This window comes from Barbatula barbatula (genome assembly GCF_947034865.1).
Source record: "Barbatula barbatula genome assembly, chromosome: 9".
Taxonomy (NCBI): domain Eukaryota; kingdom Metazoa; phylum Chordata; class Actinopteri; order Cypriniformes; family Nemacheilidae; genus Barbatula; species Barbatula barbatula.
In genome coordinates, this window is record NC_136772.1 from 7,662,955 (window position 1) to 7,722,795 (window position 59,841).

The following is a 59,841-nucleotide window of genomic DNA, read 5'->3' on the forward strand; positions in this document are numbered from 1 at the left end:
TCACATGCATCAATGACAATCTTTTATCACTGTATAAATAAAGAGTTAAGGATCAATTATATGGCTTCTGGTTAACACCTTTCCACATTATTAAGCTGTATGAAACATATAGATCATAAAAATGTTATTGCAAATGTTAGTTTTACATTTTTAAACTTCCATGTTATAAAGCGGAAAGAGTAAAATAGAAATACTCAATAACAAATATTAAATAACACTAAATATTTGAGTGATGCACACTTAAACTAAAAAGTAACTACTAAAATACACAGTTCTTTAAGTTATGGTTAGAACAAATATGCTTATGAAAAACTCAAATTTTATCTTTGTTATCTTTAAACAACCGTGTTATTTACACTTCATGAAGATTAAAGTATAAAAGCAGGACTTCTCCGATAGCTTTAAACATCTTCAATTCTGACAGCAACAGTCGTAAAAACGGTAAGTTTGATTTTAACGCTCAACTACTGAACTTTTGTCTTTAACTACTAACCAACAGAGTGCATGTAAGTACAGTATCACTTGTCCTGAATATTCTTTTTCAGATTTATCATGGCAGTGATAAGGGGTCTTGTGCTTCTTTTCTTGGTCTTTTCTTTGGAGTATGCAGCAGGTAAACAGGACATATAACATTGCAAAAACTCTGACAGACTGTTCTGTTGCTGGGTAGAACAACAATTTTTCTATCCATAGACATAACGCTTTTGAATATAAATTGACCAAGTGTGGTTTGCGAAAAATGACAAATTATAACTTCCCACATTCCCCAAATATGTAAGAGTTGAGGTGTGTTTAAGTTAAATCTGTCAGTCATAACAAACTGACAAGAGAGAGACTAATGAGACCCAGTACTTATTTTCATGTATTAATATATGGAAACGACAATATACAAAAACAATTGTTACATGTTTATCTAATCCACATATGTTTCTGTGATGTTTTGCATATGTATCTATGGTTCATTTTTTATTATATATAATTTGCACTTTATTATATAAATAAAAGACATGGTATTGTTTTATAGACATTTTCAAAGTCTAAAAACACTAAATTAAGACCTAGATAGATAATGTGTATTTCTAATCAATTACATTTCTTTTAATTGCTTGCTTTTCTTTTTATAACAAACTTTTTAAAAAAAGTGATATTCAACAAATATAATATTAAAAAGAATAACTACGGATTCAAACAAAGATGTATTCATCTTCTGGGCTTCTAATATTCAGCTGGGCTTCTAAGCGTTGTGGTATACTGATGGTCTGCAGTATCCAAGGTGGCTGTTATTTATTTTATAACTTGTGGTGTCCTTGAACTAACTCAACCCAACCACTAGCCTTTCTTGTGCTTGACCGAAAGTAAACTCAACCATGGACTTGACAAGTTCATCCTTCAACAGCACATGCGCATACAACCGACCTGTTTCACTCCTCCTTCCACGGTTAGCCACACCCATACATGAATAATAATTACTGTGCATCTTACTCAATGCTGTAATATACCAAATACACCAATACAAAGGACACAGCAACAATGAAAAGCTAATAAAAATCTTTCATGATGTGAGCATTACAAGATCTCTAATATTTTTCTTGTGTAGCTGAAAAATGCACAGTTGGATGGACACGTTTTAGAGCACATTGCTTCAGGTTCTTCCCTCAGACAGTTAACTGGGCCACAGCAGAGGTACTGTTACTTAAACATTATACAAGAATACTAAGCTACAATTCCTCGAACTATTGAAGCTAAAAGATTTTGTGAAATGATATTAAAAGCATGTGTCTTTTATTAGAAACTCTGTCAACTCTTTGGTGGGAATCTCGCATCGGTGCGCACTAAAGTGCGAAATGACTTTCTTCTGAATCTGGTGCCTCGTAACACACGTGCTTGGATTGGCGGTCATGATGGTGAAGTGGTAAATAATTTCCATAACATGTTCATAAAAGCTGTAATGTTGCGGAGTGATGGCAGACTAATTTGTCAGTTTTTATTATAATGTTTGCTTTTAGTAAACAAATATTCTATCGATACAATAATTTCTTATGTTAAGTTTGAATGATTACATCATCAATGCAATCTGAATACAGCAGTGCTCTCTCTATTGACTCTTCTCACTCTTTAGGATGGACAGTGGCTGTGGAGTAATGGAGCTAGATTTGACTACAGCAACTGGTGCAGAGGAGAACCAAACAATCATCGCCGTCCAGAGAATTGCCTGGAGATCAACTTTTCTGGTAAGAATTCCTTTTTTGTTTTTTGAATCAAGTCAATCCAGACAATTTACAATCCTATATAATTTCGTAGAGTAATATAAAATTATGATATTTAAATGATCAAAACCTATTTATACACATGATTTAATGTTCATTTCCTTTTCATCTTGACTTACAGGAAACCGTTGCTGGAATGATGAGTCTTGTTCAGTTGGAATGGGTTATGTTTGTGCTCAAAAACCCAGATAAGAAGATACTCTTCATTAAAACTGTACTTTGATTGTAAAACATGTACCTTTGTAATTTTCTTTTACTTTTACTATCTTTTTCCTGAACTTCAATTTTCTTTTCCGAATTTATCTGAAATACTTCTAAAATAAATAAAAGCATTTCAAAAGAATATCATGTTTTTTGGAGGCAAGGTACTTACATTGATGCATTTGACAGACACTTTTATCCGAAGCGACTTACATTGCATTATACTATACATTTGTTTCTGAGTATGTGCAATCCCTGGGCTCGAACCCATGACCTTGGGATTGCTATCAAAATGCTCTAACCACTAAGATGATAACATTAACTTTGAGACCTTTAAAGGTAAGGAGCAAGGCACCTTACCCCTGATTGCTCTGCAGTAATGTGCCACTGTAAAAAACAACTTGTAAGTCGCATTGGATAAAAGCATTTGCTGAATGAATAAATGTAAATGTAAATACATTCACATTAAAACAACATCAAACATATAAAAAATGCAAATGAGCTGCTTTTTATATAGTATGCCTGTGTACAGTATATTGACACAACTAACACAAATACCTGTCTGTCTGACATCACGGCTGTGTTCAAAGATTAAATTGTTTGATGCTGTCAATGTGAGATATTGCACATGCTGGCTTGCAAGTATTAAGAATGATTCAAGTAACAAAGACCCTGAGAAAAACAACCAGATGATCCGGTGAAATTTACCAGTTCAAAAACTTGTAGCACTAGACTCAAGGAAGTTCATGTGAGATTCATAGGCTGTACATATTATAATCTTTTTGCTAAGATTATTACATGATTATTCTTAAATAATTTTTAACAGTGCCTTCTGTTCCTAAAGGTGTCCAAGACTGCCAGACTTGGCTATGCAGTATATTAAACATTAAGCATTACATTTAGTAAACAGAAAAATAGGTCTCCAAACTATCTACGGTATAAAGGGCTTTTTATACTGAATACGATGCAATGCGAATTGCCAACGAACTTTGCTTTTACATCAAGGGACAGCAATTAAACTCCTGTAAGGTAGGTGGCGCTGATGGGCAATGAGCTCACTGTTGTTCCAGTAAAAGAAGATTGTGATGTGCAGAACAAACCATGTTACCGGGACGGATCGGGTAGCTACAGCATCAAAGCTTTAGAAGCCAAGCCTGCAACCTTTAGCCAAAAAAGCGTAATGGCTAATCCTAACACAGAGGCTTCAGAGGAACGCAGGAACGGAGACCAGTGGCTCATTTAATAGATGTCAATGGGTTTTGTTAGTGTCTCCAATAAGAAATATTACATAATCTTTCATCTCCCTTTAATAAAATTATCTCTTTTGGGGCTCGGGAGAGAAACCAGAGATACTGGCTGAATCCGAAATCGCATACTCATTTTCAATGAGTAGGCACTTATTTTCAGTAAGTACGTACTTAACAGGGCTAAATGGGTACGTAGGCCCTGTCCCAAATGGCCCACTACTGTCTTGTGGACCTCCTCTGAGACAAGACTTGGTGACGTCAGGAAGTGGAGGCCTATAGGGCACTAGGCACGAGTCCACAAAGGTATGTGGGAGTGTATTTTGGGACAGACTTGAGGTCATCATGCCGGAAAGAGCAAGCAGTGCTTTCTAATCACTCTCGTGGTACTTTGTTGTCCTTCGCTGATCAGTCTGCGCTGCGTGAAGTTGAACACACTTGTCCCATTGTTGTTATTTGGTAGAATTGGGACAGGAGCTGCCTGTTTTTATAGTTCTGTATTTCATATGTTGATATGCTACCCGAGCATTATGCAATAGAAAGTTAGGTTTGGAATTCATTTGTTTGGCAATGACGTAAATGCACCTGCTTATGTATATTTATTTATTTGTATAAACTATACTATAAGAATGTGTTCTTAATATGCCCATGCTTTACCATCTATCCCAACAAGGAGCTGTTTATCGGTGAGGGCGAACTCGTGAAAAGTCAAATGTACATATAAGGAACAGCTGGAGGACCAATTTGCAACTTATTAGGTCAATTGGCAACATAATTGGGTATAAAAAGAGCCTCTCAGTGGCAGTGTATCTTAGAAGTCAAAATGGGCAGAGGGTCACCAATTCCCCCAATGCTGTGGCGAAAAATGGTGGAGCAATATCAGAAAGGAGTTCCTCAGAAAAAAATTGCAAAGAGTTAGAAGTTATCATCATCTACAGTACATAATATCATCCAAAAATTCAGAGAATCTGGAACAATCGCTGTGCGTAAGGGTCAAGGCCGGAAAACCATACTGGATGCCCGTGATCTTCGGGCCCTTAGACAGAAAACATTATCGGTGAATACAATCCACTGTGCCATTCGCCTTTGCCGTCTGAAAACGAAATAGGTCAAAAAAGAAGCCATATCTAAACATGATCCAGAAGCGCAGGAGTTATCTCTGGGCAAAGGCTCATTTATAATGGACTGTGGCAAAGTGGAAAACTGTTCTGTTCCAAATTTTAAGTTCTTTTTTGAAAACTAGGATGCCATGTCATCCGGACTAAAGAGTACAAGGACAACCCAAGTTGTTATCAGTGCTCAGTTCAGAAGCATGCATCTCTGATGGTATGGGGTTACATGAGTGCGTGTGGCATGGGCAGCTTACACATCTGGAAAGGCACCATCAATGCTGAAAGGTTTATCCAAGTTCTAGAACAACATATGCTCCCATCCAGATGTCGTCTCTTTCAGGGAAGACCTTGCATTTTCCAACATGACAATGCCAGACCACATACTGCATCAGTTACAACATCATGGCTGCGTAGAAGAAGGATCCGGGTACTGAAATGGCCAGCCTGCAGTCCAGATCTTTCACCCATAGAAAACATTTGGCCCATTATAAAGAGGAAGATGCGACAAAGAAGACCTAAGAAAGTTGAGCAACTAGTATTAGACAAGAATGGGACAACATTCCTATTCCTAAACTTGAGCAACTTGTCTCCTCAGTCCCCAGACGTTTGCAGACTGTTATAAAAAGAAGAGGGGATGCCACACAGTTGTAAACATGGCCTTGTCCCAACTTTTTTGAGATGTTAATGCAATGAAATTTAAAATCAACTGAAATATGTCATCTATGTTGTATTCTGAATAAAATATGGAAATTTTAAACTTCCACATCATTGCATTCTGTTTTTATTCACAATTTGTACAGTGTCCCAACTTTTTTGGAATCGGGTTTGTAAATCTACAACAAAACGTGAAATTACCTTAAGTAAGACAATGCACTGCATTAAACGTTTTTATTCTTGAATAGCAGGCTTAATAGAAACTAAATAAGAAATAATGTAAATAAGAAATTTATTTTGAATTTTATCAAAACATACTTTAAAAAATGAATCTGACATGTTTATACATATATGTCTGACATGGACGACACTCCTCCCATCCATTCTGTGATTGGGCGGTGTCAAGGACTTCTGGGTGGTAAGTTGTGTGGAGCCTGCGTGAAATCATAAAGTGAAATCATTTTTAATGGTCCAACAGAAACATTTTTATGTGCATTTAAACAAAAATAGGCATGTGCATACACTTGGACACCCCAAAGAAATAATTACATTAATATTTAGTAGAGCCTCTTTTTGCTGCAATAACAGCCTATAGATGCCTCCTATAGCCACAGACAAGTCCCTGAAGTCTGGCAGGTGGTATTTTGGCCCATTCAGTCAGGTTTCTCGGCTTCCGTGCGTAGACAGCCTGCTTCCGAAAAATCCAACCCTATGCTTCTGGCTTGTCCAGATGTGCTTTTGCATACCTCATACGACTCTTCTTGTGGACGACTTAAAGGTTAAAAGGTTGCCCAAACTTTTCCACATCCCATTGTTTACATTTTATTTTATTATAATAAAGCTACTCTAAGAATTTCGGTCTGGAAAACACTTAAATGTCTACATCTCTGTAGGAAAACAAATCTTGTTGCTGTGTTCTTCTCTTATAAAGGTAGAGCAAATTATCATGAATTCTCAGTGGCCAAACTTTTGCATACCACTGTATTAGGCTACAAGTTTTGATTACATATGAAAAGCTGGTTTGAAGCCCCTTCCATGACAAAGTTTTTACAGCATGAACATGAATAACCATGCAACCATACAATATGATTGATTAATAAATTAAGTATATCATCAATCATAAATGAAAGGTCTAAAAAGCAAAACATTTTTGATTTATTTTACCAAAGTGACGACAGGATCACTTGGTGGCTTTGTGTCAAACTCAAATGCAGAATTTTGACCAGCGAATGTGCAAATGTGCTTTTTGTCCATCATCATCAAATGCCTACACCTATGTCTTAATTGACAGGTTACAACGTTGTTGTAGTTATATGGGAGCTGTTTTTCTGTTGTAAAATACATTTGAACAAGATTGTGTGCACTGTGTGCACCCTATTGCAGGCAAATGCTAACGTATGCTAACTGTATTGTTGAAATTGTTGGATTGAGAGATTTTATTAGTATCAGCATTTGCATGAAAAGGTCACACCAAGGCGTAGTTGGTCACACATTATAACATGATACAAATTCTGTGCACGTGCCTGGTAAAATGACTGTATTTGGTCGAGATACAACTATTTAAAACTCTGAAATCGGAGGGTGCAAAAATATATGTATATATTGAAAATTGTCCAAATTAAGCCCTTATCATAGCATATTTTTGACAAAAAAAACTTTTTACATATTTACGGTAAGAGATTACTAAATATCTAATGACTTTTGCCATATAAGATTTGTTTTTATTTTGACGCTTAAAATGTGACCTTTACTAAAATTGTCCACATGCTACTTAAAGGAACAATTTGGGTTTTTTAAGAGGAGCTATTGAAAGAAACGCAATATTATATCCAAAACTATTTCTTCGGAGAGGTATAAAGACCTAATGTGATGAACCGTTATGTTTGTAATACCTTAGAATAAGCTATTTACTGTATATCTACAGATCGGGCCTACATACATTGAATTTGCGGCCATGTTTTGTACAGCAGCTCTAAGCGGACAAACAACTCTACAACACGCGTTTCCTCTTCCTCTGCATGCAATTACATTTTTTTATTACTCCACAGTAACCATCTCCCCATTCCCAACCACTGAAGGCAAGTGCACACTGAGACTGCCAAACTTTGGCCAAAATTGCACAGACAAATTTTGAAAAACCTTTAAAATTTCCTGAAATCCTTCAGGGCAAAAATCTGTAGTCTTTGATCGATTGATAACTAATGTTTATACAATGTTTCCCACAACTTTACCGTGACAGGGAAAAAAGTAAGCAGCCTGGAGAGAGATAGAGCTGGGAACACATATGCCTGGTAAACAGCTACTTCGTAAACACGACAGTGTAGTAATGGTTTAGCAACAATACTTTAAGGACTTTAAAAAACGTTTTTGACGACAGAAAACTTCGGACAAATCTTCCTGTGTATGTCTGTTTTGTCTGGTAGTCTGGGTTTTAAGATAACTTAGATTGTGACATGGCTTAACATCTGGGATCATCTTCATATAGTGACATACAACAATCATTACGGATTCTTGGAAATCACACAGTGAGTGCACCCACCTTACGGTTTTTGCTGTGGGGAGGAAATAAGGAATTGCGGAAAACATTGTGTGGCTGTATTTGCAAGTAAAATTATCGTGTATTTAACTAAGATACATTTGTTTTAACAGGTTAATATTTGGATATCCTGTATACTCCTTATGCAAGCTGTATGTTGATGCACTTGAAGTTATGGAGATAATACTCTTTGCACTTGCACACACTTTAAACTCCATCTACTTCTAATGTACTTATTAAATTATTTCCGATTGCGTAATTAAAAATATGTGAAATCATCTTGTCCTCATACAGGGAGACTGGAGCCTGACACCTTGAATACACACTGGACAAATGGCCAGATTTTCACAGGGCACTCGCACAATGCAGTCTTTGGATTGAAGAGAGCCGAACCAGGAACCTTCTTGCTGTGAAGCAACAGTGCTTCCCAAAATTATGATCATATTCATCGTTCACACAATGAGCCACATCTTTCAAGATTCATGGGCTGTTTTGTCATTCATAATCCATCCGTTACAAATATATAAGCAAATTTATCAATTCTTTCAAAAAAATCTTACAAACATTTAAAGTAGAATAATTATACATTTCAGACATTTATTTCAGATAATAATTTTAAAATACAAAAACTCTTTAAAGAAATATAATAATTCCAAACACCATATGAAATCATACCCATTTTCACATATTCTTCCAAAATCCTCATAAAAAGGCCGTAACTGCAGAAAAGATGGTGCATTGGGGCTTCAGGGCTGTCTTACAACAAACAAACAGCTTTCCTGTAGCTCGGTGGTAAGAGCATTGCGTTAACAATGCAAGGTTGTGGGTTCGATCGGAGAGGATTGCAGAGACCTATGTTAAAATGTATAGGATAATGCAATGTAAGTTGCTTTGGATAAAAGTGTCTGCCAAATGCAAACAGGCATAATATAACAATTGAAATGTTCCAATTGACAAAAAAAATTAAAGCACCAAATATGTCAGCACAACAACCAAAATGTGATTTGTTTGTTACGTTAAATCAATAAATTAGAATTAAGCTTACAGCAATGCAAAAAAAGTATTGGTCAAAACATCTCTCGAACAAATCCTTTAACAAATATGACATATAAGTACTTGATTTTTTAATCAGCTATGACTGGCGTGCTTTAAGGATTCTTCCAAATTAACATATCACATGCATCAATGATTATATTTGATCACTGTATAAATAAAAAGTGTTAAGGATCAGTTATTTGTCTTCTGGTTGGCACATTTCCTGCAGTATTAAAATCTCCATCTAGAAACTGTACACGGATCCTCACATATTTGCCAATGTTATCATTTTTGTAAATTTTGAAGTTTTAGTGTCTACAATAAAGCAGGCAGACTAAACAGAAAAGTCAAATATAACACTAAATACATTTATGTGTTGCACAAATATGCTTATGAAAAACCTAAATTTTATCAAGTCATTAACTTTGTTATCTTCAAACAACCGTATTATTTATTCCTCATGAAGAATAAGGTATAAAAGCCGGACTCCTCATTCAACTTCACACAGTCTTCATAAAGATTTTTGCTCAACATTCAGAACAGCAGTGAGTTTTCTTTTCATTACCTTATTGAACTTTTCAATTTAACAGTGTATGTGAGTAAGGGATCACTTGTCATGCTAATCTACTTTCAGGTTTATTATGGCAGTGATGAGAGGTCTTGCACTTTTTTTCTTGGTCTTGTTTGTGGAGAATGTAGCAGGTAAGCAACAGCTTGCAATAACAACATCATTCCACAAAACTCTTGACTTTTTAGCTACTGTACTAACCGGGGGTAGAAAATATTTTTTTATGACATGACGGTTTTCAATATAAATTAAGCTATGCAGACCTAGTGTGCTGAGATATGACTCCTGGCAAACTATAACCATCTCTTTTCCCCACTATGGTTAGATTGTGGTGATCATGCAGGTACAGTAATAACAAACTGACAGAAAAGAGAGTAAAGAGACCCTTGGCATTTATTTATATAATAAAGTGCAAATGACAAACATAACATTTTTTGTTTCACATTTCCTTAATCCACATATGTTTCTGTGAGTTATTATGCATATGTACTATATGTTATATGTATGTGTTTCAATTTGTTTTAAGTGCTGATGGTATGCAAGTGTTCAGGTGTTGTTTCTGTTGTATAGATTATTTTTTTTCTCTGTTTGATGGAAAATTACTGTTTCGGCTGTGTTCTTTGTGTTTTTTGCAATTTAAATAACGGCTGGTATATTGGTAATACTGTTATTATGGGTTTTCATAAATGACAGCATTAATATTTACTTCATATAATCTGCGTTTGTTTGTGTGACAGCCAGGGATAATCCATGTTTCATACCTCCAAAACCTCCCACCAGAAGAATGTATACCACACCACAGACAACATCAATGAAGCCTGTACCTCGAGGTAGGTGCTTTTGTAATGAAAGAAGCCTGACACACTTTGAGAAGTTTGGACTGATTGTTTTTTTTTTCCTGTTTCTATATAATCTGTTACATTTCTATGTTTTGTATGGGTGTTATGTGTACTTTATTATATAAATGAATGACTCTTTATACCTGCTTGAATCATGTTGCTGGCACTTACAGGGCCACAGTTAAACACTTTCAAAACTTTCAGCTTTTCAATTTAGAACAACAAAGGGTTTATGTTTTTGACAACACATAGAACATTGTTCAGGGTTCACTGTAAAATGACACATTAATACTTTCATTACTTATGTGCATATGAGGTGCTATTAAAATTGGACGTTTTGGCAACATTTTTGGAAGAAATCTTAAAAAAAATTGTGTAAGTGGGACAGCAAGAAATGTGAACAAATATTATTAAATAACATAATTAATAATATTTGTATTGTGTCTAAAGCACAAATACACCAAATCAAAGTACATGACTACAATAAATAATAACAATATTTCTTGATGCGAGCGTTGCAAGATCTCTAATGTTAAATCTCCTGTGTAAAGCATGCCCATTGGGATGGATACCCTTTGAAACACAATGCTACAGGTTCTTCCCTCAGACAGTGAACTGGGCCACAGCAGAGGTTCTGTTATTTAAAAATTACTAAACTACATTTCCTTCAATTATTGAAGCTAAAAGAATTTGTAATGACAATTAAATGTTTCTTATTAGAAATTCTGTCAAGCCAATGGTGCAAATCTCGCATCTGTGCACACTAAAGCCCGAAATGACTTTCTCCTGAGACTGGTACCTTTCAACTCTCTTGCTTGGATTGGTGGTCATGATGGTGAAGTGGTAAATAATTCTGCCTTAAAACATTTATATAAAAGCAGTAATGTTGTGTAGATAACAGACTCATTCGTCAGTTTTAAAAGCAATGTTTCCTTTTAGTATGTTAAGTCCTAACAACCTTTATCGACTCATTCATAAGGAAAGAGAGTGGCTGTGGAGTGATGGATCTCGATTTACCTACACCAACTGGTGCGTCACGGAACCTAACAATCTTGGTGTAGAGAACTGCATGGAGATAAACTGGACCGGTAAGAATTTCATTTTTAGTCAATCCTGAGAATTTACAGTGCTATAATATATCCTTGTGACATAACATGGCTATTTGGATGCCACACAATTTTGAACATTATATACCATTTGGTTGATTTCATTGTTATTCAGACAATGATAACGATCCTAACGTATTTACACATATTGAATATAAATGTAAATTTTCTTTTCATCTCATGATACAGGAAGTCGTTGCTGGAATGATGCACCTTGTTATGCAGGAAAAGGCTTCATTTGTGCTCAAAAACTCTAATGAGAAGTCATTTTACTATACAAGTACTTTGACTGTACAACATATAGCTTTATAATAGCTTTATTATTTTCTGACCTTTCAGTGAACTTTCTTATTGTTCCGAACTTATCTGAAATCTATACTTCTAAAATAAATAAAAGCATTTCAAAAGCATATTGTGTGAATTATGGAGCCAAATTATTTTTCATGTAATATTGTGTGGCAAACAGTGGTTTAAAACAGGGCTAGAATGACAAAGGGAGTTATATTTGTAAACACTTTTACTCTCCAGCTAAAGGGCTCATCCCTATGCCCTTAGCCCTTCGAAGGGTTTACACTCCGAAGTGAGAGGTTCAAAGGGTTGAAGGTTGTAGGGGACCAAACAACAGTTTCTGAAAGTGCCCTTCTTTGTCATTATCCCATGACCATAAGGAAACTCTGTCGCCACACAAAGAATCTTCGCAGAGAATCATGGGGCCACAAAATGTTTGAAAGTCTTCATTCCAAAGAGCCCTTTGAAGTGGCCAGTTATGAGCACTTCGTTTTGGGGAATGCACTGCAAGTCCCTTCTGCATACTACATATTTCCTGAAACAACAGCGACATCTCTTGTTAAAACCAAACATTGCAATATTATTTTAAACCACACATAATATATTAAATATTAATATAATTTCAATTGAAATAATTAAACCACACAGGAGTAGATGAATGACAAATTACAGTTTATTAATCACAAATGAAAAGTTTAACTGTTTTCATTTAAAAGACATTGTTCTCAATGGTTGGATTCAAACAATTCAGCGGGCTTAAAGTGATCATGTATGTGTAGCAAAGCACAACAAGATAACTGATAATTCTTTCACCTACCCATTGCAAGAAGACGTTTATACCAAGATTCAATTCAAGTTCAGAAATCCGTAAGTGCTCATCTTTAGTAGTGGTCAATGTATAAAAACATTCAAGCCAAACGCACACGCACACACACAGACACAGATATGAAAAACAAAACTCTACCTATAAAGTGTGATGCTTAGCATTTACTCTATGCAGAATGTAACACATTAACAGCACAAATGCATAATCAAACCAGCCGGCACCATTCAATACATACAGGTATTTTTTTCTTTTTTCCTGACGATAACAAATATTGTATCAAAATACATACAGTATGTAAAATGTCCTTTTTAAACTGTGAAAAAAGTGAATAAGAATTTAAAATAAAATAGAAGTCCAAAATTTACAAGTGTAAAAGATTAAATGGACAAAAACAAAAATCAATCCATCAGACAGAGGTCTCGGACTGCAGTTGCAGTACAAACTTGTGAGACTTGGGGTGGACGTACTCTTCACTGAGTTTAAGATGAGGGATAGATTTACTGGTGACCACCAAGCAGAAGTCCGAAGATTTGAGCTGGAACTCAGTCCCATGACGGAGAGGACTGGTGACAGATGCTTCGCTGACCAACGTCCACTGCCTAGCCTGCCAGCCCTCTCTGCCATACTGCAGTGTGGGCCCAGCATTCAGATAACTCTCCAGAAATGCCTAGAAAAACAACACCTAGATTTGATCACCAATATATGTACGTGTGTAGAAGTGTAAATTTTGGTAGCAAGAATGGTGTTGTTAAAAGGATATTTCACCCAAAAAATTAAATTCTATCGTCATTTACTCACCTTTGAGTTGTTCCGAATCTGTATACATTTCTTATTGATACAGATTTGGAACAACTCGAAGGTGAGTAAATGATGACAGAATTTTTATTTTGGGGGGAACTACCCCTTTAAAATTAAGGTATAGTAAGTGATGTGAAAAAACATGTCGACCTCAATTCTGTATGTAGAACAACTAAATTTGTATGAATGTGAGAGTGTCTGACCCACCTTAGGGGTCATGTTGTTTGTAATGCAGAACGCAAGGTGGGCCTGAATGCTGTCCATGCTGTGGCAGTGTTGTTGCCGCGTGGTCCTCAAGTATTTCTGCAACGCTCGTGCCATTGACGGAAAGATGGCTTGTGCTGCCTCACGTGGATCCATCTCGTCTCCGGGAGGTTTCTTTTTCTCTTCCTCTTTCAACCGTCTAACATGCGTAAACGCCTCTTCTACAGCCACCACCAGCCTAAAAACAAACACATTTTTTTTTGTATATTGTTAGGTTGCTGTAATTGAGAAAAAACTTTTCAGCACTAACATACAGTACATGGTTTCCCACAAACTCTCGCTCTCCTACCGTGCCCTGCGCTTGCGGACCCGTCTGTCATGCTCGGCTTCTTCATAGTACAACTCATTGTGGCTGGTATCTCTTTGTCGGGCGGCAGCTGCTATTTTAGCTCGAGACTGAGCGGTTGCCGCGTCGCTACCAGCATCTGAAAAAAATACATTATGGAACAGTTGCACACGAGTACTTTTAAGTTAATATACAGTTGTTATCCTGCAAATATTGACGAGTTTGAGATTGTTTAATATAGAAACTAATCATGCACTTATTGACACTTTGCTTAGTCCTGCTAGTTACCAATTTCCTCAATATCCCTTTACCTAAAAAATCCCTCATTAGTAATTCCAATTAAATTAAATGATTTTGGCTGTATTTCTTGCTCATCCTAAAATATTCCACCCTTTTTGATAAAATCATAAAAAGCTGAATAAGAAAATACAAATCTTTTAACAGATGGGGCCAAACTGCACAAAGCCTTTTGGCAGCTACACTGTAATGTGAAATCAGGTTATGATGATTATACCTAATGCAAATGAGCCCTGTCTGTGTGCATGGTAATATGGTGAACCGAATCATTTATGCATATTTATCCATATTCAGGTCACAGATATGATTAATAATGCATGACTAGGGCAGTACCGCTCTCCTCGGTAGAAAGGCAGGTCGATATCCCAAACTGTATTCAACCCTAATAAGAGCTATGCTATGAAAAATCACCAACACTGAAAATTGGATGGATCAACAATATCAGACCACTCCATTCTCAATTGGTAGCTATAGAATAATGTGGCAACCGAACAAAACACATACTGTATTGCCAGTATTACAGTATATACATCAAAGACCAGCAGGTAAAACAAACATAAGGTCTTTAAGTGGAGAAAAAGACCTATTCTTTCTTCCCAGTGATGCATTATTAATTATGTAAATCAATATAACATACAAGATGCACATAAAAGAATGACACACTTCCGATTTCATTTTAAACCACACACTCATTTCTATTCTGGTTCCATAGCCACAGCAAGAAAGCAGGGCTACAGTGCTTAAAGCAATAGTTCACTTATAAAATGAAACATTTTTAAAAACACAAAAGATATTTTTAAATTTTGGTAACGAAAAACCATTGGTCCCTATTGACTTCTAATTTATGGACATAAAACCAATGCAAGTCGAAGGGGACCATTAGTTTCTGTTAGCAACATTTTTCAAAATATCTTATTTTGTGTTCTGCAAAAGAAATAAAGTCGTACAGGTTTTAAATGACAAGCCGACGTGTAAATAATGACAGTTTTTCATTTTGATGATGAACAATTTCTTTAAGGGGCCATCTTGGTACCACACTCATGTATGTGATAATGGTGTGTGTATGATTCCCTGTGTCATCAGCACATCATTAATCAAACAGAAGAAAAAATTTGACATTTTATATGTAACATGGTAAGTGTGGTGATGGGTGTATTCTCTGTGGCAATCATATTATGTAGACACACATCTTGTTTAAAATCCTTTTAAAATCTGTGATCTTGTGCACAGTGTAAATCATGCATAAGCAAATAATCAAGACACTTAGAAAACGTTCCAGTGGATTGGTGAAAGGAGTTCTGAATGCACTCCGCAATATCAACTTACAGTCGAAAAGATAGCGTTTCAGTTTAGCTTTAAACTCTGGAGAAAGAAGCACACAAAAGATATTTACCGAATATCACGCTACATTGAAGTATGTTTTTGTTCAACCAAAATTTTTTTTTGTCTTCATTTACTTACCCTCAAGTTGTTCCAAATCTGTATAAATGTCTTAGTTCTGATGAAGACAGAGAAAGACATTTGGAAGAATGCTTGTCACCGAACAGTTCTTGGCCACCATTGACTACCATAGTAGGAAAAATTATGATTATGAAGAATGTAGGACAGCAAACAGTTCTCGGGCACTTTTGACTACCATTGTAATCTTTCCTTTTATGATAGTCAATGGGGTCCAAGAACTGTTTGGATAGAAATATCTTTCTCTGTGTTCAACCAAACAAATACATTTATACAGATTTAAAACAACTAGGGAGTGAGTAAGTCATGACAGAATTTTTTGGGTGAACCATCTTTACGTTTTATAGACATAGATTAAACAAACAATGCATTTATGCAGAAAGGCCAGCGTCTAATGTCTATTTTTAACAAATTGCTAATGGCAATATAATTTTTTCTATACGAATCTAGTCAGGCAACGGATTCAAACTTACCATCCACATTATAGACCTTCAGACCAGCCAGATGTTTAGCTGCCCTGGTCTTAGCAGCTGTCAGCAGGGCAGGGTTGTGAACTGTGAAATCCTTGTAATAGTGTTCCAGAATTACTAGAGCTGCCCGTTGAATGCTATAGAGAGAGAAAATAATCAAGCCAGAGATCAATTTGTGCATGTGAAATATACCCGCCTTACTGCCAAAACCCTGCAGATGTCACTACAGTCTCTGCGGATGTTACTGAATTCTGAGGTAAATTGTTTAATTTGCAAGCTGTTTGTTTGAGCAGCCAGCAAACTGGGGAAAAACATAACATTGGCTCAACTAAGAGTAAGAGCCCAGAGCAAGACCAAGTGTTTTTTAAACATTTGAAACAATAGAAGATGGGGGGAGCATCTAAAACAGATTTTATTTTCTAAGGTGTCACAAAAATTACCTTAAAATAAAATTAAAAGATTGTCTGTTCCCAATCATGTCATGTTGTTTGACTCTGAAGACTGAAGGCTGAATTAAAAATGAGCAGCCAATGAAACAATGAGAGCGAGAACAAAGGAAAACGCTGGGCAGGAGAGAGGAAGGGAGACGGGAAGCCACAGAGGGCAAAGTTGGGAGTATCTGTAATGGAGTGATTGATGGGCTTTTTTCCCTTGGTCTAACCTCAGCTCATTATTAATGCATTTACAAGTACAGTTTATGTATGTACAGCAACACATACTGTACAATGTCTCGGCAAGGAGCATGTTATGGAATACATGGTATAGCCTAAAGGGGTGGTGCAACAGTGTTTCATGCATTCTGACTTCTTTACAATGTTAAACGTGCTGGCTTCTCAAGTTTAACTTGGTCAATTTGTCAAAAAACAAGTGATGTAGTATTTCTGTGCTCGATACAGCGAGCGTTCGTAAAGGTTTCGAAAAGTATTTTTCATACATGAAATTCTGTTAGGTAACAATTTTTTCGTAGTCCCTTGTTAGATAATTCTCCCGAAAAAGCACGCCAATGTGTCAACCAGCGAGGGCAAGATGAAAGATCCCGGGTCAACCAGGGAGAGCGGAGAAGGAACATGCAGACATGTGAACCAGCTGGAGCAAGAGAGAGAGAGAGAGAGAGAGAGTGAGAGAGAGAGAGAGAGAGAGAGAGAGAGAGAGAGAGAGAGCACTGCGTTCAGCTGTGTTTCTTTGTTCACTAGAATGTTATATAAACGGTGGATTTAACGCTCTGTTTGCAGATTGTTGGAAACTGATAGATGGAGCGGTCCCAGCGCTAAAAGATGCCGGTCATGAACCGCAAGTCGTAAGTGAAACATACATTCCTCAAAGTATCTTCTTTTCTGGTTCACAGAAAAAATAATTATACAGGTTTTGAAAGACAAGAGGGAGAACAAATACTTTTTCATATTTGGTGAACTAGCCCTTTAAGAGCATGCAATACACAACATTGTTGATCCAATCAAAGAAGTTTTTAGTCATTGTAAACAATAGGCACCTGAGTTGTCCTAGGTTGTAGTGCCGAGTCTCTCCGTCAGTGGATCTCATAACACACACAGAGAAGTATGGCTGTAGATGACGGATCTCAAGCAAAACCACAGCCAGGTAATGGATGAACAGCAAAGCGTCCACCAACGACACTGCAAACTGCACTATGCCCTGGTAGTTCTCATCCTATCGAGCACACAGAATACACAAACTAATTTTTCATAAACTCAATTTAACACTTCATCAAACTCATTAGAAGTATAAATGGTCCCTACAAGAACACATTTAACCATACCTGTGAGTCCAAAATGCGCACTCCAAAGAACAGCCAATAGGAAAGCAGCAGGAGGAGCGTGAGCAGCCCGAGGAGAGCGCGAAACACTGCTATCCTGGGCAGGGAGGCTCGCACCGGTCGCACAAACAGTGCCCAGCCGGCCAGCAGCAGTATGAGAAGTTTGAAAGCCAGCGAGAGAAACAGGCCCTCGCAGGCAGTGCCGCAGGCCTGCAGACGCTCCGGCCACACAAGCTGGGGCAGCACCAAGAAGGCCAAGGGCGTGACAAGGACCAGCAGGCCAAGGACAAGGGTAAGAACCAAAGGAAGAAAGCGTACACAGTTCAGTTTCTCTACCGGACCTTCAGTCTCTTTTCCGAAGCCAGCGAGGTCCTCCTGAGACAAGCTGTGGTCTGAAGTTCCGGTAACCGCCGTGGTGGTCTCGCCCCAGTTATCATCCTGTAATCCAAGAGTACTGTTAACAGTACTTTTCACATACAAAATTCAACATACTTTAATTTGTGAATAAAAGTTATTATGGAGCAAGTTATTATTCTAAAAGTCGCACGGCCTAAATACACATTTACACTGTTTGATTAACTTTAATGTCTCTCTGCCGGTGAGATGACAGACAGACAGTACAGAAGAACCCAGGTCTCTCTCATCAGTATATATTAATGACAAATAACCCAAACGCACATACATCTGCATATAAATGAGCTGGAGTACTAAGATAACACCTATCACCAAATGAAAACTTTCAAATGCTAAGAGAACGACTGAACTACAATATGAAATTAGAAAACATGTGAAATTTGAAAATAGATTCAAATTCATATTTTTCCTGCAGTAAGGGCAATTCAGATGCATTCAGATGCAACTATTCATATATTTATTTTATATATATTTGTTTGTTTTTCAAATTATTATGAACAGACAAAAATTTTCTTTCCATGCATAGTATATAACAGCAATAATATTATCATTATAACAAAAGACAGCTACCCTTATGCCTTCTAACAAATGTCCTTGTTTAGCGATGCAGAAGAAAAACTATTTTGTCAAAAAAGTCTAATTGGTTTATGGTGGTAATTATGGAGATTTGACTACCAAATGGGTCTAGGGACTTCTATGAGCTGCCATAGACGCCAGTTCTAACAAAAATAAGAAATGTAGGCACCTTTTGTGCTTGGCCTCTAATGAGAGTGAGGAAAGAAAAATTGAGAGATTACCGGTAAATGAGAAGAATAATGGCAGAAATGAAAAGTGAGGACAATTTTAAAGAAGTCCATTGTACTCATAGTTTAGAGTTTGTGACAGCCCTTGTGCTCTGTTCAAATCCCTGTTCAAAGCAGCTTTATAGAGGACTGTCAGAAAAGAGGAAATTGCAGATGGAAAAGGTTAAAGAAGTATATTGTGTTGTAAAAGGCGCTGGAAATACAAACACATACGCACAAGAGCAGAGGCTGAAAAACTCACAGGCTATCTGTACAAGAGCTCTCTGATGACATCACAAAATGAAAACTATTTGATTGTTTGAGAATAAAAATAAAAGTCATATGAGAAAATAAAAGTCATATGAGTTTGCAAATCACAACCAATAGTTCACCCCACCTCCTTTACTTTCGAAGCGTTACGGTCAACGAAGGAAATAACATATTACGAAACGCACTCTGTATAGCAGTTTGTCCGTTTAGGGCCACTATAGAAAGAACATGGCGACTTCCATGTAAGGGGACCTGCGGTGTATAGTAATAGCTCATTCTAAGGAAATAAAAACGTAAAGCTCCATTATGTAAGGTAAATATATAGTACATATTGTTATGTATTTAATATTGCATGTCTGTCAATAAATCCTCCAAAATATTACACATTGGACCTTTAAAGCAAATGTGACTAATGATTCACCATAAAAATCAAGAATCGCATAAAGAAAAACTCTTCCCAAAAGAGACATTACAGTTAAAGTGACCCTATCAATAGTTCATTTGGATCAGCAGAAAAATGATTTGCTTATAACTTTGAGAGTTAATGCTTTGTGACCACAGAGAAGTTGATTCTTTGTAACCACAGGGAAGACTAGACTACAGCACTGCCTCTGGTTTAGTGCGTTCCCCACTAAAAGAGATAAAAGATCCACACACAACAGTAAATGATGTGTGTGTCTGTGCTCGACTCATGTGCAGCTAATTTCCCTTTATCAGACAGACGCAGTCTGAGCTGTAAAAGAAAAAGAAAAGCAGGAAAAGAGGGAGGGGTAAACAAGTGTGAGAACTTCTCTCCTCTCCACCCTTTATCTTTCCTTTTCCTCGTATTTAGTTTTTCCAAAATAAAACCGTAGATGTGTTTTGGTTATGAGAGTATATCTAAATCCAAATGAACACCAAGAATGCAGACATTAGTACAAAGACAAATGTAGGCTATGGAAAGGCAGAATGTGCAACATTAGCAGTCAACGTCAGTATTTCTGTAGGACAAATAGAAGAGCAAAGAACTAGTATGCCAAAGTCATGGGTTTGATTACATTAAAAATATCTTTCTTACTCTTAGATATCTTTCTTGTCATATTTGCTATTGAAACTCATTGTTTTCACTAATGTCTCATGTTTCTGTAGACATTTCAGAGTCCTGGGCTGAATGACAGGAAGAAGCCAAACATCAGAGCCAACATGATAAAATTACACAGGGAAGAACAGACCTGACAGACATTCAGAGTCATGGCACTAACTCTTAGGGGCTTACTTATATTTGCTATGATATCTATATAAAAATGAGTAACGATCATTTTCACAGAGGATCCTTCAAAGAGGACTACGGGCAACTAGGCTGCAGTCATTTTAATATATCCATGAAAAAAGACCACGATTTTCAGCTATTCTGGGTATGCTGGCATGGTAAGCTCATATATGCTTTAGCTTTTAAATATGAATAGAATATCATTCACTATTGATCTATAAAATATAATGCATTAAACTTTCAGTACCAGGTTTGTTCTGTTTGATCGAAATTCTCTTCCATGCCTCGAAGTCCTCTCGAACAGAAATGCATTTCACACACATACTCATAGAAATTAATGTGGACAGACATGAGGACCTATACAAACTTTGTGTCTTTTACCCCCGAGGGTGTGCCAAGTAGGTCAGGATGACTGAGTCTCAGCAGGAAGTACAAAGAACCATCCCTTTATACTGAGATGTGTGTCACTCCTAGTTTCCATATCTGTCTCCACGCAAACATCCACCTCAACACGCACACTTTTCCCTCAAGATCTGTCATTCCTTTTAAATTCCAACAGTCACTGCACTGCCTCTATACTCTGGTTGCGTTTCCTGGAAGTGGTTTTATTTAAGAGGTCATTCTACACACTTTCCTCAATGTCACAAGAAAACTGTGATAAAGGTCTCTCAAGGTAGAGAGGCTACAGTTTTATACATACGTTTACTTGTTCAATGTGAACAGTGTTCTACGGTATTTTTGAACCATACTATAGTAAATGTTTAAGTATACTACAGTACTTACTACAATCAATTTACTTCCAGTGTATGAAATTTAGCGGTGAAGATGCGAATTGCAACCAAGGCTGACTCCACCCCTCCATTCTCCCTTTCGAAGGAGGGCTGTTAGATTCTGGTTTGGGAATCAAAGGATTCGATTCCAAGAATCGATTCCTAACTGCTGTTTTCAATTATTCCCCAACTACCTGTTTTACTAGGGATTTTAATTTATTATTTAAAAAATGTACACATTTTTAATGAAATACAATTTCTAAACTGTCACTTTTTACATATAAATATTACTGTTAAATGCAAGCAGTGCAGACAGGTGTTGAAAAAGTTCTGTCCAGCTTTGACAGCATTAAACAGACGTCCAAGTATATATGTTGTGAGACTGTGCTTTATATACAGTAAACTTATTTCTCTTTACGCACATACTGAGCTCATAGACACTAAGAAAAGACGATCCGTTTACAGTCAATCTGAAAAGCAAACTAATTTATATGATTTTTTAAATGTGTGGATAGATGTAATTATATACATTTGCATTTAGTCATTTAGCAGACGCTGTCATAGAGGAGCAATAATACAAAGTTACAATTTTCAACAAAATATCTGCATTGTGTGTGCAAACAAAGCTTCTGCTTTTAAGGATGCAGAATATTTAATTTCACAGCTATAGACTTCATCCATCCATTCCTTGGAATCAAGGAATCGATTCCCAGCCCTATTTCGAAAGCACTACGGTGACTGACACAGGTATAAGATGTTGTCACGTTTTCGCTTCTTTGCCGAAGGAGAAAATGTATTTTCGAAACATGCTCTGTAGAGCATTTTGTCTATTTAGGGCTACTGTAGAAACAAAATGGTGAATTCCATGCAAGGAGACCCGTGGTGTAGATAGAAATAGCTCGTTCTGTGGTAATAAAAACATAACGCTTCATTATGTAAGGTCTTTACACTTCTGAAGTCATTCATATTGAGTGTTATATTGTATTTCTGTCAATAGATCCTCTAAAGAAACACAAGAATGTGAAATGCGTGCAAACGTAGACAGCGAGCTCACCTTCACAGACTTATAATCACTAATTTGTTCTTTCAAATATTATGTATATATTGTGCCTCTGAATTCACTCACCTGGGCGTCTGTGGGGGCGGAGCTTTGATCCGGCTGTGGGGGCTGGGCTGACGACGTGCTAATGGTGACATTTTTGTCTGATCGGCTGCTGCTGTCTCGGCTGTGTGATTTGTGCCGGTCCCTGCCGCTGCGTTCACTGCATGACAGAGACAGACACAGCGACGGAGGTGAGGGAAACGCTGTTGCCATGGTGATGTGTAGTAGGGTCAGAGAGGCAGACTGAGGACATGATAACTACTGTTATCACTCTTCCTCTTCACTGACACATGCTGGTTTCCCCCATCATTCCCTTGCACATACTCTGGCTGGTGCATCTGGTGCAATCTAGGTTAGATGCAGTCAGCTGCGACGAACCTAATCCAAGCAGAGCTCTATCCCTCTCCCCTTGTCTTTTCCCCCATAACTAATGTTTGGTAAGCCTTAGAATAAACAAAATAGATAAATAAATATGGTAGTAATGCTAACACATTTTAACAAACAGCAGCAAACAGAAACAATCTGATAAGGTTAACATTAATCAAGTTACAATGTACAATAACAATAAGGCATAAAAAGACATTTCTTCTCATTGTCTTCTTTCTCATTGTTTTATTCACTTTTACAGACCATGCTGTCTGTTACCCTATCAAAATCATTTTGGTTGTGACCCATTCAGAACCACACGAACATACTTAGCCAAACCAACTCTTCAACATCCTGTAAGATTAGTAAACATGGAAAGACTGCATTATGAGGATTAGAAATAAATACATTGTTGTATCATTTTAAATTGATGCTGACCTCTGAATCTGAAGGCTGGAATAAACTACACGATTTATAAAATCTGAACAGATTAAAAAAAAAACTTGACATCACAACATAAAACAGGGAATCACACACTACGCAATCAAATCTGCTGACTAGCGCAGACTTTCTGCATTTAAGGTCAATGTATGTAAACAGAGGCTGCTTTCTAATGCGCATGCTATCTGTGATAGTATTCAAAAACAAATTAGTATGTCCCAAATATGCTGAAATGAGTATTCGCCAAGTACCCGGATGGTCTTCTGTTTACCGGTGAAAATTCGAAGTGTGAATCCATGCACACTTAACGGCTGATATTACCCACAACTGACTGCGAGAGGGCGGAGTTTAGTGATGCTCCAGTGCATTAATACAATTAGATAAAAGATAAAAGCTAAATCAATACATTTAAGTGTGCAGTAAACATAACAGATGGAATATTAATGAATAAATACTTCAATGTTGTAAAAACTGTATTTTGATGGCCGTGACAGTCCATGATCACAGTGTCGTCTAGGCAACAACGGCCACTTCCGTTTTGAGTTAGTATGTCCCAGTGCGTGCATACAGTTTTGCTACGACCTTAAATGTATATACTTTTCCATAACAAAAACTGTACATACTTTTAGTGTGCATAGTATAAGTAGGCGAATTGGGATTCAGCAAGGCATTCAGCCATTGAAAACTGTTTTTTGAAATGATTGGAGGAGCAGTATAATATTCTGAGGCTAAACATTAAGGTTTTCACCCTCATGCAGGCATAAAATGTCAGCTGATGTAAAATAATGTGTTGAGCTTTATATTCAGAAGGTAGAAGTTTGGGGCCACCGAGCCAAAAGATGATAGCCAGATATGGGCTTTCTGCGAGTTCTAGACTCCAAGGACACATAGACAAAAGCGTGAAATATGTATCTGTATATCTTTATAGCAAGAAGAGATGCCACTTAAATTCTCTGCTTTCACACTGAAATTCCAGAGGCCTGTTTGGGCCTTTCGCTGGATGTTTTATAGGAAACCTAACAATGGTGGAGTTCAATAAGCAACTTCCTAATTACAGTGGGCAGGGTCAGCACAGTCCAATAGCATTTTTGCATGCAGTAGATGAATGTGTTGTCCAAAAATTGAAGAGCAGAAAAAGGACATTGCTTCAGTCAGAGAAATGGCAACCGAACATTAAACTTATCGCTCTTCTGTTCGTTTTATCAGCTCATGTATAAAGAGTTTAAAGAGCTTTTGAATCCCTCACATGTCTCTTTAGACTTTTAGTATCGTACAGTAGGTACGTCGGTACAGTAGATCAGACTTTAACTCCAAACATGCTTTTGATGAGTAATGACACTATTAACTTTTCAAAGTAAGAATTTACAATCATTTGAGGCAAAATCTCAATAAACTTAACAGAAACAAATGAAACAAATCCGTCTCTAATGAGCAACAGAAACATTTCACAGACTAATTCATTAATTTCATTATAGCTTTTAATAAATGCAGAGTTGTTTCATTATGTAAATTTGTATTTACTGCATGATTAAGTGCAAGGCAATCTGGCAAGAACGTAACAGAAGCCACAAAATGCTGTTCTCAAAACCTCAAAGGATTAAATGGGAGAGTGAGAAAGTTCAATGTGTTTACGTGTGTTTGTTTCTGTATGAATGTGTTTCAGTATGCATGTGGAGCACTTAAGTTATTTACCTCTGTTTGTTTGACCCCCTTGACCTGTTGGAGTGGTGGGAATAACCAGAGTGTATGGACTCTGTGTCCATGGCAATGCTGTCTGTCCTGTATCTGGTTTAACGCAGAGGAGGAAAGTAGGTGAAGACAGCTAAAGGACAGACGATGATCAGGAAATACATGAAGCCTTGCGAAATGACGGGATCGTTTCTGGGGGCTTTTTCTTCTTTAACATTAACCTAAAGAGATAGATAGAGTGAAAATAAGTCAGGTACAATACAACTGTCATGTTTAAACAATATACAAATGAATTCAGTCCTTCAAAAGTTTAGGCGTGTCGTGGTAAAGCTGGCCATTTATTTCACATTTTCACTATTCCAGTACGCAACTTTATCCAGTTCAAGACACCATGACAAATGTATTTGCCTGCAAAAGTCACATTTTATAAAACGCCCAGTTCCCTCATTAAAAATGAAAAGACTACATGTTGGAATATGTCTGCTAGTAATAATTTATTGAAGGCATGATCCTCAGGATATCAACTATAGTTCATTATTATTCCACGCTCAAACTCCAAAAAGCCCCTGTTGCACTTTAACACAAACTGACGTGGAGGCGGTTTTTCTTAGTGGTTCTGTTTGAGTTTTTGTCGATTTTTGGCTCTCAGTTCTCCACCTTCAGGGGATTCTGCACTCAATGTTAGGTGCTTGGTTTCATGGTGTTGCTTTTAAGTTGATCTTAAATTGTGTGACTTCACCACCACAAAGCAGAAATGCACTTTCACACACGAAACGACACACACGCACATCCAAAATAAGAACATGCGTCTCAGTCCTAAACTTTATTTTCTCTCTTGTGTGTTATTCTTTTTTGCTAGCTTGCCTTATAAAGTTTATTCTGATTGGTTGATGTGCACCCAGAATACTATAGCTCTAAACTTTTCGCATAGATCTTATTTATCTGCTCATAAATTAACATATTTGGAGAGCACACATTCTCTAGTGCCATCTGGCAGCTCAAACGAAGCGATCATCACACCCACAACACACACAAACCTATAAATCCTATAAGAGGATTTAAAGGTACAAAAATCAGACCAGCAAACGTTTTTCATGCACATTAAAGGAGTCATATGACATGGCTAAGACGAATATTATCGTTTGATTTAGATGTATTTCAATTTCTATACACGATTTAAGGTTAAAAAACGCTGTATTTTCCACATAACGTGCATGTTTGTATGTCCTCTTTGCCCCGCCTCTAGGTTACACGCAGATTTTTGACAATGCTCATCGCTCTGAAAAGCAAGGTGTGCTACGATTGGCCAGTTAACTAGTGTGCAGTGATTGGTCGAATACTCATACTCTCAAAGCATTAATGGCTGCAAATTGCTTTCTGTTTAATCACACATAAAATATTGGATCGACCAATGTTGTGAGTTTAAGATAGTTTTACAATGTGTTTTAGAGTACCTGAAACTAACTGAAATTCAGCTTTGTGCCAATTTAAATAGATGAATCAAAATAAGGTTACTCTTATTTGATTATTTAAGCCTTTTACGAAACTTTTACAGTTTTTAAACAGATGTTTCAAAGAATGACCTCTCAACATTCTGGGCTTTTCGTGTAGGTATTCAGCAAATTGCTGGTTTGTCTGAGAATGTTAACAGAACATATCTTGATATTCTTGATTAAAATGTGGTATGCGAGAGACCACTGACCACATTCTAGTCTTCGTTTCTCTTATCAATGGAAGAAATCTGACCTGGACATACACACATAACATTCCTTTGGGATTACCTCATAGTGCCCTGAAAACACAGACACACACTGAAGGAAAGAATTCATCTAATGTTTCTCCATGTATACTCATGAACGCACTCACTTAAAGTGTATCATGTTAGAGAAGCTCGGGGCCTAGTATTTTCATGTTATTATGTCATATCATAGACTCCAGTGAGAAAGCAATTACAGCCACATATTCTCTAAAATCACAGAAGCGTCTCTCTTCTTATCTCAGGTTTGGCACAGTGTGTATATTTGTTACTGTTCTGGAGAAATTTCAGAAGTTGCTGCATATTTCACAGGGTAACACAGGCCAAATAAATCTTTAAGGTATTAATCTAACGTGTTGCAACCAACAACATGAGGACAATTGTTACATGATGCGTGGCAGTGTAAGCATAAAGCGGACATTAGCGAAACCAGATCAAACGTGACAGATGTCTACAACTATCTGCTTTAAAATACACTGTGTTTAAATACACATCGCTTATACTGTATACTGTGTATTATACTGTATACAGTACTGGGATTCGCAGGGCTAAGAAGAAAAAAAGAACCTCAAGTAAAGTAAATTGTTTGCTAATCTCACCAGGCTTGCTCTGTTGGCTCTAACAGTTCAGATAAATGATCAAACAGTAGAGCTCAACAGCAGGCACGTCACTCCCCCCCACACACACATACACACACACGGAAGTTATGGGTCTCTATTCGTGTCTCTGCATTTTTAAAACCTTTTTTTACTTTTTTTAAAGTGTTTCAGAGATTTCGTTTGACTTTTGTCTTGTTTTAAGATGGCTTTGTTAGGTCTGTGCCTTTGATTTTGTATCTAAAAAATGTAACTACTGGTCTGGGCAGTATGGTCTCCAACAGACCACTGGCTGTTTCTAAAGCGCTAAAGGTGATAATTAGCTCCACCATGGGTTGAAACGGTATCATCATATCATTATGGACAATTCACAAGAATCTTGTGGTTTTGAATACCTTCTTAGCCACTATACAAATGTTAGTGTTGAATGAATGCTGCAGTGTTTTCTTCATATTCTCCATTTCAGTTTATTATCTCTTTAAAAGAATCAAACTTGAACCCTAATAGAACAAAATGTGAACTATTCAAACATTATAATACAATTTGAATAAATAAAGCCTAATATAGACCCAAGTTAACTTCTGGACTATGTTTGGATATAATACAACAATTTATTTTAGATTAAATTTATATTCATATCAATTCATATATTTTTAATTGTACATTAATTGTATTAAATTAAATGAAAACTAATCAACAGTTGTTAATTCTTTGTGGAGGTCTCCCGGAAGTAACGTTTGTTTATGTTGTTGTCGCTGAAACCGTCTATAGCAGATTAGCTTTTTTAATAATGTATTACACCTTTTAAACTAAGCTTAATGTAACCAATTTACTAAAGATTGCCATACTTTAGACTATAGTTTTTCCAGAAAAAGTTTGTGTTTTAGAGGTTTCTTATTTTAATCCCGTCCATATTCCAAGTCTGATTTTTTTTCCATCAATCTTTGTAAAATACTATGTCTGATAATAAATTATTTTATTACAATTGAATTAGTAAATTCAATCATTTTTGTCTTTACAAATGTAAACTGTAGGAGCAGTGCACAATTTTGATGTAGACACGCCCATATCTGTAATAAACACTTACTCCAGATCTTACTCCATTCTGAAAACATGTGCATGAATTCACACCTGTTAGGGAAGGTCAATTATAGTTCAAACAAACTCAAACGTTGCTTAAACAACATGTTAGTTATGGTGCAAGTAGACTGATGGGCTATGCTGTTAGAGCATACTGTCAAGATTGTAGTGCTAACTGGAGCAGGAGAGTCCCTGGAGGCTTTTACATTTAGCCATCAAAACTCAGATTTTCACAGCCATTAAATCCACAGAGCTAAGATACATGAACGCACACCATTTCACTGAGAGGCCAACTCAGCCAAGCCTTTTACATATGTTCAATGCGCTGAGTAATGCATATCACATACATCCATGTAGAAACACACACACACGTGCCTAGAGGCAGTCATGCCTGAACAATGACATTTCTTTACCTACTAATAAGGACTAAAGAACACGCAGAAGGACAGAGAGAAACAGAAAGCCAAGTAAACAAGAGTGGGGGCGAAGAAAGATTGAAAGAAAGTTTTTTCAAAATGTGCAACCATAACTGACACTAAAAAGCAAAGCACACACATAAAGTTACAAATACCTCTGCTCTGTATTGGGCTGATGTTTAATAAATCTGCCGATATAGCAAGCAAGTTATTAACTTTTTGTTATCACCAATTATCAAAATTCTGAAAAAATTTACAAATACCTTGCATATTTCAATAGTTTTTGCACTTTTACTGTAAACTTTTATCGGAAGATTAAAATGTAAAATAAACTAGAAAACAGTTTAGTACTTTTAAAACAAAACAGAAACTACCCAACAGAAGAATATCACTGATTGAATAAATACTTGATGGAAATATTGTGTTTATTGTAAAAGACAACTGGACCGAGAAACGCTGTGAGAGATCAAAAAAGCCAAGCCACACTACAGAAACTCTCTCGCTCTCTCTTTAATCAGGGTGTTGATAAAAATGAAAAAATTGTGGTGGAAACTGTGGCAATTCTATTTATAGCCATCACAATTCACCCCTGTACAGAAAGCTATCACACACACCCTTTTCCTCTTTCCAGCTGTGAGCTCAGCCCCAGTCTGTGTCAGAACAGATGTAGAGAAACCACTACCACACACAAAATCAGAACCAGCGGTAAATGACTTTACAAATGATTTAATACACCTCCTTTATTCCTTTCTATATTTAATACCGACGACTATACACAGGATAGACATTCATTCATGTGTTTTTGAAGTATTTCATTCTTGTGTTTTTCTGCATCTGTAGCATCAGCTCGCTTGTATCCTGCATTCTTCAAGTATTTGTATAATAAGTTGCTCTCTGTAAAAGTAGCACAACTGACACTACAACGAACAGGTGTTGCATGTGGCGATGTGAGATAACATATTTGAGATTAAAATATAAACAATGTATATAAATATACCGTATACTGTATACCATCATGATAGTCAATACCCACCCAAGAGCTTACAACTCTGTATTAAAATCCTACTTTCCCATGTTTTGAGACGGAGACTTGTCTTTTTTTTGTGAGATGTTGCAGTGTTATTTTAAAACTTTTAGTTGGCCTATGCATAATTCATGTGCTGTGAGATATACACTGCATGAGTTGTACTGATAGATTAAAAGGCAGCCTTGTGCGTGCATGTGATGTTTTCTAGGATGCAAACGACACAAAATGTCTTACAAGAAAGAGAATCGTTTGCTTATTTTTGGAGCTTTAATGTGAAAAAGAAACAGTTTGTGCACAGTTTGACAGACAACACAACACAGAACACAACAACATAAAGTGGCACACATGCTCTGTTCCAATGACACCAAGCTGTTACCAATTCAATGCTTACTGAAGTTTAAGTATTGCTTTCTTTGCAATTCTGTCTACAGAAAATGACTGCATCTGTCAGAAGAGTCCAGCTGCATTATCTGATCTATAGATTAGCCTTCAGCAGCTTACTAGAGAGACCTAGAAGAGGAATAATTGAGGTTGTGTGTACCTTCTATGCAAGGGTTCATGTACAGGAGCTGGTTGTTATCGCAGAAATAAGCACGGACAGTGTGATCAGGACCTGACGCAGGGTCTTGTAATACTGAAGGGACTTATTTCGCGATAACAGCCGGCTGCTTGTACATTATCCTGATAATTACACGGCTACTTGGCACATGAGAAAAAAACTGGACACGAAATGTGAATTTGAAATATTTTATTAGCTCATTTTTACCGAATGCATATCTCCCGCAAGGAAAAGCCATTTACTTTCAGTTTTTTTTGCAAGAAATGACATTCAAATGTAATGAAGAGGCAATTTTGGTTTAATCATTTCTAAATATACTGTCATATATGTTATACAAATATATTTTTATATTTAATTCGTAAAAAAACTGTCAAAATGATTTGCTGCATCCGGGTTACTGTGTGTTATTATCTTTGAGAGGTTGTTATCTGGGAATAACGAAACTGCAAATGTCGGGACTGGCCAATCAGAATCAAGCATTCAAACAAGCCGTGTAATAAAAACAGGATGCAGTGCCATCAGTCTTGGCCAGTTAAACTTATTTTCATTAACATTTATATGTATGATATCAATTAAATTAATTTCCAAAATGACTTTCAGGAAAGTACGTGCGAAGAACATAAACGCTGACCATTATAATAAATAATAGTTATTCCACAATTTAAAGAAAAGTGTCAAAGTCATGATACAAAACTCATCCAGTATTCACAAGAATATGCTCATGTGTCTCTGTATGCATAAAACGTATGGAACTATGTTTTTACATATTTACCTGAGGAAATGAGTCAATACATATTTAGGTTAAGGATAACCATCCACACACTCTTACTGCACCAACGCACAATAGTCTGTGATGACTGTTCCCCTGCGGCTCACATTCAAAACAAAAAATATATCCTTAGACTTTTACGTTATACACCCTTTAACATTTGTAATAATGCCAAAACACCACCTCAACAATAGCAGTCTGTGTTAAAAGATACCAACAGAAACCGCAAATGCATTTAGCCCACATTGCTCATGGGCGTGTGGGATTGTGTTCGGTTCAATTGAATTGATTCAGTAAAACGTTTTGTTCTAATGATTCGGTTCTAAAATGAATCTCCCAATGAATAGTTTGTTTGCCAGATAAGTGTTTGCTCATTTGGTTTGAAAATGTGTTAAATGCATAATTTTATATTAACACAATGTCACACACCTCGCGGTTTTACTTAAAAACTAAATTCTTCATTCTTTCCCAGTGACACACAAACGCTTCGCGACTCCTGCGAATCGGTTCAAACGTGTCATTACAAAGAACCGTTCAAATAACGTTCAATTCGTTTGTTTGTTTCGGACATCAGCAGCAATGGAAACACTGGGGATACACCACCCAAGTCAATGAAATACCAACCATGTGATTTAAAAGGGGCATCGCTGCTTTCCAATTCATGCGATAAACAAATCAATAAAAAGCAAAGGACGTAAGTTAACGTAAGTGACTTGAGGTGTGACGCGCTTCGCCCACTAGGCATTTTCGTTATATGCGATTCGATGTCAAAACCCGAGATGACTGATCTCTTTTAAAGAGTCACCCCATTGACAATGAATAACATTCTATATATATATATATATATATATATATATATATATATATATATATATATATACATATATATAAATTGGAGTTATTACTCCACTTATTAGTATGCTGACATTATGTACGTTTTTAGTCAGCAAATGTTTTCATCTTTGACGTCTCGTGAGAAAGCACCCATAACGATTTTCCTTTCAAATGCAACCCTGTCATGGGGACCATATACGATATGATACATTAACAATGGCTGAAAATCTGCAGAAGCGAGACGTGAGAACTGTCTGCCTTTAACGGCATTCATTCCCGTCTCTTCTCATACCAAAGGTGACCACTACATGTATTGAGATCAATGCAGGGAGAGCTGAAGAATTAGAGACAATAGCACAGCATAAACTTACCTTGCGCCACGCCAATATCCCCTCCAAAACGATCCAGTGATCAACGTATTGTACCCAGATTTACCCACTTTCAGACATCGCGACCAGTCTGAAGAGAGCAATGATAGTATCCTTTACAGGCGGAGCACATTGGCGATGCACTTTGGCAGAAAGAGGTGGAGGGACCGAGAATGAACGCAGGGTGCAGCGCTAGGGGGAGTTATCGGCTCTAATTAAAGGTACGCTGGCTGTACAAAAATGCATACCTAATGTCCTCATCTATTTCTATTGGCGTGTACTTGATTCTTTGCAGTTTCGTTGCAATTTTAGCAATACGAGTGGCTTTGCATTCTTTCATATACGAAATGAAATGTAGGTAGGCTATATAAGTAAATCTGGAGCAACTTTCTATATACAGTAACTGAATAGCCCTTTCTGTCTAATGTATGTCTCTCTAAACTTTAAAACTTTGTCTGTCTCTTTTGTCTTTAGCATCTCACTGGCTTCAGTCTATACCAATTGCATCCAGTTATCAACCCTATAAAACTGCTGAAGCGAGAGAGAGGCAGAAAAAGATTCCTACCATTAAATCTCAGTCCCTCCCCCACACATTCTCCTCCATGTCCCTGCTGAATGACTAGTCTAACATCAGTACTGATGGGTGTACTTTAGATGCTTGGAAACCATTTGGAGTAAAATGCTTGCAGCTATTTTTATTTATATTGTATTCAACCCTTTTAAGCTATTACCTTACAATATACATTTTAAATACAAACTTGTATCGTAATTTCATAATTGCTTAACGTCATCTTTCCTCATTTGTACTATTATTTTCTTTTATCTCATAAAACGTTATTAAATTATATAACATTATCAAATTATCAGCCAGTTTAAAACAGATTTTGAATCGAGATTTTGAATGATCCTTGGCTTTTTGACCCAGATATATAAGCACATATTTTATATTGATTTTTTTGAAACCCTTTTACCAGTACAAAGGCTTCATGAAAAATAGACTATCCTGAAAGGATACGGGTCTGAAAGCTTTGTCGATGGGCCTTCTAGTGTCCATTTTTAGCAGTGGGTTCTTATGATTTAAAGGGCATCAAACAAGAAACAAAACACAGAAGAATTTCTTGGTTTCTTCTGATTCTGGATTTGTTAAGGTTATAAAGAATCTTGTTATGTTTCCTATTCAGCACAAAACTATATTTTCAAAAGATGATAGATTGAACACGATGTATGAATTGTATTTAACACAATAATATTTAGCAAATAATATTATATTAATGAGAGGCTGGTATTGGTTGTTTAATTTTGTTAGACGTTTAACAACATTTGAAAATATGGAGAAATTTGAAGGATAACCAAGTATTCTATGTAACAATGAAAAAAATTAGATATGCTTTATTTTGCCAGTAAATCCTGCTTTTACTTGGAGATTATTAATATCATATTTTGAATACATTTTCATAGGAGTCATATTTCTAAATAGGAAAAGGGTTTGAGTGGATTTTTGTCATTGCTTTTAATTGACCAGTGGGGGGCGGCAAATACTATTGTTTGCTGCTATTCGACTTACTAAACTGAATGATGCTAAAAGTGTCTTTATTTTATCTTATTTTAGCTAAACAGCATATGTTCGTCGAGAGGTAAGCAGCCAGAATACAATTTTCTCTGAATAAAAAGTCACATTCTAAAATGGTGGAAAAACAAACTGAAGGACAGTTGTCCAATTTTACTCCTATGAATATTTCTCGGGATGTAAGGTTTTCCATTACATGTAACATAAATTATACTCAGTCTACTACACTTTTGTGGTTTATGTATAGACACGAGGCTCATGCTGTCTACAGCAAAAAAGCCACCGATAGCATGCTTCTAGAAACATGGCCTACAATAAAATCCCAATTATTCAATAAAACAACAGGGTAAATTTATCTGAGCAATAAATAAATACTCACTAACCCAGATAGCACAGGTACATCTGTAAGATGAAAATGCTCAACATCGAATAGATGTCTGCAGATGTAGTCCTACGTGTGCTATCAGGGAAGTGTTTTGTCCACTAAGTGGCACTATTGAGCACAAATGCAGGAAGCTGCTCTGTCCGTTCCAGTGCTCTTGGCCTTGAAGTAGAATTTGCCTGTTCATTTTTTATTTTTTTATTTCACCAGGAAAAAGCAGTCTCACAATCAGACAAATATCCAATACAGAAACGTTTAAAATAAAATAAAATACTCTTATACTGTTTGTGTAATTTGTTTAAACAGATCCAGCTTTTACTGTAATATACAAATACATAATAGGCCTACACAAATAAATGATCATATAAATGACATTTTATACATTAAAAACACCTTAAATTCTAATTCAGTGACACTGTCACGTATAGGCCTATGTTTTAGAGCGCAGACACACTTTGGGTTTAACTGTAATATTGTAATGCCTGTGTGGCAGAAAAATATCGTATCCTTCTGACAATCTGGCAAAAAAACTAAGAGTGGTTATTTCCTCCTGTCAATAAATGCACGCACAGACTACCTCCGTCAGTTTGTCATTGTGTGATGAAAATCTGATCATTGTATGTCTGACGCGTGCACAGATGGTTCGGGTTTGAGCTCGCAGCCAGGTCGCATTGTTCTGAGCGTGACACTTTCTATGCGCTAGCTAATGAGAACAGACGGACCCTCGTATCCCCCCTCTAAGCAGTTTTTTATTCCTTTTCTTTTAAACACTGTTAATATCTTCTGTCCCTCATCCGTCCATTTCCATCTGGCTCCAAATAATTTGACTACTATGTCGGGTTGACCCGGAGACCCTGATGTGGGATAGATAGATAGATAGATAGATAGATAGATAGATAGATAGATAGATAGATAGATAGATAGATAGATAGATAGATAGATAGATAGATAGATAGATAGATAGATAGATAGATAGATAGATAGATAGATAGATAGATAGATAGATAGATAGATAGATAGATAGATAGATAGATAGATAGATAGATAGATAGATAGATAGATAGATAGATAGATAGATAGATAGATAGATAGATAGATAGATAGATAGATAGATAGATAGATAGATAGATAGATAGATAGATAGATAGATAGATAGATAGATAGATAGATAGATAGATAGATAGATAGATAGATAGATAGATAGATAGATAGATAGATAGATAGATATCAAAAAAGCCTCGGAACACATAACGACTCATAAATATCCAGGTGTGCTGGTGGAGGAGTGAAAGATATGAAGCGTGTTGGATGAGATAATTTGCAGTTTTGGTTTTAATTAATATTCTTTAAGCCACAAGCAGAGAGGACAGATTGGCTTTTTGTATGAAGGGTCAACATCAAATCTGGCTACCTGAGATGAGGGCTAATGTATTCGAACCCACTCCGTGACATACAGGCGGACATATGGTAGGCTATAACAACGGAGCTGAGAGTCATTCATTACATAATCCTAACGAGGCCTGTTCACTTCCAACATTGCACGCCATTAGAAGCAGAACAGCCTGACCGCACGTGTAAGGAACTTTGTGGTGCATTAAATAGGATTGAAATGCTTATTAGATATGAACACTTCATATTTAACTTCACGTTTAAAGATTCTTGGTTATTCTCCTGTTGTTTGAGTGAAATTCTGCCTATATGCTTATGATATAGTCTTCAAAGATTTCTTTAACGTGAAATATGATCACCCCCACACTCGTTTACACGCACATGCTTTCTCGCACTTTCCCACGGGACGCAGCAGACGGGTCGTAATGTGGTTGCCTTGGCCCGTCTGGACAAGCACCTGTCTCCTCTCTTGGGAGATAGTCGCCTTTGGGCCGTGAGCAGAACGGACCGTGAACACATGCATGTGTGTGACAAAATGACACATTTTGTTTTTAAATAAAATGAACGACAGCTCATTGTATAGTATCAATGAAAGAGTGTTTGATAAAGCACGTGCAATCTTCGTATTGGCACAATTTTATTCCATATCGTTTTTATGCAAAAACTACAACAGACAAATCAGCGTCGAATATATTTTCGTTTTTACCATTTATTCTAAAATAGTTATGAAAAACTGCGTTGGTAAAAACCAGTGCACTGGCTATTCCACTACAAAATGACGGACAAAACCCTGAATTAACAGGGTCATCTTTGGATATGAGGCAGATGTGAGATAGGCTAATTTGTTCACTATAAAATTTCCGAGAGGTTCACAATACACACGTTAACAAATAATCTTTATAAAATAGTTTGCAAAATAAAAAATAAACTACTTTAAGATCATTTTTGGTCGCAGCATAGAGAGCGTCTGGGTAGTTTATAGACTTGGGAGGCAAGCAACTGTAGGCTATATATAAACTGGTGATAAAATCGCTATTTATGTTAGCATTTATCCAATTATTATTTTGACATTAATTTGACAATTATTATATGTATAGGATTCAAAAGGAAGAATAGTTTTACTTCTAATCCACCACAAGTCTTGAGGTACCCAAGATGCTTTCAATGAGCACTTTTGTAAACGAAATAAACAATACAGCAATAAGTCCTACCCATTGGGAAGTGCTTTTCGTTAACATAGGACAGGACATTAACAGCAACATTATTATAACCTTAGTGCATACACAGCGAAGGCCCTCCTACTCCTAAAAAACTGCCAATGAAAAGTGCAAGTGAAAAGCAACAGTAAACCCCAACTCTGCGACACCAGTCTAAAACATGAATAATCGCAAAACATTAAATATTTACATGTAGGCCTATATGTAAACACCGCAAGTTACTTTGAGGACACTCACATAACTTAAATTACTTATAAATAAAATAATAAACAAAGAACATATAAATAAAGAATAAATTCACGGATTTGTTCCAGCACATAGAAATATACATTACTTTTTTTCAGATGGTTGACAAAATTGTTTGATTTATACCCATTAGGTTATTTGTATGAAGATAGTAGGCTATCCCAATGCATGTGAACGGAGGGGAATTGGTAAATTGCATTTGTCAATTGGGTTGGCCCATTTTTTTCCACACCTTATTGCCACAAATGTAGTTATGATTTCAAGCTACAGGATAACTGATCTTTAAACAGCTATCCGAAACTATATTGCTACAGTGTCAAAAACAACAAGCTTTAGCCTACAGTACTGCAACACATAGAGAATTGTAGATAACGCTTTCTAGTAACTTTTATTAATACCATGATCAATATTATATTGTGTAATGCTTAGATTATTATTTCATAATTTTTCAGTTATTTAGGTCACTGTAAAAGTGTTTGTGTTTGATAATAGGCCATGAATAAAAGTTATTATAAAGTGTTATCTTTATTTCATACGATTTTATATCCTGCTGTAGGCTACTCCACGACAGTAAATGTCTTCTTTAAATACACCGGTAGAATTTAGCTTGGGGTTTTTTACAAAGGCCCAGAGTTCGTTCAAACGTCCAAAACGTGGTTAAGGTAAGATATGTAACAGATAGCCAGGCGAAGAATTTCTATCTTTGACAGCTTCTTGTCGGGTGGGAGAGTCGGAAGCAGCTTTCTGAGCTCAGCGAACGCTACGTTGAACGCTTCCACGCGGATGCGCTCTCGCGTGGCATGAGCAGAGCGATATTTCGCTGTTGCGCGCCTCCTCCTTCTCTTTTCCTCCCTGGTGAGCGCGGCTGGCACGAGTGTGCGACCTTTCCCGTCGTCGTCAAAGGGCTCGTGGCCCACACATTCCACCTTCATGACGTTCAGACATTCCGAGTCCGGCTGTGTCCAGGTGAGATCAGGATCCGTCTGTTCGGGACTCAGCATCATCTTCAGGATTTTAGAAATGCACTGCTTGGTTATTAATCTGATGGGAGGGCAAAAGGACAAATGGTTGTCAAAAATATGGAAGTTTGAAAAAATATATAAAGAATGAACGAAGTTGTTCTCTCAATACAAATACCAATTTGTAAATAAATATCTAAATTAAAGCGTTTTCTGTAATATTGGCTGTAGCCGGTGTTTGCATGCCAGAAAACTATTTTTTTCGGTTCAGTCATTTCAACCACAAATTAGTTACTAATAAACATTTGCAATTTTTGTTGTCACATTGAATTTCGTAGCTAATCATTCAACAGACAGATTATAATCATAGATGGCTATAAATATTTACTGGTTTCATGCTAAAGTTAATGGAAATCAATTAAAAAAAGTAATTGCTGACCATCTGTCACAAATGCAAAGCTTATAGCTCCAGATGACACAAGGGAATAAATCTCATACAAGGTAATTCACAAGTAACCTTGTTTTTTTCTTAGTTACGAAGGTTGCATTTTTATTTATAAAATGTTTATTTTACTTTCATACCCATGTCATTCGCATAAGTAAGTATAACATAAACACTAATGTTAAATCAGATATTTTAACCACAACATGAAGATGAAAGTATTATAATACTGTATACAAACAACGAATATTTATTTTAAACTCACCTGTGGAAAAATACCGGCTACTGATGGCGAAATCGACGAGAAATGTGTTATTCCGCAGAAATAAGCTTCGGTAAGTCTGTTTTCAGTAAAACATTTTCATCTGTCCATTATCCCTTCTCAAATCTTATTTTTCGTACAATTCGGCATCAGCAATATATTTATCCGTAGTATTTTCCTCGTCACTTATAATACAGATCGGCAACGTAGATTTTTGTTGTTGTATGCTGAAATTTCCATGAGAAACCGTAAAGAATGGGACCGGCTCACGATATGATGCCCTCTGACCCTTGCTTGGATAACAATGGACACGCGTTCTCGGATAAGATCGTTTTGATGAGAAAGTGTCGTCAATTGCTCAGCCTGTCTATTTCCCCGTGGATTAGGATACTATTGCTCCAGCCATCCTTCTGTTCAACCACATCCACGCGTGCTTGTGCCCGTGCCTCTGATGATTTGAGAGATAACATTCCACTGACTCCTTAATAAAGTGCGAAATGACGGAGAATGTTGCGATCCCTCTCTCTCCCTCTTACAAATCATTCACTTTATGCACTTATCCACGACAGTCACACCCATGTCCCACCCCCTCGTTTCCTCCATCCACTCAGCGCCTTCTTTCTCGACCAGAGTGAGAGCCTCAGGCTAGAGCTATTCAACAAGCGGGGTCTGGCAGCAAGGCGTGGGTTATATACACTATATAGTATACAACAATATTTTCATAGCTCACAATTTAAATAAGCAAAACCGTTTAAAATTTGTTTTTAGATGACAGCTGTCTGCAGTGACATAAAATTGCATTTAATTATTTACTTAAAAATGATGTGTTTTTGCTTATGGTCATTTCTCAACCTTTAGGTTTTTTTAACTTATGTAGTGATTAAATTAAGTGTTTGTCAGTCAAAGTTTTTTGCCAGGTCAAATGCAGGTTTTGCCCAGAAAAAGGGTTTCTTTCAAACCATTAATAACACATTTGCTTATACATTTACTTGCCTTTAAATTGACGTAACCAAGTTCAATATTTGAAATAATTCCTTAAAACTTTTGCCTCTGTTTTTATGATTTATTGCATCAGTTTTCAAGTGTGAGTTATTGTAAGTCAACTTTTCCACAAGATGGCACACAATGTGTAATTTGATGAATAATACAACTTTGATTTTACCGCAATTATTATTTACTTACTATTTATTTATACAGTTTCACAATTAGTAGAATAACTTTACATGTTCTCTTGTAAATATATTGTCTATAAACTCCAGTTTGTTGCTAGTCTCCACCTGTGCTGGAAATATGTGGATCTCGTATTTTTGAATTGCTTCATGAGCATAAATATTCTCCCTTTCCATAAAGTCTGACAGTATGGTAAGATTTCCTTTAGAAGCAGGCTAAATGAAGACAGAAGAGCATTCTAAACAAATGAGGGATATATTTGTGGAGAGACATGAATCTGAGGGAGGCACTTAACGTATCTCAGATCACGGTGTAGTCCATCATACAGAAGTGGAAGGAAAATGAAACTACACTCCTCTGCCTGGGTAAGGCCGTCCCCCTAAACTTAATCATTGAACAGGAATAACGCTTGTCATAGAGGCTACCGTGATGCCAACCATCACTCTGACTTAGCTGCAGAAGTCAGCGGCTACAGTTGTAAATTAAGTCCATGGATAAACAAGCTCCAAGCTATTGCACAATAAGGGCCTTTAAGGGAACAGTGGCAAGAAAAAAGGAAAGGAAAAAGCATATGTTTCCATGCAAAGACTTTGTAAAACACCACCTGGAAGATACTACAAAGACTTGGCAGAAGGTCTTGTGGTGTGACTAAAGCTGAACGTTCTGAATTAGCCTCAGGTGTCAGGTTTTGTGAATCTAAATATTTTCAAGGCGCCATATTTCATCTAATCTATAAATTAATCTGGCCGAAAATGTAATCAACATTAATACGTCTCAGAAGATGGTTATGTGAGTTTTCATCAAACAATAATCTTCCGAATATCAATCTTTCTATTCCCCATAAAAAAATCAAGTTAATGCTTATTTCTTGCAAAGTGCAAGACGCAACATTTCCTCTTTGTTTCTCCAGCTCTTTTATATCATCTTCTTCTTCCGTGTGATAAAACAGGTAAGAGCACAGCCTTGGAGAAGCTGCATGTCCCAATGAGATACAAAATTTTAATAAGACGCTTATCATAAAAAGTAAAAGGGGCATAAGGCTGTAAAAAGGAGAGATTGTATTGGCAAACTTCTCATAAAAGGCCTGAATAGGAGAGGCGTTTACTATTATTTTGACTTTAACAACCACATCAATGACTTCCAGCCTCACTTTTTAAAGAATGTCTGTGCATATGAAATGAGACCAACAAAAAAACAACAAAAACCCTCTAATATAATCATTAAAATGTAATGTTTTATTCAACACCAAGCTGATGAGAAAATATGCTCCTTAATAATATATTAAATAAATTTTTTCACCATCCGCATATAAGCTTCAAATTTATTACATTTTACACTGCATTATTGATCAGACTGATGAGACATATTACGTTCCATCAAAGCCTCTTATATTTGGCCTCTGAACAAAGTCAGCTGGTCTACTGTTGCCTCCAACACATCCCTTTCTCCTCACACATCCACATATAAATACACAGTCAAATGTGAGAAAGAGGCATATGGCTTCCAGACTCACCCATCCCCCTTCTCTGCTGCCCTTTTTGCCTGGTGCATGTGTTTAGATCTGGGCATTGCTTTGGGAAGGGGGCAAGGACCTCACTGACTGAATTAAAGTCTACTCTGTATGTATGTGTGTGTGTGTTGGGGCAGCTGGCTGATGTTGCTGGAAGGATGGAAAGATGGATGGGTGGATGAAGAGATGGATGGAGGCAGGATGTCTGACCCAGGGCCAATGGAGGGGTATGAAAATAGTATAACCCAGAGAGAGAAAAACAATAGAGGGCAGGACATGCGGAGGTAAAAGCGAATTGGGCATAAAGGAGGAAAAAAGAACAATAGGATGGAGTATTTTGACTGGTAAGAAGGGATAAGTGAGAATCATGTTCCTGTAGCTCATAGAGCATGGTGCTAACGCCAAAGTCATGGGTGTAATTCCCAGGGAACACACAGGGGCGAAAATATGTATTGCTTGAATTCAGTCAATTCTGCCAAATGCATAAATCTAATATAAATGTCATCTTAATAACATGCACAATAAAATCCATTCATATCATGTGTGATGGTGCATTAGTTTGTAAAGACTGTTTTTGTATCATTTGGTTAATAAGCCTGATTTAGTTATGCCTAAAGGCAGCATATGTGCTTAGTTTCAGGGGGGGCTGGTGGAGATCATAAGTATTGATCTCTGTTCTTCATGGTGACAGAACAATAGATTGAAGCTCATTTCACGGCTTAATTCAGTCCAAGCACTTGGTCAATAAGAATACCTTCTGCCAGGCTAAACTTTGATGCAAAATTATTAAAATAGCATAAAACACACATGTACACATATTTCCAATGCTTTATTTTGATCTGCAGTACAAAACAATGGCATGTCTTAGTTTTTTTACCTCAAACATGCAAGGTTAAGTACAAGGCTAAAAACACGATGGTATGCAATCTTTGACAGGTGGCACTGACAGAGCAAAATGCTTCATTTCAACAGTTCTGAAAAGGAACTTTGTTCCATGGAGAAAACAAAAGAATGTCCTTCTTTAATAAACTTCACTTCACTTCTTTATTTTTCAATCACTATCCCCTTTCAAGTTATAACTGCATGGCTAGAGATCCTTACTTGTTTGCTAACCAATATGTAACCCAATAAATATAGAATATGAAATAAATGATCATGTATCTCTCCAGAAATAAATTCCAGCATGCGTTATGGCCAATATAGAACCTGTTTAACAGAGGACCTGTGTAATTGTTGACGTAAGTTACTTTTTATGTGATGTGTTTGTGTTGTTGATGTTTATTTGGTTTGAGCAGGCTGTAAGTGCACTGGTGTTCATTTTTTCTCTCTAAAATATTACAACAAATAATCCCTCTGCCATTGATTTACATGTGACTACGGTTTCATTGGATAGACACGCCTGGCCCAAAGTTAACTTCCGGTTTAAGTTTGTTTATCAGTCTGGGTGTTTATATTTAATTTATAATAATATACATTACTATTTGATTGTATTAAATACACAATTTGGATTGTCAAGCTCCTTGAGCTTTTTTGTTTAAATCTGAAAACAATGCGCCACATTAACAGACAACGTTAGTGCGAAGCCGCCATTTCTTTATTTCAAACCTTTCATCTGTCTCTATCGCGATGCAATGCGACAAACGCCTTGTTGTTAATGGTTTCTTCTGTTATGTGTTGTTATACACTCACCTAAAAGATTCTTAGGAACACCTGTTCAATTTCTCATTAATGCAATTATCTAATCAACCAATCAAATGGCAGCAAAGCATTTGTGAAGCCAAACCTTGAGGCGGATGGGCTACAACAGCAGAAGACCCCACTAGGTACCACTCATCTCCACTACAAATAGGAAAAAGAGGCTACAATTTGCACGAGCTCACCAAAATTGGACAGTTGAAGACTGGAAAAATGTTGCCTGGTCTGATGAGTCTCGATTTCTGTTGAGACATTCAGATGGTAGAGTCAGAATTTGGCGAAACAGAATGAGAACATGGATCCATCATGCCTTGTTACCACTGTGCAGGCTGGTGGTGGTGTAATGGTGTGGGGGATGTTTTCTTGGCACACTTTAGGCCCCTTAGTTGCAATTGGGCATCGTTTAAATGCCACGGCCTACCCGAGCATTGTTTCTGACCATGTCCATCCCTTTATGACCACCATGTATGCATCCTCTGATGGCTACTTCCAGCAGGATAATGCACCATGTCACAGAGCTCGAATCATTTCAAATTGGTTTCTTGAACATGACAATGAGTTCACTGTACTAAAATGGCCCCCCAAGGTCACCAGATCTCAACCCAATAGAGCATCTTTGGGATGTGGTGGAACGGGAGCTTCGTGCCCTGGATGTGCATCCCACAAATCTCCATCAACTGCAAGATGCTATCCTATCGATATGGGCCAACATTTCGAAAGAATGCTTTCAGCACCTTGTTGAAACAATGCCACGTAGCATTAAGGCAGTTCTGAAGGCGAAAGGGGATCAAACACAGTATTTGTATGGTGTTTCTAATAATTCTTTAGGTGATTGTATCTAATCTTGCCACTTGCGTGCGGTACGAAAGGGTGTGAGCGTTTGCCGTGAGCTTGCAGTGCGAGGCGGAGTGTGAGACCTATTTCACAGCGTGACGTGTATGAACCGGAAGTAGGTTGAACGCTTGTCCGGTCAATGCACTAGCACTGTTCACTACACAGAACAGTTGCGGAGACTAGAAGTTTTGCATGTAGCGCTCCCTTTATGCTGATTTGTCTAACATAAATCAGACCTTGAAAATAAATGATTCGCTCAAAGAACTATGTTTTTTTCATGTTTGTTTTCCTTATTTGACCTCTCCCAGTGAACTATGAACAAATCGGACACCATATGCTACTTTTTCTCTTGGTAAATAAAAAGAATGACTGTCAGAAAACAAGCTGAATGAATGAATGGTTAACATAACATAACATAACATAACATAACTTTACACTGTTGTTTCTTTTCATAGCTTTCTTAATATTTGCTTCATTATCAGTATGTATATTTATACTATTATACAAAAATATTATACATTAATAACATATTGTTTTGTTTCAGGACAATAATGGTGAAGTTAATCAACTAAGAGCACAGAGTAATCACGGGAGGTATAGGTTCGCATTTTGTTTGAGCATACTTTTGAGTTTGAGTTTTCGGGCTCAAGAAGGTGGATTGGTTTTGAGCAGGTTACGTCGCCAGGGTAACTTAGGCTACATGGCTAACCTGCTCCGGAGCAGGATTTATTCTGGGTTAGAGATCACAAACCAAACCTAGACCAATCAGCTCTGAAAAAAGGGATGTATATCCAAATTAAAAAGAGTTTTAAGTGAAAAGATGTTAGAGAGAAAATATTTTCCTGCTAAGTGTTTATTTGTTTTGTATATTTATATTTATTGATTGCAATTAAAAACATTCAAACAACTTTCATATGAGTTGATAATTAATATTTATTAATTCATATTAAACACAGCATTTAAATGAATATAACTGTATTTGTATAATAACAACCTTTAATATATAAAGCATTTTAAAGTAATGAAGATATTTTTGTAAACCTATATAAATAATAAAAATTCAGTTGATTCTGCATTGATAAAGTCAGTAGCTGCCTTCTCAAACTTGCACGGCAGCAGTGTTTATTCCTGCCTTGTAAATGTGTTTCAATTCATGACATTTTCTTCATTATGATCTTTTCATCTTCAACAAAAAAATGAATTGCGCAGACTCGAGAAATCGTTTATACCAAAAGTTGTGCTACAGCTGAACCTGATCTAAACCAGGTTGGGTTTGTCTGGTTTCTGCAACTCAGTGTTTGTTCACCTTGCTTCGTGATACAGGCCACTGATCTCCATATTCAACTCAACACTGGACTTAAGACCACACACAAACATTATACAAATAACTCTACACTGCTATCAAACGCACATACACATACAACACCATAAATATTAAAAACCATGCTGATGGTTACTGTTGTTATCATGTTGTCAGAACGTCCGTTGTTTAGTAATGTTTATCTGTTTTCGTTGTACAATAGAATTTACATTTCCGAACTGAATGTTTCATTTTTAAATTCATTAAGCTTTTAACGTTTCCCAGCTGTCCATTGTTTCTGTATTTTAGATGTTAAGAACATACAATAAGGAATCTAATTGAGCTTAGATTTGATCATAAAGGTAAACTTTTTGGTCACACCAACCAAAATAATCAAGCAAAATTAATTGCTGGGAACCGGGTAAGGGTTACTCCAAAATGTAAGCAATGCCTACTAAATCAATTTAGGTAATGCTGCATAAAATGTTATGTAGAACTGGCTTAAAAAATTGGTCGCAAAAATGATGCACTATATTTTTAAGTAACTTCAGTGTCATTTTATTTACATGACAGAATAATACTGGCTAGCCAGACATACTTTTAACTTCATCTAATGTAATTTACTTGTTATTTATTTAGCTTGTTATCAGAAATAATCTACAGGGACTCAATTTTTTGCGGAAGTGATGTTTGGCCCACAAAAGCAGACATTATGTTTGTTTATGTTGTTGCTTTGAAACAATCTATAGACGTTACAAAGGCAAGTGTCAAAACAAGTGTCCCCCGCTCTGAGATCATCATTTTATAACGGAGCAAAATGTTTGGGTGTATTTTTACACAACATTAGTCATTCAATAACATGGGTAACACTAAGGATAAATGAAAAATCAATTTAACTCTCATGTTCTGCTTGGGGTCTGTACAGCTATTTAAAAAGCTTGAAGACGTAATTGAAACCGCATTGCCTAATCTCTTAAAACTAATTAAAAACAACATTTTAACATGAAAACACAGTTTAAATGTCCTCTAGATGTTAATCTCTCCATCTGTTTAGGGTCTCAGAGAATCCAGATATAAAACATGCACCATTCAGATTTAAAGGTTAAAGGGATAGTTCACCCAAAACAGAAAATTATTTAATAATTTTACCCTTTGTCAGGATTTTCATTACAATCTTGTATGACATTTCTTCTTCATAAAATATATTTTGAAGAACGTTGGTAGCCAAACAACATTGGAGCCCATTGACTTACACAGTATGGATGCAAAATCACTGAGACATTTCTCAGAATATCTGCTTTTATGTTCCAGATGAGAAAGAGTAATATGGAGGTTTTGAATACAGTAGCATGATAGTGATGACAGAAATTTATTTTGGTGAACTATCCCTTTCATTTTTCCTTCATTTTCATTTTAACAGTCAATTTCAACAGTTTCATTTAGGAAATAATTCAATACCTCATTAGGACATCATGCAAGTTACCTAATAGGCTGTTTTTAGGATGCTGAAATGAGTTTAAACATGGATTGTAGTGTAGTCTAAACTCAGCTGCATGACTGACCCAGGCACTGGATAGCACCCATTACAGCTCCAATGAGAGCCAGCTGCAGCTCATCAGCACAGGACACCTGAGCTCAGCCTTGGTTGGACATACTGCCCTTTACACACACAATAACACTCTTGCACACATGCACAACCTTACAGATTTATATATATATATATAAATGCGTTTGTATGATTCTCAAGGACACTAAACATGTTTGGGTGTTATTGTTGGCATGCTTAAGTTGATTGGAACACAAAGAAATAATATCCCTGCATGAGACGGAGAGAGAAAGACAGCTAAGATGAGCGATGGCATATATTTTCTCTCTCTCACCTCTCTGGGGTGAGCTCAAGTCAGAACGCCTCCTCCTCCCCCATGAATTGGGATCAGGTGGGGATCAGCTGGACCGTCGAGAGGGGGGGCAGAGGGTTTGTGTGTGTGTATTGAGGTAGTGGTGGTGATGAGCAGGAGGGTAGGGTGCCAGGCCGGCCCGGGGCCAATGTTGCACCTGTGAGAGATCCTGGAGGCAAATCTGTGTGAGTAGACGCATGGATATGATGGGAAAGGTCCATCGTATGCACCTGCATATATGAGAAGCTATTAAAGAGTTTGAGAGCCCCCAGCCCCATAAAAAACCAATGTAACTTGGGCCGTCCTCTTGTTTTTAATTGTAGCGTGTCACACGGATACACACAAGATACGCACGGCTCCCGCACGGCAAAATCCTGTGAATGTGTGTTGCATGTGCATGCATGTGTGCACTTCTGGGTGGAAAGAATGAATTGGTCAGACCTTTCCCTGAAGAACAATCTTTGAGGTGTAAATAACTGAGACAAAGAGGGAGATGTTGAGAGTACCCAACATCTTTCCCCCTTCAGCTTTTCTCTCTCTCTTTTCCCTCCCACTTTGTCTCCGGGGATTGTACCAGCCTGGCTTGAACTGGACACCATCTGCTATAATGTGACAGAATGGAACCCCCAAATACTTTCATTTAATTCTGCTTTGTGTGTGTCTGTGTGCCCATGAGATGAGAGTGCAGAGCTGTTATCTATATGTTTTTCCAAATATACAGCATGGCTGCCGTAAATATAAAGAGATGTATATATACCGTACCCTCTCTGGCAAATGTAAAGGTGTGGGTCACGTCTGTATACCCAGAGTTTGCTCCCTTGGGTCTTTTGTTGAATTTAAAGGCCATCTGTTTTCTCTAACAAGCTTCCCTCTCTTTGTTATTTCATCCCCCTTTGCTTTCTTAAATTTTTCTCTCTCTCACTCTCTAAATGTGTGATTAAAATATAATCTAAAATAAGCCTCTGAAGAAACCATGCATGTGCATATGTTTCTGGGAAGTTAAACGTACAGAACCATGGACAGTGCCTGAAATTCATTAACTGTATGTTGCTATTGTCAGAGGAAAAGTTAACATGCGTGTATATTTTAAATTTCACAGGAAAGCAACAGCATTGAATTCATCAAACTTTTAATAGGTGGAAGTCCTGTTCAATAAAAAGGAGCAAAGCCGTGAAGCACTTCTGAAGTCAGTTTATTTTTACCCTTATGGTGGTTTTTGGTAATGCAAATGATTTCCTATTACATGCAAATTATTCAATTGAATAATTTATTAGCTTCAAAGCTGCTAGAGGATATGATAGAAAATTGACAATAGCTTTAAAAATGTGTCAAACTAAATCTTTGTTCTTCTGCATGTGATACTATTTCATTAAAATGTAAGATTTTTGGGGTGAATGATCCCTTTAACTGAAACTGGTAAATAAAAAAGAAACAAAAGATGGATTTTAAGGTATTGCCAATATTCCCTAATCAATTGTAGGAATTACCCAAGAATAACAATCCCTTAAGAGAAAATATTTGCCACCACTTTGCATATGGTGGAGCTTTTTCTCTACCTTTACCTTTATTATCCAACATGATATTTTAGGGGACAATGTAAAAGAATATATAGGCTGACACCTATACCTGGTAACTCAAAGAGTTTATTTAAGGTTCACGTAATTATTGTAAATAAAAATATTATTACATAATTACGTGACGTAATAGTTTTGTTTCTATTTAAACATTGGGTATATTTTGGTATACTGTATATATGTGTCTGTCCTTCTGAAAGTGTGTCTGTCTCTATTTAAATACTGTTTGTTCAAAGTTGACATGTACTTTTTCATACCTTTTTGGTTAGTTAATTGCAAAAACTAATGATAAACATAAAGGGTGACTAATAACAATGATTTATAGCAAAAATAAAAATCATGAAATATGGAAATACAAGGTTGCACAAACATGCCCAGGTGAGGTGGGCTGGTCAAAATCAAAAGTAATTTACAGAATCTGGAGAAATATTATTTTGAAATATTCAACATATAACTGTGTTTGGTCAATTGAATGTGGTGTCATGGTGACTGGCCAAAAGTATACCGAATGCAAAAATGCTGCAGTGCTCTCAGCAAGAAACAGATCAAAAGCGAAAGGCGATGCAAGACACATTCCCTGCATCCATGCTCCCAAAGGCAAAGCATAATGAAGAGCCTTGCAGGCATATTCTGTGTATACAAATACAACTTGAACTGATGTGCCTCCATACCTGTGTTATAGTAGAAAGTTGAGTATTTGCAGCTGTGAACTCCTATTGCCCTTCTGTGTTAGCTTTCTCTCTGCATTCACATCATGTCTCATTTCTGTCATGTCTGTCTGTGCGGCCGTGTGTGTTTGTGGGTGACGGGAGTGAAGTGGACACATGGATATGAAGAACTGGTGTCTTGCCTGAGGAAGCCTGTAATAGCAGCTGCCAGTGTGACCTCTTTCTTTCTCTTTCTTTCTTTCTTTCTTTCTTTCTTTCTTTCTTTCTTTCTTTCTTTCTTTCTTTCTTTCTTTCATTCTTTCATTCTTTCTTTCTCGATTCATTTGCCTCTTTCACCTCAAAAAAATCACACTATTTCCCTTGGGCCTTTACTCTACAACCATAATCATGCCTCTAATGAAGAGTGGCAATCCCTATGATGAAGGCCCCTCCCCATCTGTTTCTCTAACCCCCCCGACTCGAGTTTTATTGTCCACTTTTTCATACAGGTGACTGGGTGTTTTGATTGGGTGCATCTTACTGCCATCTGACTATAAAATATGGATCAGCTGTCACGTGACCGTTTTGGTCTGCTGATTCTTTCTTTTACCATTACATGTGGATTTCTATGTAGATATCCTTAAGGGATATGGCATGAAGTCAAACGCTGTGTGTGTGTGTAGTGTGTATATATGATGGAAATATATAGTCTTGTTTGTTTTTTGTCTCTGAAGGGACAGGTTGCCGTGGTAATGATGCCCAAGGGAGAAAAGTAAGATGTAAATTGGGTGATCATTGCAGAATGTAAAGTGAAATCTACAGTGTACCATGGGAGTCTGAGTAAGAGAGACAGGCAGAGTAAAAGAAAGAGAGAGGCCATGTCCTGCAGGCGCTGAGGGTCTGAGATTCTGAATTTCCCTGATGTGAGAAAACACAGGGCTGGGGTTTTGTGTGCGTGTCTGTGATACAGTCAGGCTACAGCATGTCTGGACATGACTGCTCAAAGTCCATAACCGTAATTGTCTCTCTCTTGAGATTTTGAATGCCGGTTAATTGGAAAAACACCCTCTCTTGCATTTATACTAATCTATTCATTGCTGAGAAAAACAATTGTCAACCACATAGCTGTTAGGATTTATAAAAGACGGTCGGTCTGATAAAAAGAAACTGAATTAAATAAGGTGAATCGACATGTTTGTGGATAAAATTTTTCTTTATTATGCCCTAAATAATAACCACAGCATTATAACTTATACAGTGTATACAAACTAAGCCATGATGTCAACTTAATATTGTATAGTTATATATGAAAAGCTATTTTTAACGAATATTTAAAAATATCAGTGGACTCCAGCTTGCGTGTTACAAGCGCTGTCCTATTCTCATTGGCTTCAGGCGACATGTGTATCTACCAAAGCAGCTGCAATTTCTTGCAACAAAACATGCACCAGTGGATATGTATACCACTAAATACTGTATTACCTTGAAAGTGGCGCACGAGAAGAGGAAAGGAATAATAATGTGCACATGCCGGGTATAATTTGAATAAATAGGACAAATAAGGATTAGATGATTTGGCAGAACTCATTACCAATATGCTGTTAGACAATGTAAATAACAGCATCACGTTATGTCAACACATAATAACACATTTAAATCTATCGCATTTTTAATGTGAAGAGATGGCAACAAAAGGAGGTTATCACAAAACAGAAAGGTCATTGTTGTATACTTCTATACTGCTCTCCCACTTGCGTTCTTTCATTCTACCAGCCAAGGATTTCTCAATGTTTTATTTTTTCTTCTTCCTCCTGAGCTTGTCCAGTTGCCAGGTAACCCTGGGTCACATCTGGGGTCTAAATCGAGCACTTTCTCTCTCTAGTTATCAGAGAGATGGGCTGTAATTTATTAGTTTGATAAAAAAGAGAAAGGTATTATACAGCGCCGCCAATCTCGGCAGAGCTTGTTTGGAATTCATGCCCTATCCCATTTCCGGTGCATTCCTTGCGGCATCTCAGAGCCATTCATCTTTAAATTGACCACCTGAGCCAGGTTTCTGCATATTCAGTTAGAAGAAAATGTTCTAGGCTTGGATAGCCCATACTCAGCCCAGCCCTGTACATCAAACATGTGCAGTAGCTTAATGGAATTAGGGTTTTTTATTCCAGGGATTTTATCAAATATATATTATGACAATGTGATTTTATATCTTTTTGGGGGTATGTGTCAGGCTGCAAATGCAAAAATATGACCACTTTTAGACTTGCGATGCAGTGCAAAAGACGTTTGTGGAGTTATGATAAAATACAGCCATTTGTTGATATTTAAACAAAAACCAAAGCGATGCATATATGATAACAAATGTAAATGATGTAACTTGTAAACTTACAGTCCTTACAATTCTCTGCGTAATTTATGTATTTATTTATATAACAAACCTTTAAAGCATAATATGTGATTTGGAAAAATCAACACACATTTCAAAATATGTTATTGAAACACAGTCCTGAATGAACTGTTTTGGAGAATTACATTTCCTTTATTTATCTAAAAAACTAATCCATGCTATTAACTTGTTGGGAAACAACAGCCCAGGGCATTCCCAAGACGGAAACCAAGTGACTTGACATGCCTTAAAAAAGGACTTTGGTGTTCACATACCAAAACAAATATCAATCAAATTCATTGAATTAAAACTAAAGTAAACTAGCCATAGCTTTCGAAAATGCATAGCTTTTTGAGATTGCTCACAAATGGGATTTATTATTAATAAAAAATGAAATGTGATTCTAATTTGGGCTAATCTGTTTTCTTGGGGCTAAGTATTCAGGAGGACAAAGTGTCTGTTTAAATTGCAGGAATGCTTAATGCATCATATTGTCAGAACCCGGCCTAGAACTCGGGTCTCTGGTGTGATCGCTAGGCGGTAATACCACTGAGCCACCAGCAAACAGGGGTAGGATCCAATAGAAACACAGCTACTGAGGTCTCAAGTAAGAAGGTTTAATAAATAAAAGATGACAAAAATCCAACAAAGGTTCTTCTCCAAAAGAGGTATTAAAAGGAAATCAAAACCTCCACGAGGGGAGAAAAAAAAAACTAAAGACAGATGCAAAGAACTTCTCTAAATCACTTAAACAATTCTTATACTCAGGGCACCAGGCAGACATCTCATACAAAGACCAAGTAACAAAGTATAACAAAGACAGAACTTAAATACACAGGGGGAAACAAGGTGCAGGTGAAGATGATTACACAAACGAGAGACAACAGGTGAGTGACATGACCTCTAGTGGCAGAACTAAGGAAACAGCAGTCCCAAATGCTGACAGGACCCCCTCCTCTAGGAACGACTCCTGACGTTCCTTCCAGAACATCCCGGTCTCCGGGCACGAAATTCCCGGATCAAGCTGCGGTCTAGGATGTCCTTGGTCGGAACCCAGGAGCGTTCCTCTGGCCCGTAACCCTCCCAGTCCACCAGGTACTGCAGGGAGTTCTGAACCCTTCGTGAATCCAATATCCGACGGACTGTGAAGGCTGGCTGGCCGCCAATGATCCTGGGTGGCGGAGGGGGCCTGCGTGGGGGGGCAAAAGGAGAAGACAAAAAAGGTTTTAACAAAGACACATGAAAGGTAGGGTTAATTCTAAGGGACCGAGGAAGGTACAAACGGTAAGACACAGGGTTTACTTTCCTGGCAATACGGAAAGGGCCAATAAACTTCTGGGCAAGTTTCTTAGACTCAACCCGAAGAGGCAAGTTCTTGGTAGCCAACCAGACCTGTTGGCCGGCCCGGAAGCTGGGAGCCTTCTGTCGATGACGGTTAGCCTGATGCTGGTACCTCAAGGAGGTCTGGATAAGTGCACGTCTAGCCTTCTTCCAGGTCGACTGGCAGCGTCGGACAAAGTGTTGGGCAGATGGGACACTGATCTGTGCCTCTTCATCAGGAAACAGTGGAGGGAGATAGCCAAACTGACACTCGAAGGGGGACAGTCCTGTGGCAGAAGATCGAAGGGTGTTGTGTGCGTATTCTGCCCACACGATGAAGGTGGACCATGAGGTGGGGTTGTTGGCCACCATGCAGCGCAGGGTGGTCTCAAGATCCTGGTTGACCCGTTCTGTCTGGCCATTAGACTCAGGATGGAACCCAGATGACAAGCTGGCAGACGACCCGACCAATTTACAAAAGGCCCCCCAGAATCGAGATGAAAACTGGGGACCTCGATCGGAGACAACATCCTGAGGAATACCAAAGACTCGGAAGACGTGATTAATCAGAAGCGTGGCAGTTTCCTTAGCTGAGGGCAGTTTGGGTAAGGGAATGAATCGGGCGGCCTTCGAGAACCGGTCCACAATAACCAGGATAACAGAGTTGCCCTGGGATGGAGGGAGACCTGTGATGAAATCCAGAGATATGTGCGACCACGGTCTATGAGGAACAGGCAAGGGATGCAGGAGTCCTAAAGGCCGCTGGCGCCTCGATTTCCCTTGGCAGCACACTGGACAGGCCTCCACAAAGCTCCTTACGTCCTCCTTGATGGAGGACCACCAGAACCTCCGCTGGAGGAAGTCCAGGGTACGTGCAATACCAGGGTGGCAGGTCAGAGTAGAGTCATGACCCCACTGCAGAACCCGGGCTCGGACGGATCGAGGAACGTAAAGTCGACCTGGAGAACCACCTCCTGGGTCTGGTTCTTTGGCTTGGGCCTCACGTATCTCCCTTTCCAATTCCCAGCGCAACGGCGCGATGATCCTAGCCTTAGGGATGATCAATTCTAGTGACTTATTTTGGGATTCAGGAGAGTAAGCTCGGGACAAGGCATCCGGCTTGACGTTCTTAGTGCCGGGCCTGTAGGACAGAAGGAACTGAAAACGATTGAAAAATAAGGACCATCGAGCTTGGCGAGGATTGAGTTGCTTAGCCTGCTGCAGGTATTCGAGGTTCTTGTGGTCTGTGAGAACCTGGAAAGGGTGTCGGGCCCCCTCAAGCCAGTGGCGCCACTCTTCCAAGGCGAGCTTCACTGCAAGAAGTTCCCGATCCCCGACATGGTAGTTGCGTTCCGCTTCCGATAGGCGACGAGACATGAAGGCGCACGGGTGCATCTTACGGTCCTCTCCTCTCTGAGAAAGGATGGCCCCAACTCCCACATCCGATGCATCCACCTCTACCACAAAAGGTCTTTCAGGATCAGGAACTGAGAGTATAGGTGCTGATGTAAAGCGACGCTTGAGGTCACAGAAGGCTCCTTCTGCCTCTGAGGACCAGCAGATCTTGGTAACACCTCCCTTAGTCAGTGCCGTTAAGGGTGCAGCCACGGAGCTGAAGTTCTTGATAAACCTTCTATAGAAGTTAGCAAACCCGATGAAACGTTGAACCTCCTTGACTGTCGTAGGGGTAGGCCATTTTAGGACTGCCTCGACCTTCTTGGGATCCATCTCAACATGACCTGGGGTGATGATAAAACCGAGAAATTGAGCATGGGTGACGTGGAACTCACATTTCTCAGGTTTCACATAGAGATGGTTATTCAGGAGTCGTTGGAGAACAGCACTGACATGTCCTTCATGCTCCTTGAGAGATCTCGAAAAGATTAAAATGTCATCCAAGTAGACAAAAACAAACTTGTTCAGCATGTCCCGGAGTACGTCATTTATTAGGGCCTGGAAGACTGCTGGAGCGTTGGTGAGCCCAAACGGCATCACCAGGTACTCATAGTGACCCGTGGGAGTGTTGAAGGCCGTCTTCCATTCATCCCCTTGTCGAATCCGCACAAGATGGTAGGCATTGCGTAGATCCAGTTTGGAGAAAATGGAAGCCCCTTGTAGCAGCTCAAAGGCGGAGGCCATCAGAGGAAGGGGGTAGCGATTCCGAACCGTGATTTTATTGAGTGCCCGGTAATCGATACACGGTCTGAGTCCTCCATCCTTCTTCCCCACAAAGAAGAAGCCCGCTCCTGCCGGGGAAGTGGAAGCACGGATGATGCCAGCCGCTAGGGACTCCTTGATGTATGTGTCCATTGCGATGCGCTCTGGAGGGGACAGAGAAAAGATCCGACCTCTAGTGGGACAGGTGCCAGGGAAAAGGTCAATGGAGCAATCATATGAGCGGTGTGGTGGTAGGGAAGTGGCTCGGGACTTACTAAAAACAGCCTGGAAACGGTGGTAGACACTAGGGACTCGAGACAGGTTGACGGATTCTTGAGACTCGGGACTCAGGGTAGGGGTACTCGAGAGGGGACAGGTAACCTGGCATGCAGTACCCCAACTCAGAATGGTTCCAGCTAGCCAGTCGATGCAAGGGTTGTGTTGGTGCAGCCAGGGATAGCCCAAGATCACAGGGAACTCGGGAGAGTCAATCAGAAAAAACTCCTCTAGATTTTGATGTTGGAGGACAGTGAGACGCAGAGGGTAAGTGATCTCCGTAATGCAGCCCGGTTCCAAGGGTCTGCCGTCTAGGGCAGTAACGGTTTGGGGTCGAGGAAGTAATTGGGAAGGGATACCAAGCCTCCTGACTAGAGACCGGTCCAGAAATTCGCCAGCAGCCCCGGAGTCGATCATGGCTCGGATCTGATGTTGATGGCCCTCCCAGGAAAGAGTTACAGGAATGGAAAGCACTGCATTGGGCGGAGGAGCACTAATCTTCCCCATCACAGCCCTCCTGTAACTGGGCGGGGACGGTCGTTTCCCGGGAGCTCGGGACAGAGGAGACGGAAATGCCCAGATGCACCGCAGTATAAGCAGCGATTCTCCCTCATGCGGCGATCCCTCTCTGTAGGGGAGAGTCTGGAACGTCCCAACTGCATGTCCTCCGGGGGCTCGAATTTCTCAGAACTGGGTGAGGAAAAACGTACAGGATAGGGTTGCCTGTTCCCAGACAGTTGGGGCGGAGACGTCTTGTGACGGCTTGACTCTCTCTCTCTCAGCCGATTGTCCAGACGGATAGCCATGGTGATCAAGGACTCGAGATCAGTCACAGGTTCGCGAGTAACTAGCTCGTCCAGAATGTGTCCGGACAACCCTCCCTGGAAGCAAGCCATTAGAGCTTCCTCGTTCCAACCGCTACTGGACGCAATGGTCCGAAACTCAATAGCGAAGTCTGCAGTGCTACGTGACCCCTGCTTAAGGGTGAGTAGTTTTCTGGAAGACTCCCGACCACTCACTGGATGATCAAACACCCGCTTGAACTCCTCCACAAAGAGAGCGTATGTTCCACAACAGACATCTTGAGATTCCCACACCGCTGAGGCCCAGGAAAGTGCCTTATCTGCAAGGAGAGTGATGATGTAGGCGATCTTAGATCGGTCAGTGGGGAAGCTTGAAGGCTGGAGCTCAAAGGTCAAGGAACACTGAGTCAGGAATCCTCCACATGAATTGGCATTTCCCGTAAAGTGCTTAGGAGGTGGAAGCCGGGGTTCAGCGCCTACTTGGGGTACAACAATGGGATGTGGACTGGATGCTGGGGAAGGTGGACTCCCTGGAATCAGTTGAAACAGCTGGCCAATGGATTTCATCATATCAGCGAGAAGGTCAGAGTGCTTGGCCATTAGTTCCTCCTGACGGGAAAGAACTGCTTCATGGCGTTGATAGGCTACCTCATGCTGAGCCATCACTGCCACCAGGTCCTTATAGGTGAGTGTTTCTGGATCCATGTTGTGACTTGGTCTTTCTGTCAGAACCCGGCCTAGAACTCGGGTCTCTGGTGTGATCGCTAGGCGGTAATACCACTGAGCCACCAGCAAACAGGGGTAGGATCCAATAGAAACACAGCTACTGAGGTCTCAAGTAAGAAGGTTTAATAAATAAAAGATGACAAAAATCCAACAAAGGTTCTTCTCCAAAAGAGGTATTAAAAGGAAATCAAAACCTCCACGAGGGGAGAAAAAAAAAACTAAAGACAGATGCAAAGAACTTCTCTAAATCACTTAAACAATTCTTATACTCAGGGCACCAGGCAGACATCTCATACAAAGACCAAGTAACAAAGTATAACAAAGACAGAACTTAAATACACAGGGGGAAACAAGGTGCAGGTGAAGATGATTACACAAACGAGAGACAACAGGTGAGTGACATGACCTCTAGTGGCAGAACTAAGGAAACAGCAGTCCCAAATGCTGACACATATCATGAACAAGATATACGATTATGAGTGCATGAATTGCCAACGCTTGACTACAGTATCTCACAGGAGATGGATCACATGTGTTCTAATCTCATGCTCTAATTCACTGCTATTGGCAGTCTGCACATTGCAACACTGCTAATTTTCGTGAGTTCAACTTTTCTCAACTTTGTTGCAGCACTGTACACACCCAAATCACCATGAAGAAGTGGAAATTGCCAACAGTAGCTGTCACCGGAAAGTGCCAACCAATCATTGCACGTGTGAATGCCTTTGGAAAGTAGGAATCTGGAAGCTGTATGGTTGTAATGCCAAAAAGGCACATACTGTGGCATTTGGGACTGTGCACAGATGCAGTCAGTGTTGTATGAATGTTAAAGGTGATGATCAGCCAACTAGAGACACATAGGGATTTGTTTATAAGCGTCTGTCATTTCCCCCCAGTGTCAGTTGATCTGGATGCTATGATGTTGTTACATCCAGCTTAAATTAATTAAAAGGAAATTTTGTGGAACTTGTTGCATTACAAAACCCAAACCACTACACATTCAGAAATGTACAAAAACGATTGCAAAAAGAGAACGAAAAGTGGTATTGTTATAGCTTTTCTTGGCTTGATCCTTTGTAGTATTTAATAATAATTATGATTTGTAGATACTAAAAAGTAATATTCACCTTAGAAGAAACCCCTCTGCTTCAATACTTGTTATTATTGTTATTTAGAATGAATAAAAATCTATATTTAGTGTTTTAATATGTTTTTTGGGGGGGTTGTTTTCAGTCACAAAGTGATTTAAGTATATTCAGCCTGGTAGCCTTTGCCGAACAAAGTGTTACTATAAGTGAGGACATAAAATATCTCTGTGTCTACAGTGATTGCACAATACTTACAATCAGCTTCACATCAAAATTAAGTTTATTAAATATCTGATCTACTGAAATTAAGCTTAACTCATGTCTATTAAAAATGCATGTCACCAAAATGTATTGTTTACTGTTTTTTATAAAGTAAGACTTATATTTAATGCGATGAAGAATAAGTATTTCCACCTATCTGTCTTAGCATACACATCCACCCACACTCTTGCCAATCAGCTCAAAACTGCAAAAATGAAATTATAGTACATATTACACCTCGAAATCTGTGTATTGTGGGTAAAATTCATTTTGGAGAATTTGCGCACCTGCTCCATAGTATCTCTGGCTGCTGTTATGATCACAACTTAAAATTGTCTATTTATAGAGAACTCTTGCTCCAATCTGAGAGCAGATTTGAGTAGGGTTAACCTTTCCCGGTTTGCGCAAATGCATAATATGCATCAAGTCCCGGGCATAAGTGGCGCTTGAATTGATGTCCCTGGTGTAAATTATGACACTCTAAACTGACAGTTTTCCAATGATCATGGCAATACTTTGATTAGAGAAAAAGATAAACAAAAACAAACGCACCTGTATTTTCACAAGAGCACTATGATGGAGTCCCGCGAGACCCGTAAAATGGACGCCCTGTTTCTACCTCAAAGCAATTACGTGCCATCTGCTCTAGTCTGTGTTGTCCGGGTCTGCTGTGTTTTTCGGGGTTGTTGATGTAGAATTATACGCTTTAAATTGACATAATCCATGACAGATTGTGATTGACGGGCGAAAAATTAAAAAATTGGCTAAAGAGAGTGGTCAGTTACTTCCAGCGAGTAAAATAAACACCTGGAGAACATACCATCAGCCAAAACTGTAGAAGTGGAGAAGCAAAATGATGCAATATGCTCCTATCCTAAGCGAACGTTAAAACATATCTATCATTTCTATTCCATAAACACGTTGGGTAATTTTTCTTTCCAGATTTTCTTTTCCAGATGATTTTGCGTCTCCTGTAATTGTGGTTTTATTGAATATCAAGCCTCTTTGGCAGTGAACATCTGGACAGCTAAAGCAATAACGCAACCATTTACATTTGTACCATCTATCTCAAACACCTGCGAAATCTCATTGAGAAGTACGAATATTGAATATATACAATTTGAATACAAAATTCCTTTCTTCTTATGTGCAGGTGTACAAATCAATTCTCTATGTAGGAATTCACATAAATATAATAATAGGCTAATTGTTGTTGTTATCCTT

At 38.1% G+C, this 59,841-nt stretch overlaps 4 protein-coding genes across 4 annotated transcripts; 2 read left to right on the forward strand and 2 right to left on the reverse strand.

The window, feature by feature from the left end:
- Positions 1–407: 407 nt before the first annotated feature.
- LOC306899115 (galactose-specific lectin nattectin-like) lies at positions 408–2,603 on the forward strand. Its single transcript, XM_079465164.1, has 6 exons — positions 408–441; positions 546–613; positions 1,598–1,683; positions 1,790–1,912; positions 2,120–2,231; positions 2,389–2,603. Exons 2-6 carry the CDS (start codon positions 553–555, stop codon positions 2,457–2,459), a joined length of 453 nt encoding a protein of 150 aa, XP_079321290.1. The 5' UTR covers positions 408–441; positions 546–552; the 3' UTR covers positions 2,460–2,603.
- Positions 2,604–9,556: 6,953 nt separating this feature from the next.
- LOC306899141 (galactose-specific lectin nattectin-like) lies at positions 9,557–11,972 on the forward strand. Its single transcript, XM_079465200.1, has 7 exons — positions 9,557–9,594; positions 9,684–9,751; positions 10,355–10,447; positions 11,008–11,087; positions 11,177–11,299; positions 11,436–11,544; positions 11,752–11,972. Exons 2-7 carry the CDS (start codon positions 9,691–9,693, stop codon positions 11,817–11,819), a joined length of 534 nt encoding a protein of 177 aa, XP_079321326.1. The 5' UTR covers positions 9,557–9,594; positions 9,684–9,690; the 3' UTR covers positions 11,820–11,972.
- A 530-nt stretch (positions 11,973–12,502) lies between these two features.
- Positions 12,503–33,032, reverse strand: vangl1 (VANGL planar cell polarity protein 1). The gene is made up of 9 exons (XM_079463767.1): positions 32,512–33,032; positions 25,107–25,324; positions 22,632–22,767; positions 18,024–18,458; positions 17,739–17,914; positions 16,253–16,386; positions 14,028–14,163; positions 13,682–13,916; positions 12,503–13,343 (listed from the first exon to the last, which is right to left on the reverse strand). Exons 2-9 carry the CDS (start codon positions 25,175–25,177, stop codon positions 13,083–13,085), a joined length of 1,584 nt encoding a protein of 527 aa, XP_079319893.1. The 5' UTR covers positions 25,178–25,324; positions 32,512–33,032; the 3' UTR covers positions 12,503–13,082.
- Positions 33,033–37,947: 4,915 nt separating this feature from the next.
- Positions 37,948–38,313, reverse strand: nhlh2 (nescient helix loop helix 2; the record flags this gene model as incomplete). The annotated part of the gene is made up of 1 exon (XM_079465166.1): positions 37,948–38,313. The coding sequence occupies one exon, from the start codon at positions 38,311–38,313 to the stop codon at positions 37,948–37,950; it is 366 nt and encodes a 121-aa protein (XP_079321292.1).
- Between the last annotated feature and the right edge of the window lie 21,528 nt (positions 38,314–59,841).

What these genes read in the sequence shown, in the direction of transcription:
- LOC306899115 (XM_079465164.1), top strand. Translation starts at nt 553, where the DNA reads ATGGCAGTGATAAGGGGTCTTGTGCTTCTTTTCTTGGTCTTTTCTTTG. An exon ending in GCGGTCATGATGGTGAAGTG is followed by an intron (nt 1,913 to 2,119) that starts GTAAATAATTTC and finishes CTCACTCTTTAG; the next exon opens with GATGGACAGTGGCTGTGGAG. An exon ending in CCTGGAGATCAACTTTTCTG is followed by an intron (nt 2,232 to 2,388) that starts GTAAGAATTCCT and finishes CTTGACTTACAG; the next exon opens with GAAACCGTTGCTGGAATGAT.
- vangl1 (XM_079463767.1), bottom strand. Translation starts at nt 25,177, where the DNA reads ATGGACACAGAGTCCATACACTCTGGTTATTCCCACCACTCCAACAGG. An exon ending in GAAGGTCTATAATGTGGATG is followed by an intron (nt 14,164 to 16,252) that starts GTAAGTTTGAAT and finishes TATTTTTTTCAG; the next exon opens with ATGCTGGTAGCGACGCGGCA. An exon ending in GTCCGCAAGCGCAGGGCACG is followed by an intron (nt 13,917 to 14,027) that starts GTAGGAGAGCGA and finishes GTTTGTTTTTAG; the next exon opens with GCTGGTGGTGGCTGTAGAAG.
- LOC306899141 (XM_079465200.1), top strand. Translation starts at nt 9,691, where the DNA reads ATGGCAGTGATGAGAGGTCTTGCACTTTTTTTCTTGGTCTTGTTTGTG. An exon ending in AATGAAGCCTGTACCTCGAG is followed by an intron (nt 10,448 to 11,007) that starts GTAGGTGCTTTT and finishes TCCTGTGTAAAG; the next exon opens with CATGCCCATTGGGATGGATA. An exon ending in TGAACTGGGCCACAGCAGAG is followed by an intron (nt 11,088 to 11,176) that starts GTTCTGTTATTT and finishes GTTTCTTATTAG; the next exon opens with AAATTCTGTCAAGCCAATGG.